This window comes from Lethenteron reissneri, chromosome 5 (genome assembly GCF_015708825.2).
Source record: "Lethenteron reissneri isolate LAM-NWPU_2019-01 chromosome 5, ASM1570882v1, whole genome shotgun sequence".
Classification (NCBI taxonomy): domain Eukaryota; kingdom Metazoa; phylum Chordata; class Hyperoartia; order Petromyzontiformes; family Petromyzontidae; genus Lethenteron; species Lethenteron reissneri.
The window spans coordinates 998,238-1,050,402 of NC_083783.1; the positions used below are offsets into that span (position 1 = coordinate 998,238).

Here is a 52,165-nt window from a genome sequence, read left to right on the forward strand (position 1 = left end):
AGGGAGTGTGAAGCTGTCTGAGTGTGTAAGGGAGAGTGAAGTTGTCCGAGTGTGTAGGGGAGTGTGAAGCTGTCTGAGTGTGTAAGGGAGTGTGAAGCTGTCTGAGTGTGTAAGGGAGAGTGAAGTTGTCCGAGTGTGTAGGGGAGTGTGAAGCTGTCTGAGTGTGTAAGGGAGAGTGAAGCTGTCTGAGTGTGTAAGGGAGTGTGAAGCTGTCTGAGTGTGTAAGGGAGTGTGAAGCTGTCTGAGTGTGTAAGGGAGCGTGAAGCTGTCTGAGTGTGTAAGGGAGCGTGAAGCTGTCTGAGTGTGTAAGGGAGCGTGAAGCTGTCTGAGTGTGTAAGGGAGCGTGACGCTGTCTTAGTGTGTAAGGGAGTGTAAAGTTGTCTGAGTGTGTAAGGGAGCGTGAAGCTGAGTGTGTAAGGGAGTGTGAAGCTGTCTGAGTGTGTAAGGGAGCGTGAAGTTGTCTGAGTGTGTAAGGGAGCGTGACGCTGTCTGAGTGTGTAAGGGAGTGTGAGGTTGTCTGAGTGTGTAAGGGAGCGTGAAGCTGAGTGTGTAAGGGAGTGTGAAGCTGTCTGAGTGTGTAAGGGAGTGTGAAGTTGTCTGAGTGTGTAAGGGAGCGTGACGCTGTCTGAGTGTGTAAGGGAGTGTGAGGTTGTCTGAGTGTGTAAGGGAGCGTGAAGCTGAGTGTGTAAGGGAGTGTGAAGCTGTCTGAGTGTGTAAGGGAGCGTGAAGCTGTCTGAGTGTGTAAGGGAGTGTGAAGCTGTCTGAGTGTGTAAGGGAGTGTGACGCTGTCTGAGTGTGTAAGGGAGTGTGAAGTTGTCTGAGTGTGTAAGGGAGTGTGAAGCAGTCTGAGTGTGTAAGGGAGCGTGACGCTGTCTGAGTGTGTAAGGGAGCGTGAAGCTGTCTGAGTGTGTAAGGGAGTGTGAAGCTGTCTGAGTGTGTAAGGGAGTGTGAAGCTGTCTGAGTGTGTAAGGGAGCGTGACGCTGTCTGAATGTGTAAGGGAGCGTGACGCTGTCTGAGTGTGTAAGGGAGTGTGAAGTTGTCTGAGTGTGTAAGGGAGTGTGAAGCAGTCTGAGTGTGTAAGGGAGTGTGAAGCTGTCTGAGTGTTTTATGGAGCGTGAAGTTGTCTGAGTGTGTAAGGGAGCGTGACGCTGTCTGAGTGTGTAAGGGAGTGTGAGGTTGTCTGAGTGTGTAAGGGAGCGTGAAGCTGAGTGTGTAAGGGAGTGTGAAGCTGTCTGAGTGTGTAAGGGAGTGTGAAGTTGTCTGAGTGTGTAAGGGAGCGTGAAGCTGTCTGAGTGTGTAAGGGAGCGTGAAGCTGAGTGTGTAAGGGAGTGTGAAGCTGTCTGAGTGTGTAAGGGAGCGTGAAGCTGTCTGAGTGTGTAAGGGAGCGTGAAGCTGTCTGAGTGTGTAAGGGAGTGTGAAGCTGTCTGAGTGTGTAAGGGAGTGTGAAGCTGTCTGAGTGTGTAAGGGAGCGTGAAGCTGTCTGAGTGTAAACAACAAGACCGTACATACTTCACCAGTACTGCGCTTGAGGACAAAAAAAAGTTAGTTTGAAACCAAAGCTGGCAGTGCATCGGATGTGAAGTGGAGCGCTTGATTCTGTGTCGTCTCCTTGACGCCGCGACCGTCACATGAAAGCCCGCAGCGCGTCACCGCAACTCTTCAAGTTGGAGGGAGCAACAGCAGCCCCGGTGCAGCGCCCCCCTCCCTCGCCTCGCCCCTCGAGGGCCGGAGAAGGCCTTTGGGGCCCCCGCAGCCCCCCTGGAGTGCCGAAGGAGGCCTCCACTTCAGGAGGGACCTTGTCTCATCGCCACGTCTTCAGAAATCAAGGGGAACCCAGAGCCATTGTCCAGCCCCTGTCCGCAAATTTGCCAAAATTTTAAATGCCCCTGTTAAAGCCTCAGCCAACAAGAGTCTCCTGATATCGTTGCTAGGTTTTCAAGAAATCAAGAAAATCAAAGCCATTGTCCAGGCCCCCTGTTCTTCATGGGCCCGGCTCCGGTCGTAGCCAACAACCCCCCACCTCGCCCCCCACCTCGCGAGTCCGCATGGCGACTGGGGACAGCGCGAGGACTCGGGAGACGCCTGGCAATGAGACCTGGCAATGAGACCCGGCAATGAGACCCGGCCATGAGACCCGGCAATGAGACCCGGCAATGAGACCTGGCAAGAGACCTGGCAATGATACCTGGCAAGAGACCTGGCAAGAGACCTGGCTACAGTGAGGGAAAAAAGTATTTGATCCCCTGCTGATTTTGTACGTTTGCCCATTGACAAATAAATGATCAGTCTATACTTTTAATGGTAGGTTTATTTGAACAATGAGAGACAGAATAACAACAGAATCCAGAAAAACGCATGTCAAAAATGTTATAAATTGATTGGCATTTTAATGAGGGAAATAAGTATTTGACCCCCTCTCAATCAGAAAGATTTCTGGCTCCAGGTGTCTTTTATACAGGTGTAGGGATTATTACGGGAAAAACGGCGGACAACAAACACAGGGTGTCGGCACTCACATACACGGGTGGTCACACCGACGTCCGCATCCGTTATTGCCCACGCCCCCAGCCCTCGGAGGTGATCCCTATAAAAGGTGGAGACCCAAAGAGCTCGAGGCAGTTCGACACGAAGCTGACCAGTGAAGATCCAAGACTCGGAGATTAGGCCCTGGGACTCCCCGGTCTCGCCGTCCTTATAAGGGCCGAGCCGGGTAAGCCAGTGGCGCGGCCCAAGAGCTTCCAGACCGCTGCCCTTATCAGGGCAAGGCTGGTTAGCTGGTGCCGAGATCTGTGCTTGCCAGGGCCAGATCAGTCAGCCTCCCGTAGCCCAGTAGAGGAGGACTGGGGGACAGGACAGAGGGCTTAGTACTAGGGTGGGTTTCCCATAGTACGGGTGAAAGGGGCCGATACCCCTTCAACTATTGTGCCTGTCCCTGGGTTAATAAACAGTGTGCCTCAACTTCGACATCGTCTCCTCGAACTTACTACACAGGTAACGAGCTGAGATTAGGAGCACACTCTTAAAGGGAGTGCTCCTAATCTTAGCTTGTTACCTGTATAAAAGACACCTGTTCACAGAAGCAATCAATCAAATTCCAAACTCTCCACCATGGCCAAGACCAGAGCTCGGGGTAAGAAAAATATGATGAAATAAAAAAGGTTCTAAGGAAAGCTGTCTCGGGTGTGGACCAATCAACTTCAACGACAGTGCATACATTAGAGTTATGTTTTTTGTTTGCATTATGACTGCAGGTATTGTGGTCTATGCAAACATGACTCCTCGTAAAAAAGGTGTCAGTTTTGTTGCCAGATAAAAGGGTAAATAAACAATTTTCATATTTTTCTACTGGCAAATGAGGTTCCAATGGTGTAAATGCTTACCCCGAGCTCTCGTACTCTGATGGTGCATTGTCTTTGAGTTGTGCGCCTTTTGGCGTCATCTGGTCCAACACCATGTGAGACTAGGCTCTAAGGAAAGCTCTCTCGGGTGTGGACCAATCAACTTCAAGGACAGTGCATACATTATCAGAGTTATGTTTTTTGTTTGCATTATGACTGCAGGTATTGTGGTCTATGCAAACATGACTCCTTGTAAAAAATGTGTCAGTTTTGTTGCCAGATAAAAGGGTAAAATAACAATTATCAAGGTGACAACAGTTGGTGCGATTATTCACAAATGGAAGAAACACAAAAGAACTGTCAATCTCCCTCGGCCTGGGGCTCCATGCAAGATCTCACCTCGTGGAGTTGCAATTATCATGAGAACGGTGGTGAATCAGCCCAGAACTACACGGGAAGATTTTGTCAATGATCTCAAGGCAGCTGGGACCATAGTCACCAAGAAAACAGTTGGTAACACACTACGCCGTGAAGGACTGAAATCCTGCAGCGCCCACAAGGTCCCCCTGCTCAAGAAAGCACTTATACATGCCCGTCTGAAGTTTGCCAATGCACATCTGAATGATTCAGAGGATAACTGGGTGAAAGTGTTGTGGTCAGATGAGACCAAATGGAGCTCTTTGGCATTAACTCAACTCGCCGAGTTTGGAGGAGGAATGCTGCCTATGACCCCAAGAACATCATCCCCACCGTAAAACATGGAGGTGGAAACATTATGCTTTGGGGGTGTTTTACTGTTAAGGGGACAGGACAACTTCACCACATTAAAGGGACGATGGACGGGGTTATGTACCGTCAAATCTTGGGTGAGAACCTCCTTCCCTCAGCCAGGGCATTGAAAATGGGTCATGGATGGGTATTCTAGCATGACAATGACCCAAAACACACGGCCAAGGCAACAAAGGAGTGGCTCAAGAAGAAGCACATTAAGGTCCTGGAGTGGCCTAGCCAGTCTCCAGACTTTAATCCCATAGAAAATCTGTGGAGGGAGCTGAAGGTTCGAGTTGCCAAACGTCAGCCGCGAACCCTTAATGACTTGGAGAAGATCTGCAAAGAGGAGTGGGACAAAATCCCTCCTGAGATGTGTGCAAACCTGGTGGCCAACTACAAGAAACGTCCGACCTCTGTGATTGCCAACAAGGGGTTTTCCACCAAGTACTAAGTCATGTTTTGCAGAGGGGTCAAATACTTATTTCCCTCATTAAAATGCAAATCAATTTATAACATTTTTGACATGCGTTTTTCTGGATTTTGTTGTTATTATTCTGTCTCTCACTGTTCAAATAAACCTACCATTAAAATTATAGACTGATCATTTCTGCGTCAGTGGGCAAACGTACTAAATCAGCAGGGGATCAACTACTTTTTCCCTCACTGTATGCCACCTGGCAATGAGACCTGGCAATCCCACGTGGCTCACCACCTCCTGTGGCTCCGCGTGGCAGGGGACACCGAGGCAGCAGGGAGAGAGTCGGGGTACGCAGCCTGGGACTGCGCTGGCGACGCTGGGAAGACGACGAGGAGCGAGGCTGCTGCTGCTACTGCTGCTGCCCCGTGTGGCTTCGCCCCAGGCAATCCTCGCCGAGGAGCCTCCTGCGAGTCTTGAGACGCGGCTTGAGGCGCCGCCGGGTTAAACAGGCGGGAGACGAGATCCCGTGACTGCGGCACTCCTCGTGTTAGCCGGGTGAGCCCACGCGACTCTCCTCCTGCAGTCAACACGACGCTGGCTCCAGTCACCCGCTCGGCCAGTCGCCTGCTTATCACTCCCCAACATCGACTGCCGTGGTCAACTTGCTTCGGGGACGTCTCCTCAGCGACCAGGAGCTGCTCCCCCCCCCCCCCCCCCCCCATGTTGGCCGCTATCTCGACCCTGCTCCGCTCAACGCGGTTCACACCGAGCACCGCAACGTGGAGCCGATACTTTTTGGGTCATTTTTGTAAATAATTTTATTTATCCAATCACGGAGGGGGGGGGGGGGGTTCGTTGTTGTTGTTGTTGTTGTTCCAGGGCCGTTGACCAGAGGCCTGGACGCAGAGTCCCCGACATGGTGACCTCGACAATCCACGGGTTGGGAGTCTCACGTCCGTCAGTCCGTGTGTGATCCAACTACCCTCGTTGCTGCCAGCAGGGTCCGAGGTAACAGGCAAGTTTCCTGCGCCCCACTCCACGTGCGGTCCATTCCTGCAGCAGGGACGGCTCGGCTCCAGCCGGCCGCCCTGGTAAACACTGCGAGCTGCCCCCTCCACTCGCACGCAGTGGGCACGTGGAAGATCCCGTGACGTCGTGGCAAACGAGCAAGACAGCGAGTGCCGGCGTCACGGCCCCAAACATTTAGAGAACTCACAAGGCAAGTTACTCGACTGGGATCGTACAACACAGCCCCCTCCTGCTGCGAAAAAAAAAAACCTGGCAGGACCCTCCTGCAAAAACAAAGAGTCTTGAGACTCGGCGAGGCTTGCGTGGCAACAACGCAAGTCAGGAATCCGCCTTCCCGCGGGAGCCGCCAGCGCCACGTTCGGTTTTTGCGACTCACAAACAGCAGCGCAGAGTGACGGGCGGGGCGGCGCGGTGCGTTGTCAATTACCGCGCGATTACCGCTCCGTCCTCACTCCCGCGCACTCTACTCAGAATGTCAAATGAGTCATCCGCTCCTCACTCGGCAGACGGAATTATGCGGGCTCTCGCCTAATATCACCCATCCACTTTAAGCGCTCGGGTCTCAACGCTTTCTCTCCACGTGCAGAGCACTGAGCTACCTTGAAGGCCCCGTCCCGCAGTGCCCCGTCTGCCGAGGGGGCGAGGCGGGGGTCTATGCGTGGGTGGCGCCGATGACCCTGGCTGACCCCCACCTCCACTCCCATTGTTCTCCTGCAGCGTGCATCAGCGGCACGACGCATTCCCCGAGCGCCGCCAACTCTCAGCCTCGCCCGGAGGCCGCTCGCCACCCACCCACCCAGCGCATCCATCATCCCACCAGCGCGCGCGGCCACCGCACGCTTCCGACCACATCCGCGAATCACACGTGCGGATCCAGTTTCATGACGAGCAGGCGATGCCATTCTGTTGCGCCTGGACGATACCAGCAGCGATGTCATTCAGGAGTTCGATGCCAACGTCGAGGCCCCGCTGCCGCTGCTGCTGCTGGCCACGACGAGAGGGATTCGGCCCAGAGTTCGTGTCGTGTCCCCGTTCCTCGTCCTCCGTTGAATGAGCGCAGATCAGTGGGTTGACTGTGCGGTCCGTAGTGTGGGTTGTGTGGCCACAATGGCACCAGTGGCTCGTCTTTAATGCATCTCTCTGTGTCTCTATGTATATCTGTCCCTCTATTAAGCTTACAGTCCATAGTTTTGGTTTGCACGGCCACAATTGCACTGTGGACTTTGTCTCGAGTATGACATTCATGGAGACGTGCGCCTCTGCCTGGTGGACAATTCTGGTGCGGTCGGTGCGGCTGAAACCCGGAGCCAGTGGATCTCGCAGCGGTGCGGGCCCAGCCTTGTGAGCGCCAGGAGGCGCCCGGGCCACCTGTGCGAAGATTCAGCGCAGCGCGAGCCCCTCCCCCCACCTCCCGTGGGATTGTTTTGTAAACACCGCGCGCAGCCACTGAACGTCCCAGGTCTCGGACCCCGTGGAATTCCCGCGGGGCCGAGGAACCCCACCAAGGCGAGAATCCATCTCGCAATTTGTGCTCTACAATGACGGCTCCCGGTCCACGATGTGGTAATTCCTCCTGGGGGGCCGCCAGACATCGCCAGAAACCCGGGAAGATTCAACGGTCGACGTGGATATTCAACCCCCGATAGCATTCCAACCTCCCCCTCCCCGTCTGCGGGGATGAACACGACCCCGCGTCTCGGCTCACGCCGAGCAGCAGCGTAGTGGGTAGCGCAAGTCGTAATCCGGGTGCCTCGCAACACCCGGGGCCTCGGTTCGATTCCCGACTGAGAGGTCGCTACGTTCTCTTCCCCTGTTCGGCACCAGTTTCCTCCAAGTGCTCTGGTGTCCTCCCATAGCGAAATTAAACAATGTCACTGGGATTGGTCAAACATCCCAAGGGTGACAAATGACCTGAAAATTACTCAAATGGGATTACAAAGACAAATAACCCCCCGTAGCCTGAACAGACTGTTTGGGCAAGTGCCGTCAGCGTGCACCTATGAAGGCCGGCAGAGCACACGAGAGGGTGGGTGACCAGCACCGCGCCAAGCCGCATTTGTCTTACACACCACACCACCTACTCATCGGTGTTGGCCGTGAGCGGGTTCGTAGCACAGCGCTAACCGCTACACTCCCCACTGCCTCAAAAGGGGCTAACGCGCACTCGCACACTCTGCAGAGCAGGGGAGAGCAAACACATTCCACACCCACACTGCCACGCACTCCACTCGGGAAGAAGCCCGAGTCAGGAATCGAACCCAGGCGCCTCTTGCTGCGAGGCGCGCTGGGTGCCACCGCTGCCTTCGTCACCTCCCCGGCCGCCCCAAGTAGTCGGTGTGAAGCGGTCCCCGTGGACACCGCGGACCCCACGGTCCCCGTAGTCCCCGTGGGCCCTATAGGCCCGGTGGTCCCCGTGGTCCCCACGGCCCCCGTGGTTCCTGTCGTCTCCGCGACCCCCGCGGCCACTCCGGCGCACGTCAAACTCGAGTCGGAAGTGGAAAATTTGACAGCGAATTAAAAAAAAAGTGAACACGCAGTGCGGTCAGTAGAGAAACCGAATCCCTTTATCACAAACACCACGACGCTAACACAAAGACGACGGAATTGCACCCCTACGGAACACGAAAGGCGCGTCACCCAATGGCACGGCCCACCCAGCACGCGAGCAGCGTAAACACGACCACGCCGGGGACGGTGCCAAGACGTCGCCCTCACCCCCTGGCGCCGAGACGGAGCGCATCGAAGACACCGAACCCTCCCCACGACCACGCCGCGGACACCGACACGCGGGCGGGCGGCCAACCACGCGGCCCAAAAAGCCGCACTCACAACCACGAAGGGGAAATCAAAGTGCCCGCCGCCCACGTGTTGACACGTTGAAGCCGTACGGATGCCATGAGAATGGAGGTGATACTCCGGCACTGACTCGTCCGTGCGTGTTTAGCCAAACGTGGTTTTGTTGTACCCCTCGGTGCCTTCGCGGTGTCTTGGAAATGAGAAGAGCAGAGATATATTTGAGAGTGAGCTGTGTTTGCAGTAGGAATGCTGTGTGTGTGATCCCAATTGAGTAATCTGCCAGTGATTTTTCAGCAATAGGGTTGTTTTGGCCAATACCGGTTACATTGCACGGTCTGTTTGTTTAACCATGGGATGAAACCAGAGAGACCGAAGAAAACCCACGGGGGAGAAAGTACACACACACACACACACGGAACGTACACACACAGAGGGGACACACACACGGAACGTACACACACAGAGGGGACACACACAACGGACACACACACACGCATAACGTACACACACGCAGAACATGCACACACAGAATGTACATACACACAACGTACACACACTACACACAACGCACACACACCACACACATCGTACACACACACAGATCGTAGACACACACACAGATGGAACACACACAGAACGTACACAGACACACAGAATGTGCACCCCAGGGCTTGTCGCTGCGAGGTGCGAGCGTCGCCAACCAAGTCACCCAGCAGGGCCACCGTCGGAACGTGAAAGGGGACCGGGAAACGTCAAGCCGCCGATTTTCTGGCCACCTTTAGCGATTAAAATACATTAACTCATAACCACGCACATCACCGTCGCTATTAAATGAAAACCGCCCCCTCTGCACGCATTGTAATTGTACCACTCTGCTAAACACGGCAATACATGACACGGACACGGCGAGTCGAGGAAGATTCTGGTCGAGTATGGAGAAAATTCTATGTAATTATATTTAACTACACGTATCCCCAGGCTGCATGGCTCCACCCTGGCTCCATCATCCCTCGCCAAGCCTGGCTCCAGCCTCATCACTCAGCCCCACCACCCAGTCTGGCGCCAGCCTCATCACCCAGCCTGGCTCCAGCCCCATCACCCAACCTGGTGGCAGCCCCACCACCCAGCCTGGCTCCAGCCCCACCACCCAGCCTGGCGCCAGCCTCATCACCCAGCCTGGCTCCAGCCCCACCACCCAGCCTGGCTCCAGCCCCACCACCCAGCCTGGCTCCAGCCCCACCACCCAGCCTGGCTCCAGCCCCACCACCCAGCCTGGCTCCAGCCCCATCACCCAGTCTGGCTCCAGCCCCACCACCCAGCCTGGCTCCAGCTCGATCACTCAGCCTGGCTTCAGCCCCACCACCCAGCCTGGCTCCAGCCCCACCACCCAGCCTGGCTCCAGCCCCATCACCCAGCCTAGCTCCAGCCCCACCACCCAGCTTGGCTCCAGCCCCACCACCCAGCCTGGCTCCAGCCCCACCACCCAGCCTGGCTCCAGCCCCACCACCCAGCCTGTCTCCAGCCCCACCACCCAGCCTGGCTGCAGCCCCACCACCCAGCCTGGCTTCAGCCCCACCATCCAGCCTGGCTCCAGCTCGATCACCCAGCCTGGCTCCAGCCCCACCACCCAGCCTGGCTCCAGCCCCACCACCCAGCCTGGCTCCAGCCCCATCACCCAGTCTGGCTCCAGCCCCACCACCCAGCCTGGCTCCAGCCCCACCACCCAGCCTGGCTCCAGCCCCATCACCCAGCCTGGCTCCAGCCCCACCACCCAGCCTGTCTCCAGCCCCATCACCCAGCCTGGCTCCAGCCCCACCACCCAGCCTGGCTCCAGCCCCATCACCCAGGATGGCTCCAGTCCCATCACCCAACCTGGCTCCAGCCTCATCACCCAGGATGGCTGCAGTCCCATCACCCAGCCTGGCTCCATCCCCATCACCCAGCTTGGCTCCAGCCCCATCACCCAGCCTGGCTCCAGCCCCATCACCCAGCCTGGCGCCAGCCTCATCACCCAGCCTGGCTCCAGCCCCATCACCCAGCTTGGCTCCAGCCTCATCACCCAGCCTGGCTCCAGCCCCATCACCCAGCCTGGCGCCAGCCTCATCACCCAACCTGGCTCCATCCCCATCACCCAGCTTGGCTCCAGCCCCATCACCCAGCCTGGCTCCAGCCCCATCACCCAGCCTGGCGCCAGCCTCATCACCCAGCCTGGCTCCAGCCCCATCACCCAGCCTGGCGCCAGCCTCATCACCCAGCCTGGCTCCAGCCCCATCACCCAGCCTGGCACCAGCCTCACCACCCAGCCTGGCTCCAGCCTCACCACCCAGCCTGGCTCCAGCCCCATCACCCAGCCTGGCTCCAGCCCCACCACCCAGCCTGGCCCCAGCCCCATCACCCAGCCTGGCTCCAGCCTCATCACCCAGCCACCCACACGAGGATTCCCACCTTTCCCCCACTCACCATGCCAGGCGTATTTCTTCGTTGGCCAAGGTATATGAAACAGCACAGACCATTGCTGCATGAGTAAAGTTGAACACCACTCCGTTATCAGATATCATTCCAAATAAATTTCTGCCACACCGCATCTGTGGTCTGGGAAGTAGCATCTGTTTAGACAGTAACTTGGAATTATGGCTAAGACAAGAGAGGGGTTAGGCTATACATTGTAATTGTATGTACAGATTATTTACAAGAGATATAATTACACTCTAGCCTCAAAGCAAAGTGCCCAGTTCTCTCAGCCCCGGTGCCGTCTCATTTCGCGGGGATGAACAAGGGGGTGCCGTGCATGCGGGGGTGGGGGGGGGATGCTCGCGTTGCCAACCAGCTCTGAGCACGAGATGACACCATCACCGCCGCCACTCAGCTCCAATTAGTAGGGTTGGCCAAGTACGGTGTGAAAGAAGTTCAACATACATATATACAACACCACCACCACGACATCGTGCTACCAATGTTTCGCCCCCCACCTACCACCAGGCTGAATTGCACACGACGAGCATATCTGTGGTATTGCCGAGGGGGGCGGAGAGAGCGACGCATGCAACAAAACCACCGACAAACGTACACAGATGGCACACACAGCAGAAATCCGTGCATTGCTACTGTGATTACTACAGCGGTAATGAGACGCGTCCGCCAGGCCACTGCTGGTTAACACCGCGGGGCGGCGCCAAACGTGAAATACCACGCGCCGTTCATGGTCACTCTCGGTGGACATCGAAGAATTCTCCGGACGTGGCGGCCGTCGTTGTGTGTGGCCGCGCATCACGGTTCAAATTTGACATCCAATTGCTCCGCGAATCACTTGGCTCGGGATTCCGGAGTAACAAGATCATCAAACCTTCAACCCCGACCGCAAAACCATGGGCGGCTGCGTTGGCGAAACGCAGCGCTGGTGCCTCGTCCGCTTGACGGCCGCCCCGTGCAATGAGAACGACGGCGCCCCACACCAAACGTGCCGACCTAAAATGAAGTGGACAGCTACAGCAACGTGCAAGCGCGAGATAAAAGCTGATCACCCTATGCCCCACAGCAATGGTCGCCGCATGGTTCATTCTGAAGCAAATTTACTTTTGCATTTGGCCATATCATGATCTGGCCAAATTTGTGTTTGTCAAGAACCCTCCACCACCCGACGCAAAATTAAATTGTCAAGTAGCGTACGACCGTTTAACGGTGCGCCTATTATCATTACACGCACCGGTGAGCTGAAGAGGAACCCAGTAAGTCGCACACACACGGTACATACACACACGATACACACACACACATGGTACACACACGGTACACACACGACACACATACACACGGTACACACACACACACGGTACACCCACACGGTACACACACACACGGTACACAAACGGGACACACACACACACGATACAGTGTATTCACACACACACACTTGGTGTATGCACACACACACACGGTGTATTCTCTAACCCACAAACGTGTTGTACGAAAGTTAAGTTAACAATGAAAAAGGGAAAAAAATGAATGGGCCGCGATCGCCGTCTAGGTGTACGCTATGAAACGTTTTCAGTCTAACAAACCGTGTTCTGATGTCACGTCCCTGGCTATGTTATTGCTGCTTACGGTTCTCAACTTGGGCAACCGCGTCGGACGACGCGCCGCCTTGCGATCGCACGGTGGCCCGGCGGGGGAGGGGGGGGTCGGGGGAACTTGCGTTGGGAATGCCCAGAGGGAAAAGTTCCGAGGCACGAGCACGGCACCACCATCGTCTCGGGCCAGCACGTGCTTGCGCCCCCAAACCCGCTCTCCCTCTGCTTCCGCCCCCACGCTTCGCGGGCCCGAGGACTAGCCCCGGCTCCGCGCTCGGCCGATTCTCATCCCCCCCGAGTCGCTGGGCAGGCAGTTGGGCGAGCCGCTGCCCACGGCCAGGAGGAGAGGGCCTCGTGCGGTGGTGGCGGTGGTGGCGGAGGGGCGGAGGGAGGGTGGCGGGGTGGTTAGTCCGAGTCGGAGCCGTCGTGGTACGAGGTCCGCATGGACCTGCCGTTCTGCAGAGGCAGCTCCTCGTGGTCCGTGCTGTGCGATAAAGGCAAAGACAAAGTTCCCCCGTGTAGATTTTAAGAAACTGTTGGGGAAAGTGTTGTTCGTGAACAACCTGTGCGCACGCGGATACACAGACACACACGTTATGTGTGTAGGTGCTGTTACCATTGCACATACCCGAGACACTCACATGAAATAAACATGTCATTACCATAGACGCACATGTGACTACCGTGCACACACATACATGTTACATGTCACGAAAGGGAAAGATCCCCCGTGTAGCCTTAACAGACTGTAGGTGCAAGTACTGTTAGGGAACACCTATGAAAGCCGGCACGGCACACGAGAGGGTGAGTGGCCAGCACCATGCCCGGCCGCCTTTGTCTCCCCAGCGACAATGATTTTACAGAGTGCACCAGGTATTCATATGTGTGTGATTTGACATAGGGGAGGCCCAGGATAGGTTCCGATAATCGTCACTGGTGTTGGCCGTGAGCGCGCGTGTGTGTGTCATGTCACAACATGAGAGGCTTCGAGTCTCCGCTCAGGGTGAAGGCTCGGCGCGCCGGGCGGCTGCGTCTCTCTCACCCGTAGATGACGTCGTCGTCCGAGTCGTTGAGCATGGAGAATGTGGGGTTGTCCTTGAGCTGGGACTCTGCGGCACAGAGACATGCACATGTCGCACCCCCCTCGGGTAAGCACCGGGCAGGGACTCGCTCGCTCGCCCGCCTGCCCGCCCACTCCCCAGCCCTGCGCGCGCGGCCACCGTGCATGGTTCGAATCTGGCAGGCCGCCCTGGTTAATGCTGCGGTATGTATGAACCGCCATTACACTACGCGTGCTTTCTGTTTCGCTCGCAGTGGATGTTAAAGATTCCCCCCCCCCCACCACCCCTGACGAATGGGCGGCCGTCGGTGTGCCCGGCGTCACGCGGTCTAAATTCGCGATTTCAAAATTTACACCACAAAACGAGGCAATCGACATCGCATGCAATGGCAACGTCGCCTCCCGCCCCCGCTCCCCCCTCCCCCGCCGTGAAACCACCACGCGTTGCGTCTGTGAAACACCGTGCCACGAGAACCATGCGAGCTAAATTATCAATATTATCGTTATCGTTCTGCCGCAACATTTTACGCTCGCTCGTTGGAGCAAACGTCCGTAAAAGTCAAGTAAGCAAAGTCGGGAGCGAGTTCCGGCTCAAAACGAGCATCGAGGCACCGACGTAGCGGCGGCGATGGCACCAGCGTGCGGTGTTTACCATAGACCGCGTTCTTGGAGGGCGAGTAGACGAACGCCAGCGTGTAGAGGTAGAAGTTGAGAAGCCCGTAGAAGGAGAGGAACTCGGCCGGTGAGGCAGGGAGTCAGGGAGCAATCGCACGCGGTGCCGCGACCTTGCCGAGCACCGAGTCATAAATCAAAGCGCCGTGACGTCGCGCAGTTTACGAGAGCCATCAATTACACGACACAAGCGGCGCCCCCTTCCGGGATAAACTTCCCCTGCACCTTTCATACCGCAGCGGTTCACACGCGGACGCTGCTCACGGTGAGATTTTCACCGCAACAAACGCCGGTGGGCCCCCGCGTTGCTTGGTTGGGATTGCGCACGGCAGACTAACGCTCGTTCGCGGGCTGCCGAGTCACCGCGTGCCGCGCAGTGGTCAGCTGCCACTGGGGGTGCCCCCCCCCCCCCCCCCCCCCCCCGCGTTGAGACGCGAGGATTCGCGAGTAGCTCATCGCGTGCAAAGCGCTCCGCAACACGTATAGAGGGCGGCGTCGCCCAACGCACCTCGCCGCTGTCGTTGTTAAGGCAGGGGCGGGCCAGCTAGGTGGCACTGGCGAGGGCTCACGTCCCCACCAGAGGACAGAGGAGGCTCCCCGGTGCCAGGGGACCGTCACGGAACGAGCGCTTCACTCAGCGTCCGCGTGGGCCCCCGACCACATGACGCTCCGCGGTCGTGAAGTGAAGAGGTCGGAGCGCGGCCTTGCCGTTGCCACCTCGCGGCGATGCCGACGGAAAGCACTCACCTCTCAAAGGGTATTTGGTCTACTCTTCAACGGCGGCCGGGCGTGTTGAAAAAAGTGGGCGTACCCACGCTTTACATCAACACAATGCGACCCGTCAATGGACTCGCTGCGACGAACCCACGTTCGCCGCCGCTACTGCGCATACAGCAGCGGTGAACGTGGGGGATCGGAGAAACCTGCACCATCGTGCGGGGAAGACGAACCGGCAACCTCCGCACTGTGCGAAAAAAACGTTAACTGGGTTGTATAACCGGTTATTTTAAAGTGCCCGAGTTCCCTTTGCTGCTGCGCGGAGCGGTGGCTCAGCTGAGCTGCTGACTGCTGCCCCACCACAGAGGCAGCTTCAGGCCCGCCAGGCCGAAGGATATAGTTCTGGTAGTGGGTGGACAGCTGGGAGATGAAGTTGTCCTGCAGAACTTGAGATCCGAACCTCAGGAACAAGATGGTGATGCTGCGAGACACGAACCGAGGTGAAAAAAGTATAACCCGTAAAAACGAAGTTTTTCACTCTAAATCCTTTATATGCGTGGCGGTTCGAGTCCTCTCATCCTCTGACTTGAGATGGCTGCCACCTATGGGTCAGATGATTGTCTGCCAGTATTAAGCAATTGGTAATTAAATATTTAATTTGCTTTCCCTAAACAGTGTAAAATTTTGGAAAAAATTTTTCACGAACATTAATTGTCTCGCACAACGAGTCTGTGTGCAAAATGTCAGCTCGATTGGATCACGGGAAGTGGGTTTAAAAACGACCGAAAGGTTTGCACGGTCCAAAGCAAGCAAGCAAGCACGCAAGCAAGCGAACTTAATATAAAGGATTTTAAAAAGAGCTTCATAAGCTCATCCGATTCTTCCAGGAAAAAATATTCTGACACACTGCACGCACGCACGCACGCACGCCGCGGGGTCCGAGCGCCGAGCCGGCACCGCCCGGCTTTACCTGATCACGAGCACCACCAGCGTAAGCACCGTGAGGAACTTGAGCCGCAGGTCTAGGGGAGACACGTACCGACGCACGCATAAACACATTGCCACAGACATACGTGGACAAACACAAAGATCCCCCGTATAACTTGAACAGATTGTTGGGGCAAGTGGTGTTATCGAGTAGCGCCTACAAAAGCCGGCAAAGGACCGGTTCATATATTCGTCACTGGTGTTGACCGTGAGTGGGAATCCAACTTGTGTTGCTGGGTCTGTAGCACAGTGTGCTAACTGCTATACTCCCGCTCTCCACTCATCCATATATGCTTTTATACAACAGACGCCATTCACCACTAAGTGACAGTGACGTCACCATGGCGCCTGTGCCAGGCCAGGTGCACTTTTGAGACCACGTGAAGTGTCACTGACAGGAGGTCACGAGAAAGACTCAGGTGCCATGGGTTGACTGAGATGACTGGCAGATGATGCACCAGCTGTGCCCCGTACTGTGCCAATTTGCTGTATTTTAGCCACCCGATGCTCTGCCCGTTGTTGTGAGCATTGCAACTGCCTCCAACTGCCGAGTTGCGTATTTCACGAGCCTGCTCCGTAGATACCGATCTTGATACCGCTGGTACCAGTCTTCGGCAAGTCCACTCAGCTCTACATCCTCCTGTACCGCATCAGTCCATATATTTTCCAGCTTGTGTCATGCCCGTTTAGTCCCCGCTGTACGGCCAAAAATAAGCTGCTTGGGAATGCAATAGCTGGGCATGCGGGCTACATGACCCAGCCAACGCAGCCTTACCTGCCGGAGAAGTTAACTGGTGGAAATGTCCAGATTTGCTTAAACCCAAAATGGATCGTAGGCACGCCAGCCTGAATAATTCTAACCAGCACAGATGTTCCATCAGAGGGGTCTAGGTTTCGTAAACATAAACAAGTATAACCCGTAAAAACAAAGTTTTTCACTATAAATCCTTTATATGCGTGGCGGCTAGAGTCCTCTCGTCCTCTGGCTTGAGATGGCTGACACCTATGGGTCAGATGATTGTCTGCCAGTATTAAGCAATTGGTAATTAAATATTTAATTTGTTTTCCCTAAACAGTGTAAAATTTTGGAAAAAAATTTTCACGAACATTAATTGTCTCGCACAAAGAGTCTGTGTGCAAAATGTCAGCTCGATTGGATCACGGGAAGTGGGTTAAAAAACGACTGAAAGATGTGCACGGTCGTAAGCAAGCAAGCAAGCACGCAAGCACGCAAGCAAGCAAGCAAGCGAACTTAATATAAAGGATTTAAAAAAGGGAGGGCATGACTGTGGTTGCGAAGACCCGAAGCTTCGTGTTGGAGTGACAGACCATGTAGCTTTAACGCAGCATTACCAAGCCGATGAAAAGATAATGCCGCCCGACTGATTCGGAGTGAGACCTCTGCTGTCAAACCGGAGCTGGTTATAAGCACACTGCCCAGGTATGTAAAACTCTCCACTCTCTTCACAACTGCTTCATTACCAATGGGAGTATGTATGAATGCATGTTGAACTTCTTTCGCGCTGTACGTGGCCAACCGTGCTAATCGGAGGTGCAGGGGAAGGACAACAAACAAAAACCCAGGAAGGTTCTTAATTTTGGTGGCATGCTCCAGTTTCAGCAGCAGCACCTCCAACTCCTCCTCTGAGTGAGCAGCAATCACCAGATCATCAGCATACATAACATAATTGTTCAATAGGCAGCCATCCCTCAACCGCACCTGGGCATCGATCAGCCTCCCATTCTATCTGTACCAAATGGAAATTCCTCCGGTACAGCCATGGAAAGCTTCTTGAACTACGTGGTCAAAGATGATATGAAATATGGGAGCCAGAGGACATCCCTGTCGCACTGCAAGGTGTACAGGGAATGGCTCTGACTCCGGGCCATTTAGCTTCAACCGGGCCTGCCTACCATCATGAAGGCCTTTAATGATTGTGAGCAGAGAGCCAGGGAATGTGAAAGGTCTTGACCAGGTCAATAAAGCAGAGATGTAGGTCTTTTTGAAATTCTCTACACCTCTACTGTAACAAACGGACAGAGAATATGGCATCCGTGCAGACCGCCTTGGTCTGAAACCACATTGAGACTCTGCAAGCCTCTCCTCAGTGTGCCTGGTAAGGCGATGTTGAATAATCCTTGCCAGGACCTTTCCCGGCACACTAAGAAGAGATATCCTCCTGCAGCTATAACAATCTGTGCGGTCCCCCTTCTTAAAGAGGGGGACTACCATGACATCCTTCCAATCCTGCGGAACCTGTCCTGTGCTCCAGACAGTTGTGATGTCATGTAGGGCAGTCTGCACACAGACACCACCCCCTCCCTCAGAGATCAACTCTACCCAGCACTTTTTCTGGTCTCAGACTCCGGAATGCCCCTCACACTACCTCCACAGATGGCACCTCAGCCATAGAAGGGGTAGATATTTGAGGCAGGGCAACCCCAGCAGGATCATCCCCACCTTGTCCATGATATTGTTCTAGGCTGCAGCAATTCCCTTCACAAAAGACCTCAGAGAAATGCTCTGCAAACCTGCAGACCAGTTCCTGAGTGTTGGAGATCAGATGACCATTCTTTACCTTGAGGATGGTGATAGATGAGGTGCTGAAAGTTACTTTTTTATGGAATAAGTGATATGTGATCGTGGGCTACGGAGGCAGATTCCATCTGCTCAGCAACCCACGCCCATGCCGCTCATGCTTGTAGCGCCACGCGGCTCTCCCAACCTCCGAGGAAGGCTCCGGTTAACCTCATTCTTCGTTGGAACACCTCCTCTTTCAGCCAGTGTATCTGGGGAGGTCTGGACCACACACTCAATGCAGCAATTGCAGCTGCATGAGCCACAGTCCTGAACCTCACCCATTTCTCCTCAGCATCAGGATGTGGGGACGATGCCAACCCCAACTGCAAGCGATTTTTAAACTCCTGCTTGCAACTATCCTCAGCTAGCCGAGACCAGGTTGCCGTGGGTTTGAATGAGGTCTTCGATGGACGCCCACCATTGGAGTGGAAGAATGGTAGGCGCATCTTCCAAATGACAAGTGTCTGCGTCATTATCCACTCGAGCATTAAAGTAACCCAACAGGATGACTCGATCCCGAGGGGCCACTTTAGCTTGCACCTGGAACAGGAGGTTATACAAGGCGTCTGACTCATGTACACGCACGTACATACACACACACCCACATATTTACAAACAAACACACGCATGAGGCAAAAGTTTGGCCAGGACCGGCTGCCTTTGTCTCCCCAATGCTGATATTTAGCTACTGATAAGGGAGCGGGAGAGGAAGGGAATGGAGCGAGGGAGGGAGCAGAGCGGGGAAGGGAGCAAGGGAGGGAGCGAGGGAGAGTGAGAGGGAGGGAGCGAGGGAGGGAGCGAGCGAGGGAGAGAGCGAGGGAGGGAGGGTGTGAGGGAGGGACCGAGCGAGCAAGGCAGGGAGGGTGTGAGGGATTGAGTGAGCGAGGGAGGGATCGAGGGAGGGAGGGTGTGAGGGATTGAGTGAGCGAGCACGGGAGGGAGCGAACGAGGGAGCGAGTGAGCGAGGGAGTGAGTGCGGGAGAGAGCGAGGGAGGGAGGGTGTGAGGGAGCGAGCGAGGGAGGGAGGGAGCGAGCGAGCGAGGGCGAGTGACGCACCGAAGTAGGGCATGTTGCGCAGCTCGGTGCAGGCACGCACGATGAGGAAGACGAGGTAGAGGATGTACATGGCGCCCACAACAAAGAAGAAGATCTTCATACCCTGCAAGGCGGCAGCGCGAACCATCACAATCATGGCTCTCCAGGAGCAGCGTCCCCAGGCATCATTAGGTTCACATGAGGCTCGCTAAAGTGTCTCAACAACTGAAGCGGACGGCGTGGAGTGTTTTTACAGTCCGTACACCCGCCGGCAGTATCAATCAGGGCAGTCTGCTGGATTGGAATCACAAAGTGGCAACGGGCCTTCTACTATAAAACAACAGCAGACTAACGGCCGTGAAATCCTGCGGCGGCCTCCTGTACAACGACAATGGCCCTGCACCAGAAGAACGAGAGAGCCGATGGCCCCCGTTGCGAAGAATGCTGTTTGTTGAAAGAAGCGCTGTTCAGGATTATATTCTGAAATATGATTTGGAAATATGTAAATATATAAGAACGCGTAGTTCGCAGCCCTTTGTCAAACCGCTGCTGCATGAAGGCTTCCTCGCATTGTGTCGAGGGATGGTCACGCGGCGGAGGGGCGGGAGGGACGAGGGGGGGGGGTGGGGGGGGCGGGTGGGGGGGGTTGTTGACCGTACTTCACCATGTCACTGGAATGCGGCGCATTCGGTACGATACCTCGAAGTTCCCCGTGTCGACGCGGTACTGGAATGTCGGGTCCTGCAGCTCGTTCATTCTGCAAGAGAGGAGCAGGCACGGCGATGTCACGTGGCGTGCAGCGGGAGGTGGAGGAGGGGTGGGGGGGTGCCACGTGACTCCGCCAAGTCGGTTATACTGCCTGTCGCTCGTGCCGGGCCGGCTGGCGGCACTCGCGACAGGCGTCGTCGCTCTGCCAGGGGCTGTGCTGGCGTCCGGACGTTCCCGGGAAGCCGCTGTTCCGGCACGGATCCGGTTCGGTGGCGCGACGCCGCTCATTTCAGCGGTTCGTGGATTCATCTGGCAAGCCGCTACCAGTTAGTGACGCAGCGTCAGCCACAAAATTCTAGCCGCCCTCTGTTTCACAGCTGCCATTAAGGAGGCCACGTGTGCTGGCGTCACGGTCCCAATTTTGCCAAATTAGAAACATTACATCTCAAAGCGCTCCGATTGGGATTACGGGCACACAGAAACAACATCGACCCTCACTGGCAGAAAACTAAATCTCGTCTGCAGGCCAGATGCCACCGGGGGTGACCATTCAATTGGCCAAAATGTGCTGCGAGGAGCTAATCGCATGCAACGCCCTCCACGACGCAGCTCAGCGATGAGTGCGATGCTGGGAGCAGCGCCCGCTATTAGAGGCTGGGGCACTGGCAGGAAGCGGTGGGGGGGTGCTGTAGCTGGCGCTGCTTACGTCTGCCAGATTCCAAGAGTGACGGCCGCGACCCAGAGCAGCCCCACGATGAGTAGCTTAGGCAGGTAAAACGTGAAGAACCTGCGATTGGACTGAGAGCACACACAACAACAGCTCTAAACACACAGTGCGGGTCGGTGCGGTACCTGCGTGTGGGTCGGTGCGGGCCGGTGCGGTACCTGCGTGCGGGTCGGTGCGGGTCGGTGCGGTACCTGCGTGCGGATGCCGTGGTAGACGCAGAGCCAAAACAGCAGCAGGGCGCTGAGGAAGGAGGCCTGGAAGATGGCGTCCAGCAGGCCCGGCACCCACGAGTTGACGAGGAATGACAGCGGGAAGATGGGGTCTGCTCGCACGCCCACACACGCCGCAGACCCGTCATCCCCAACACCGTCACTGAGCGGCAGGGTGGCAGCGCAGAAGTCACGCTCACAACCCACAGCGAGAAGCGCCCGGGTTCGATTCCCGACTTTTCTGCGTAGAGCTTGTATGTTCCGCATGGGCTTCTTCCGGGTTCTCCGGCTTCCTAACCGTGGCTAAATGAATAAATACGCAATTCGTATTGGACAAAACATCCCAATGCTCAGAGATTCCCTGCAAATTGCTCGATTGGGATGCCACACAGCAGCATCTTTAAAAACAGCAGCGTACGCAGTCTCGAGACTCGGTGAGGCTCTCGTGAGTGTGAACGAGCGATCCAGGTGCCCTCCCACGAGCCAGAGACTTGCCGTCGCACCGGCGTAGCCGCGGCCGTAAAAAACCAAGGCCGGCATCGGCGGCAACGGTCGGAGAAATCCCCTCCCTGCGACGTTCCGCGCTCCGCATTTTAGGGATTTATGGCCGGGTGCCATACGCAGACGTTTAACGCAAAAACTGGGGGGGGGGGGGGGAGCGGTTAACGAGTGGAGGGGCGGCGGCTCCCCACCGTTGTAGAGCAGCAGCAGGGGAAGCAGAATGGCCATCCACTTCTGCTCGATGGCCCAGTCCCGCATGGAGAACTTGCGCAGGGAGTGAGCGAAGAGGCACTGCGCAGCGACACGGGGCGGTACGCATGTTTCGGCACGTGCGCCGCAGCACGCATGCACAGCAGCAGCACACGCATAGCAACACACACGCACAGCAACAGCACACGCAAAGCAGTACACACACAGCAGCACATACAGGCACAGCAGCAGAAACACGCACAGCACATGCACCAGCACACATGGACACAGCAGCTCATACAGAAGCACACGCCAACACTAAGCAACCACTGCCATTTAAACGCAATCAGAGATATTACCCCGACCGGACCACCGCTAATGCCGTCTCGTCGAGTCCCAGCTGTTTCACGAGCCAAGCGATTACAATAATCCCCGTGGGCGGCCGCCCCCCACCCACGCCCTCCACCCACGCCCTCCACCCACGCCCCCCACCCACGCCCCCCACCCACGCCCTCCACCCATGCCCCCCACCACCACCACGTCGCCACCGCCCCGCGGGCTGGCACTGACCGTAACGAGGAAGGTGAGCAGCAGGAAGACGAAACGGAACCAGATCTCCACCTGCGTGAAGGCCGCGTTGTACACCTTGAACTGTGGGCAGAGGAGGGCAGGCGCCGTCGCAAGCGGTGTGAGCCACGTCGCCGTAAGACAATAATATCTATTTAAGTATTATTATTTGAACAAGGCCCACTGAGCTATAAAGCTCTTTTGCAGAAGTGGCTTATCGTGTGAAAATGTACAGCAGCCAAATACTGTAAACCCGAGACGTTGATTCTAAATGTGGAACAAAAAACCGGAGGACCCTGAGAAAAAGCCAAAACACCATGGGGAAGAGAGAGACATGCAAACTCCAAATATACAGGCGTCGGGGTCGGGATCGAACCCACGACCTCATGCATACCAGGCAAGGAAGTTAACATCTTGCCACTGCGATGCTCGATTGTTATTGTTGGTGCGCTGGTTCACCCAAAAAAGCCTCACCGAGTCTCAAGACTCTTTTTCAGGAGGGTCCTGCCAAATGTTGTTGCTGTGTGATCCCAATGGTGTAATTTGCAGGTCATATTTCAGCATTGGGAATGTTTTGCCCCAATAACGATTACATTGTATGTTTTTTTAAGCTATGGGAGCAAACCGGAGAACCCAGAGGAAACACACGCAGAACAGGGGGAGAGAGAGAACACACAGAGAGACTCCACACACGCAGGAAGGTGCCCAAGTCGGGAATCGAACCCGGTCGCTTCTCACTGTGCGGCGCGAGCATCACCACTGCGCTGCCACCCTGCTGCCCACATTTGTAAAGGCGTCCACATTAATTCCCTTAATCCGCAACGCAAACAGTGACGCGCGCCTCTCACACGCACACACACACGCGCGCGCGGGAAGCCCCACCGCTCCCGAGCGGAGTCAGTGGCGTGGAACGCTGCACAAGCCGGGGGCTTAGCGTCGGTCGCCAGAAAACAAATTGTGAAGATCATCGCCATCTTCTTTGTATTCATATCGCGCCGCTCGCTTAAACGCCACGGCAACTCAAAGCGCCTTAACATCTTGTCACGAACGTTCGAAGGGCGCCCCCAAGTGGCAGCTGTCCCCGTGGGGTCCAAGGCGACTCGGCGACGGCCGTCACTCGGGCATCGGTCTGCCAGTTGGGGGCGACGATCGCTGCTGCGCACGATCCCAGTTGTGTCGTTTGTGGTGTCATTTTTGGAATATCAGTAAATTTGCACCGTGGATCCGGCACAGTAAACACTGACAGCCTCATCGTTTTGAATGAAGGCACGAGATCTTTAATGTCCACCGTGAAACAGACGGCGCGTAGTGTGGATGCGGTTAATAAGCACACCGCAGGATTAACTAAGGCAGCTTTCCAGATATTTGAACTGCAAACTTCTGCAACAGAACCGCTGGGCTGCGGCACCGCCCTACTCTTATGTACATGTTTATTTATGCCAGGCCAGGTGTGCTTTGAGCCCAAGTGAAGTGTCGAAGGCGAGCTGACAGGAGGTCATGGGACAGACCCAGGAGCCATGGGTTGATTGAGATGGCTGGTAGATGCAAGAGCTGTGCACCCCACTGTGCCAACTTGCTGCCTTTTAGCCAACCGACGCTCCGCTCGTTGCGAGCGTCGCTCCTCTGCCCTCCATTGTTGCTGGAGGGCGATTGCCTCGAACTGCCCAGTAGCATCCCTCACGAGCCTCCTCCATCGAGGCCGATCTTGACACCGCTGGTACAAGGCTTCGGCAAGTCCATTCAGCTCCACATCCTCCCGTACAGCATCAGTCCATCTCTTTTCCAGCCCAAGGCATGCCTGTTTAGCCCCCTCTATCCGGCCAAACATACACGCTAGGTCCCACGACCTCATGGCACTGGCTGTGGTCGGTCGTACCGACCACGGGGCCCGTCGTTTCCACCACAGGGCCCGTCGTACCGTGAAGTTGACCTCTTGCATGACGTGCACCATCTGCTCCAGGCCCTGGAACTGCACTCGCACCAGGTACTTGGTGTAGTCCAGGAAGCCCAGGTGCAGCACGATGATCTCGTTGCATTTCTGCTGCGGCCACGCGAATACAATACGCATAACATAGATACAACACACACTCTATTAACCGCTCCCCTGAACAGACTTTTGGGAGATCTCATTCTTCGCCTACGTGCTAATAATAGGATGTATATTTTTTTATTTATTGGGATGTTTCACCTGGAGAATCCCTCGGGACAAAGCGTCCTGCGTGCAGTTGGCGTCGAGTGACGCGCACACACACGCACGTGAAGAAACAAATACGCGACAACAACGCATGCACCCAAGACGTGCAACTTATGCGATGCGCACTCACGCAGTGAACGTCGCACCCAGACCAGCGCACAAACAACTCAGTCACAAATCATCGTCGTTCTCCGGGCAGCAGCAGCCTCGCGCTGCCGGGCTCGTCCTGCTCTCCGCGCGTGACTAAAGAGATGGTCGCGCCGGACCAGTCACCATTTCCGTAGAGACGCGCGTGGCGTTACGGGCACGGCCTCCGGAGGCCGCGTCAGGCTGCGTCAGGCCACGTTAGGCCGCGCGGTGTAACACGGCCTCCGCCGTGGTCTGCCTGGCGAAGCTCCGCGTGGTGCAGTTGGTGAGTTGGGGGGGGGGGGACCGCTTTACCTGGGAGCAGCGCAAGCAGCGGCTGCGGTTGTAGGAGATGGTGTTCACCATGACCATGCTGGCGTCACGCTCCCGGCCCGTGATGGCCACCGAGAGGTTGAAGTTCTGCTCAAAGGCGCCTGGGGTGGGGCGAGGAGAGACGGCGACGAGGCGAGAGGGACGGAAGACGGGCGCAAAAACGCACGCACCATGCCGTGAGCAACCGACCCACAAGGGCCGCTCACACTCTCGCTCCTCTCAACACTCACAGACCCCAATCGCAGACCACAATCGCAGACCACAATCGCAGAGATCAAGTGCTATTAGCGCTGTCATCCCGATAGCGCAAGGCGTGGACGTGGCACGACGTTGCTAGGTTCTAGCAGTAGTTTCACAGTCAGGCGCGATTTTGCCATGTGTAGCCGTGTGTAATTCCCACTGACCAATCAAAGGTGTAATTTTCCGTATTCGGCAAAACGCGGACCGTGACGCCGGCGGCACAGCAATGGCTTACTGCTTCGCATCCAATAGCAACGCGGGATCCCTTTTAATGTCCACCGTGAAGCAGACGGCGCTCGGTCCCCACACGGGAAACCATACTGCTGCAGTAATAACCATGGCGGGCGGCCTGGCGGATTTCAAACGGCTATCCTCGACCAACGAGCGGCGAACGAGCCGCGGGCTGGGCCGCGTCGCCCAAACAGTGAACGGAACCAAGCGCGCCAATGAAAGCGCCTTTTCCTGAACAGGAGTTTTGAGCCTCAGCGAGGACTGCCTGGGCAAGTAAATTGGCATTTGGCGCCGAATCCAAACGGCAGGACAGCCGTTGCCGCCTGTGCTACCGCGGATCCGCGGGACGCCGTGGGCCGTACCGTTGCTGCGCTCCGCCAGTTCGATATCGCACATGAGCCACAGCTGCTGGTTGAAGGTGGAAAGGGTCGGCGACGTCAGCTGGAAGGGACCCACCTGGACACGGGAGGGCAACGTTAAACCGCCGTCACACTGCCACCGTCACAGTCACATAACCACCACTGTCTCGCCGCCGCTACTACCATCACACCACCGCTTTCACATCACCGCTACCACCGTCACACCACTGCTATCACCGTCACACCACCGCCATCACCGTTACATCATCACCACTGTCACACCACTGCTACCACTGTCACACCACCACCGTCGTCATAAAACCACCATCAAGGTCATACCGCAAGCACACGTGGTGCAGCGCACGCCAAGTGGAGTCACCTTCAAGTCCGGGGGCTTCATGGAGAGATGCGTGGCCTGCTCCACGGTTGCGTTGATGACGCTCGGGCCTACAAAAAAACCAGTGATTGTACCACCACCACAATTGCCACCGAGTTCCCTACATCACGGCTTCCTGCTGGTCCGTGGTTCCTCCTGTGTTGACGGCACGTTGCAGGTTGCCATCATCATTGCTAAAAGCGTAGCGGCGTGCCGTCAAGGGTCAAAGCGCTTCCTCGGTGCGAAAACCTCACCATCGCCAGCTCAAATGCTGGGTTAAACTGACGCTTCGACCGCGCCCGTTCCATCGCTTTTATTTGGTGGCCACGCCGGGGAGGGGCGCTGTAATATAGCGATGAATTCGGACACCCGACGAAATCACCGATCAAAGATTTTGGCCAACTTGTATGGAAGAAAGTGGTCGTGGTGTTGATCGAAGGGGGTGTGTTTGCCCATGTATGGTCATTGTGGCTCATGAATCGAGAGTTCTTTTGTATTTATTTAGCTCAGTCAATCTGGCACCCAGCTCAAAGTTGATCGGGCAGCCATCTTGAAAATGTCGATTTATTGCAATTCATTGGCAATCGATTCATTGGCAAGCGATATTCGGATCGAATGATATGCTCCCTTTATACAGCAAGATCTGGGATTCCTGTCGCGGTGCCGTATCTTGGCTCCCCGGGACCTCCCCCTGCGACCTCCAGTCACATTCACATGGGGAGCGAGGGGGGGAGCGAGGGGGGGGCGAGGGGGGGGCGATGGGAGAGCAATGACAGAGTATGGGGGGGGCGCTACCTACCGGCCACACCGATGAGCAGCGTGAGCCCGAAGCAAGCGAAGAAGGTGGCGAACACCAGCACAAAGTGGCGCTTGGACATGGTGTAGAGGCGCATCTGCACCGACCTGCAGGCGGCAACAGAGACAAAGGGGAGCCCCCGTGTACCCTGAACGGACCGTTGGGGTAAGTGCTGTTAGCGAGCACCTACTACTGCCGACAAGGCACACGAGTGGGTGGGTGGTCAGCACCACCCCTGCCCATGAACTGCGTCTCGCTGGTGCTGATATTTACAGACCGCACCAGGTACTGATTTGAGGCCGAGTTAACCTAGACGAGGCCCAGGACCAGTTCACATATGTTACCATTGGCCGTGAGCAGGAATCAAACTCGGATCATTGGGTTTGTGGAGAAGTGTGCTCACCACCACGTAACACCGCTCCCCGTAGACACACGCACAATGGTGCGCACGCACAGACACAAGCGCACACCAGGGGACAACCACTGCACACAGCGACCATCGTTCTCCTACTGCCAGACAAACGGCCACTTGCAGGCCAGGTGCCGAGTCGCGATATGCCGCACAGGGACAGGTGCTACAGGGGGTGCCCCTTTCAAGCGTTTAAGACGAGACTCCAGTCGGTCATCGCAAGCGAGCCGCCGACAGTGGAGGCCGCTGCGTAGAGGCCACGAGCGACCACTCATCCACGCGTCTCGCGCTGCCCGCGCCGCAGCAGCAACCGCAGTGGCAGCAGCGGCGGCAGCAGCCGTCGTGGCGTCGTCCCCATGCTGCCGCTCGCTACGGGTACTCGGGGAGCTACGCGCCCGTGCGGTCGCAGGTCATCCCAACACCTTCACAGCTGCTCCCAATAGCAGACTTCACTGCGTGCGTATACAGAGCGTGATTCTCTCACTCACACTCGCTCACTCACTCACACTCGCTCGCTCACACTCTCGCACTTGCTTACTCAAATCCTCACATTCGCTCAATCGCTCACACGTGCTCACACTTGCTCACTCACACTCATTCAATCACTCACTCATATTCGTTCAATCCCTCACACACTCATTCACTCACTCATACTCGCGCACTCGCTCAGGAATGCGCACACCGCACCCTCCGGTGCTTTGCCACGCTCGAGCCTGGGGCGTCGAGGCGTGGCCCTGCGTGGGAGCCATGCGGGGACAGTGCCGGATTTTTACCGACATCAGCGCGTTCAGTTCGCGAGGCTCCTCGACACGGCCGCCCGCTCTCTCCAAGAGTCACGGTGGAGGCTCGGCGATCGACGGGTGCCGTCCCGAGTCGGGGACGTGCTGCCCATTCTGAGGTAAGCCAAGAAATCCGAACGTGGAACGCGCAGACCGAGCTTCCGGTGAAGCGAATGAGACGGACTCGTGGCCTCGGGCGCAGCGCACGGCCGCTTCCAGTGACTTTAAATTGCCAGCCACCACCGCTCCCCCCGGCTCACGAGGGCAGCTCCTCCTCCTTCTCCTCCTCCTTCTCCTCCTCCTCTGCCGCCGCTGCTGCCGCTTAAAGTTTGCATTTCGTAATTGGGGCTGTGAGCTTAAGGAAAATAATCCGTGCGAGACTGAAACTAAACAAATATTAATGAGCCACGTTGGCAGGCCAGAAATGGGTGGGCGAGTGGGTGGGTGAGTGAACGAGTGAGTGGGTGGGTGAGCGAGTGAGTGGGTGGGTGAGCGAGTGAGTGGGTGAGCAGATGAGAGGGTGGGTGGGCGAGTGATTGAGTGTTGAGGGAGGAAGTGGGAGTGATTGGGTGTAACTGTGGGCAGGTGAGTTAGAGTGGGTAAAAGTGCAATTTCGGTAAGTAGAAAAGATACTGTGTCACTGACCAGGTATTCTGATCTGTTAAATGACCGAGTTATTCCCCCAGGTGAGACTGTGATGGCCCCGTTATTAGACGGGAATGTGATGTGAGCGATTGCGTCGTAGTGTTGTTCTTGGCTGCCAGGAGGCTGCGACGCACGTCTGGTTTTGCCTGGTGCGTCTGCAGCTTCACTCAGGATGGATAAATCTTCATTACAACCAGTGACAGCCCAGTGACCCCCCCCCCCCCCAAAACACACACACGTCTTCTTGAAAAATACAAAGATCCCCCCTTCAGCCTTAACATAATGTTGGGGCTAGAGCTATTAGCAAGCGCCTATGAAGACCAGCATGGCCGATGGGTGGATTGGTGGCCAGAACCACGCCCGGTGGCCTGTCTACTGAGTGGCAATGTTTAAACACCGCGCCAGGTACTGGACTCATTTGAGGCTGGATCAACCTAGGGGAGGCCCAGGACCTGGAGTTGGCCGCGAGCGGGAATCGAACTGGAGTTGCCAGGTTGGTCACTACACTTCCGCTCCCCACCCCACTCGCTCTCCCCACTCACTCACCCCACTCAAACACTCGGGACAACAGAACGAGATTCCTGTGCGGGGTGCGGTACAGGTGGAGCCACGTGTTCACCCAAGACAAACACGACTCCCGCGACGACTCGGTGTGGCGAGGGCAGCACTGCGACACCACGCTGAGTGGACAGCGCTGCTTCAAGGGACCGCACACCCAGTTCACTTCACCACCGTGACACGATGTGACTCACAGGCACGCACGCACGACTGCTCCAACCCAGCACGACACACAGGACCCCACAACACACACCATCACCAACAACAACCGCCATTCGCCACTAAGTGGCGGTGACGTCACCACGACGCTTGTGCCAGACCATGTGCACCTTGAGGCCACGTGAAGTGTCGAACGCCCGCTGGCAGGAGGTCACGGGGCAGACCCAGGTGCCACAGGTCGACTGACTGAGATGACTGGCTGATGCACCACCTATGCCCCCTACTGTGCCAACTTGCTGTGCTTTAGCTACCCGGCGCTCCGCTCGTTGTTGTGAGCGTCGCTCCTCCGCCCTCCGTTGTTGTTGGAGGGCGACTGCCTCTAACTGCCCAGTAGCGTCCTTAACGAGCCTCCTCCACAGAGGCCGATATTGACACCGCTGGTACCACTCATCGGCAAGTCCACTCAGCTCCACGTCCTCCTGTACCACATCACTCCATCTCTTCTCTAGCCCGTGCCGCGCCCGTTTAGCCCCCTCGATCCGGCCGAACAAAAGCTGTTTGGGCATGAGGTGGCTGGGCATGCGGTGGCTGGGCATGCGGGCTACATGGCCCAGCCAACGCAGCCTTGCCTACCGGAGGAGCTCACCAATGGGACTTTGTCCAGATCTTTCGAGGATTTGTGAGCTCCTCACACAATCCAGGCTGGTTAAACCCAGGATTGATCGTAGGCAAGCCAGCCTAAATGTTTCTAACCGGCGAAGATGTTCCATTAGGGAGGTTCACGTTTCGCACACTACCACACACTCACATACTACATCACAATGCAAACACAGCATCACTCCCAAACACAGCATGACACCACCACATCCCAACACACGTCACCACCACCACATCCCAACACACACTACCCCACCCACCACCACCACCACACGGGACTCACAGTTCGTGCTCCATCGCGGCCACCGTGGAGCAGCTGACGGAGCGATGATCTCGGCCTGCTGTGCTTTAGCTTCAGTCGGGTGTCCGGTCGAGTGCAGTCCGTGCGCTAGAGAGTACACACGGTAGGGGCTGGGCTAGAGAGTACACACGGTAGGGGCTGAGCTAGAGAGTACACACGGTAGGGGCTGAGCTAGGGAGTACACACGGTAGGGGCTGAGCTAGAGAGTACACACGGTAGGGGCTGAGCTAGGGAGTACACACAGTAGGGGCTGAGCTAGAGAGTACACACGGTAGGGGCTGAGCTAGAGAGTACACACGGTAGGGGCTGAGCTAGAGAGTACACACGGTAGGGGCTGAGCTAGGGAGTACACACAGTAGGGGCTGAGCTAGAGAGTACACACGGTAGGGGCTGAGCTAGAGAGTACACACGGTAGGGGCTGAGCTAGAGAGTACACACGGTAGGGGCTGAGCTAGAGAGTACACACGGTCGGGGCTGAGCTAGAGAGTACACACGGTAGGGACTGAGCTAGAGAGTACACACGGTAGGGGCTGAGCTAGAGAGTACACACGGTAGGGGCTGAGCTAGAGAGTACACACGGTCGGGGCTGAGCTAGAGAGTGCACACGGTAGGGGCTGGGCTAGAGAGTACACACGGTAGAGAGTACTCACTGTGGAGAGTACAGTCGAGAGTACAGTAGAGAGTACTCACTGTGGAGAGTACAGTAGAGAGTACTCACTGTGGAGAGTACAGTAGAGAGTACAGTAGAGAGTACAGTAGAGAGTACTCACTGTGAAGAGTTCCGCTACCGACTCTGTAGATCTGCTCGTCCACAAGGCCACGTCACCCGCGCCGCTTCCGGGTGACGTCACTGGGCATCAGCGGAGCCGCGTTCGGTAACTCCACCCCCAGGGCGTGTCTACATAGAGAGCGCGTTCGGTAACTCCACTCAGAATGAGTGGTTTTTAAATCCTTTATATCAGGGGTCCTCAAACTTTTTAAACAGGGGGCCAGTTCACTGTCCCTCAGACCGTTGGAGGGCCGGACTATAGTTAAAAAAAAACTATGAACAAATTCCGATGCACACTGCATATATCTTATTTTGAAGTGAAGAAACAAAACGGGAATAAATACAATATTTAAAATGAAGAACAAGTAAAGTTAAATCAACAAACTTGCCAGTATTTCAATGGGAACTATAGGCCTGCTTTTGGCTAATGAGATGGTCAATGTCCGGTTCCATATTTGTCACTGCTAGTCGTAACAAGTGATGCAAGTGTGCATCCATTAGTCTAGATCTGGTTGGAGATTTCAAATGTTTCATTCTGGAAAAAGTCTGTTCACAGACATAAGTGCTGCCAAAGATGGTTGCCATTTTGAGTGCATGGTTCCTGAGATGAGAATATGTCTCAGAGGGGAGAGATGCATAGAAATTATGAAGGCTGCTTGACTTGAATGCGTCTTTCAGAGAGTCACAATTCTGCAGTTCAGCCAGTTCCATTTGGTAAATTGTATCCACATTTTCAATGTCAATAGAAAATGGGTTACGGAAAAGCTGTATGTCCTGTTCATGGAGATGAAGCTCTTTAAATACAAATTGGAACTCCTTTTGTAATTTTTCCAGTGAATCCACACGTTTTGTTTGGGAATGCAACCAATGGTTTTTCCGCTAACAGATTTTGAGTTGTGGGGAGATGGCAGACGTTTTCCTCCTTCACTTGTTTGATGAGGAGGCCTAATATTACTTCAAATGCTTTGACATGTGATTGCATATCACAGATGAGCTTCCCCTTTCCTTGAAGTTGCACATTGAAACTGTTGAGTAGCTCTGTTACATCTGTCAGAAAGGCAAGGTGCCATTTCCATTCTGCATCATTGAGCTCTGGTACTTCTTTGTTTTTTTAAAGCAGAAAAGCTGTAATCTGTGGAAGTAAGTCATAGAAACGTTTCAAAACTCTCCCTCGACTCAGCCAACGGACTTCTGTGTGATACAGAACATCTTCATAGTCAACATTTAGCTCAGACAGAAATGCCTGAAATTGTCTGTGGTTTAGTGCATGAGCTCTAATGAAGTTAACACAAGATACCACAAATTTCATAACCGAGTCCCACTTCAGTGATTTACTACACAACGATTGTTGGTGGATGAGGCAGTGTATGGCTATTGGATGAGAATGGTTATGTTTGTCCATCTCTTGGTTAATGCGAGCAATTACTCCTTTCTTAGACCCCACCATGCTAGGAGCACCATCAGTTGTCACACTGGCTAGTTTAGCCCAGTTCAGCTCCAAACCATTCACAGTTTGGCAAACCTTTTCATAGATATCCTCTCTTCTTGGTTCTTTCGGTAAAGTCACGTAGAAGGGAAGTAATAAAATAATAAAAATAAAACATAATAAAATAATTCTCACGACGTTTCGGCCACAATGCAAGCAGCCGTCCTCAGGTGAAAGCCAGGTCTGTCGGGGAGACAGCGTCTGAATGAAACAGCACACGAGCTTGGAGCATATATAAGCTGGGTTGGAAACGGGGGAAAGAGCGCCTTGACAAATAATTTGCATATCAAGAGGAATTTAGCATATTTATGGGACATGCAGGAATGTTATTAGTACTACATATGCAGCACGAGCATATGTAGTACGAATCACATTCCTGCATTTCCCATAAATATGCTAAATTCCTCTTGATATTGAAATTATTTTGTCAAGGCGCTCTTTCCTCCGCTTCCAACCCAGCTTATATATGCTCCAAGCTCGTGTGCTGTTTCATTCAGACGCTGTCTCCCCAACAGACCTGGTTTTCACTTGAAGACGGCTGCTTGCGTTGTGGCCGAAACGTCGTGAGAATTATTTTATTACTTCCCTTCTATGTGACTTTACCGAAAGAACCAAGAAGATGAATCCCTGCAGTCACGAAAGCTTTAAATCGAAAGATATCCTCTCCTGTAGTTGTTCCTTTGATGCTTTGCAGTGCAGCAAGCTCTTCTGTGACTTCAAAATAGTCATTCGTCGCACGAATAAAATTTTGAAGTTGTGCAGAATCACGAACATCATTGCTTTCGTCGAGTGCCAAGGAAAAATAGGAAAGTTTTTTTGTGGAGTTTTGCAAATGCTGATGCAAATTGTCTCCCATTTCTTCAATCCTCCGTGTAATTGTAGGTCCTAAAAGACTCACTGTACTAAATAAATCGGCCTTCTCTGGACACATCTCTTTGGCAACATAAAGAAGGCATTCTTTAACAAATTCTCCCTCCACGAATGGTCTGCCAGTGCATGCTATTAGCTTGGCAACTTGAAAACTTGCTCGCAGTGATGAAATATTTAGCTGCTTCTGCTTCACAAAACTATTTCGCTGAGTTGTTAATGTATTTTTCAGTTTTAATATTTTATCTTTTCTCACTTCTCCGACCAAACAAGCATATTTATCTTTATGTTGAGTTTTATAGTGTTGACGTAAATTGTATTCTTTGAACACAGACACTATATTCTGGCATATCAGACACACATCTCTTTCCTTGTACTGCATGAAAAAGTAATCATAAGTCCACTGTTCTTTGAATATCCTACACTCCGAGTCAATTTTTCTCTTTCTTGACATCATTGTTTCCTAGGGAGTCAACATTGCTATTAGTAAAATACCAATATATATACAGCGCTACAAAAACAATATACCAGTAATAACTTTGCCCACACAGAGACATACAGACTGCACTGCCCATCAATGCAGTCTGATTGGGGGAAACTCCGCCCCCTCTCCCTCTTCCACCAATGACCGTCCTTCTCATGCAGAAAAAAAGTAACAGACAGGCAGCGGCGGCAAAAACACCCGGCGGGCCGGATAAATGTCCTCGGCGGGCCGCATGTGGCCCGCGGGCCGTAGTTTGAGGACCCCTGCTTTATATTAAGTTCGCTTGCTTGCGTGCTTGCTTGCTTGCTTAGGACCGTGCAAATCTTTCGGTCGTTTTTTAACCCACTTCCCGTGATCCAATCGAGCTGACATTTTCCACACAGACTCGTTGTGCCAGACAATTAATGTTCGTGAAAAAAAATTCCCAAAATTTTACACTTTTTAGGCAAAAAAAAAATATTTTACATATATTCAAAAGAACTCATTCTTGGCTTTGGCTGAACGTCACAGTATAAGAGCCCAGAGCGTAACCCCTCCACAGGCCGTGGCGGAGTAGCGCAGTTGGTAGTGCCCTCGCTTCCCATGCCAAAGGTCGTGGGATCGATCCCCGCGTCCTCCACAGGCGAATATATTTTTAAATCCTTTATATTAAGTTCGCTGCCACGCATATAAAGGATTTATAGTGAAAAACTTTGTTTTTACGGGTTATACTTATAAATCCTTTATGTTAAGTTCGCTTGCTTGCTTAGGACCGTGCAAATATTTCGGTCGTTTTTTAACCCACTTCCCGTGATCCAATCGAGCTGACATTTTGCACACAGACTTGTTGTGCGTGACAATGCATTTTCATGAAAAAAAATTCCAAAATTTTACACTGTTTAGGGACATTTTTTTAAATATTTAATTACCAATTGTTTAATGCTGCCAGACAATCATCTGACCCATAGGTGGCAGCCATCTCAAGCCAGAGGACGAAAGGACTCTAGCCGCCCCGATGCAACGCATATAAAGGATTTATAGTGAAAAACTTTGTTTTTACGGGTTTACTTGTTAAATCCTTTATATTAAGTTCGCGTGCTTGCGTGCTTGCTTGCTTGCTTAGGACCGTGCAAATCTTTCGGTCGTTTTTTAACCCACTTCCCGTGATCCAATCGAGCTGACATTTTCCACACAGACTCGTTGTGTGTGACAATTAATTTTCATGAAATTTTTTTTCCAAAATTTTACACTGTTTAGGGAAAACAAATTAAATATTTAATTACCAATTGCTTAATACTGGCAGACAATCATCTGACCCATAGATTGCAGCCATCTCAAGCCAGAGGACGAGAGGACTCTAGCCGCCACGCATATAAAGGATTTAGAGTGAAAAACTTTGTTTTTACGGGTTTACTTGTTTTTTAAATCCTTTATATTAAGTTTGCTTGCTTGCTTGAGTGCTTGCTTGCTTACGACCGTGCAAATCTTTCGGTCGTTTTTTAACCCACTTTCCGTGATCCAATGGAGCTGACATTTTGCACACAGACTCGTTGTGCGAGACAATTAATGTTCGTGAAAAAAAAATTCCATAATTTTACACTGTTTAGGGAAAACAAATTCAATATTTAATTACCAATTGCTTAATACTGGCAGACAATCATCTGACCCATAGGTGGCAGCCATCTCAAGCCAGAGGACGAGAGGACTCTAGTCGCCACGCATATAAAGGATTTAGAGTGAAAAACTTTGTTTTTACGGGTTATACTTTTAAAGACCGCTTTCGGAGACGCCACTTAGCGGAGCAATTTGTAGGACAGCGCCTAGAAGAGCAGGCAGAGTAAAGACATCTGCGAGATAATGAATGAGCAATGATGTTACATTTCCAGGCTCATATTTGGAGGGTGGCTTTGCCCAAATACGGGTTTTGGGGTGTGGTCATGCCCAAAGGATTAATTTATTTACAGGAATTGACGAGTTTTAACGATCCAAAGCTCGATCAAAGCTCCACCATTGCTCGATCACTGCTCGATCACATAGACACGTATTCAACATGCGTCTATGGGATCAAGCAGTGATTCAACTATGACACTATACTGGTAGGAACCTCCTGGTTACACCAGCCCACAGGGGATTATTATGTCCGTCCGTCGTGCAGGGAGGGGCTGGGTGGGGAGGGTTGGGCGTGGGAGGGGTGGGGAGGGGCTGGTCACCCCGTGGTGCCCTTATAAAACTCAACGTTTAACCTCCTATACTCTTAGGTTTTTTCGGTAAAGTCACGTAGGTAAAAAATAAAATTAAAAGTTAATAAAAGTAATAATGGAAATAAAATAAAATAATAAATCACGACGTTTCGGAGGCAACACAAGTCTCCGTCATCAGGTGGGACCGTCACAGCTAAAATTACTGCATCAAGAGTTTAACCTACTCACGCCGGCTTGTGCCCGCCCTCACAGTGGGGCATATTTGCAGAATACACCACGCTGCCGTTGACCCTGGCCATTGACCGAGCAACCCAACGTTCCTACCAGCTCCCTCCACAGTAATGTGTTTACACTATGGGGACCTCATTTGCCAGTAAAAATATGATAATTGGTTCTTTACCCTTCTATCTGGCAACAAAATTGACACCTTTTTGCAAGGAGTCATGTTTGCATAGACCGCAATACCTGCAGTCATAATACAAACAAAAGAACATAACTCTGATAATGTGCACTGTCCTTGAAGTTGATTGGTCCACACCCGAGACAGCTTTCCTTCGAGCCTAGTCTCATATGGGTTGGACCAGATGACGCCAAAAGGCGCACAACTCAAGGACAATGCACCATCAGAGTATGAGAGCTCGGGGCAAGCATCTACACTATGGGGACCTCATTTGCCAGTAAAAATATGATAATTGGTTCTTTACCCTTCTATCCTTGCAAATGGGTGTCAGTTTTGTTGCCAGATAGAAGGGTAAAGAACCAATTATCATATTTTTACTGGCAAATGAGGTCCCCATAGTGTAGATGCTTGCCCCGAGCTCTCATACTCTGATGGTGCATTGTCCTTGAGTTGTGCGCCTTTTGGCGTCATCTGGTCCAACCCATATGAGACTAGGCTCGAAGGAAAGCTGTCTCGGGTGTGGACCAATCAACTTCAAGGACAGTGCACATTATCAGAGTTATGTTCTTTTGTTTGTATTATGACTGCAGGTATTGCGGTCTATGCAAACATGACTCCTTGCAAAAAGGTGTCAATTTTGTTGCCAGATAGAAGGGTAAAGAACCAATTATCAGTAATGTGTTTAATACATGTTTCTATGAGCTAGAGCAGTAATTGAGCTGATATGTTGAATACGTGTTTATGGAAACAGGAAGTGATCAAGCAGAGGCAACTTTATAAATCCGTAAAGTAACCCCGGTCACATGAATTCTGGATCGAAAGAGACGATGTGTGGATTGAAACAAGGCCATTGGTGAAATGTTTGGCTGTTAGCCCATCCATTGACGCTGAGCATTAACATTCATTCCGACGCGGAGTCGTTAGATCCTGTTGGAGCGTGGCCGCTGGAATTGCGCCCCCTCGTTGGTTCTACAGAGCGCGCTCAGGTAAGGGGCCATCCATTGAGTAGGGACGCAACAATCTGTCAAAACTTTACCCCCCCCACCCACCTGCGTAGGTACAGCTTGACCCCCACCCCCCACCCGAATCCTATAGAACAACCGATATTTAATCCACGCAAAAACGATCAAGGATTAATAATATTAACGTGTTTAAGCAAACAGATAGTCTACTGCCGGACTATCCAACTCATTTGAAGGCCAATGTCAACAATTTATTATCGAGATTTCATCCCCCCCCCCCCCCGTTTCTTATGCGTACATTGTCTGTAGACTCCCCATACGCAGGCGTACGCGTTTGGATTAAACCCATTCCCCCCTCCATGCGTACGTACTAAATGGATGGCCCCACAGAATTGGGTCAGTCATCGATTTACGAGCTGTGTGCGTTCATGAGAGCGGTTCGTAAGTCGGAACAAATGAATGTGCTGTGTTTAAATGCACATAGGTCGGTGTTAAAAAAATGTGTTACGGTTCAACAAACAAGTATAACCCGTAAAAACAAAGTTTCTCACTATAAATCATTTATATGCGTGGCGGCTAGAGTCCTCTGGCTTGAGATGGCTGCCACCTATGGGTCAGATGATTGCATGGCACCATTAAGCAATTGGTAATTAAATATATTTTTGTCCTAAAAAGTGTAACATTTTTGGAAAATTTTTTCACGAACATTGTCTCGCACAACGAGTCTGTGTGCAAAATGTCAGCTCGATTGGATCACGGGAAGTGGGTTAAAAAACGACCGAAAGGTTTGCACGGTCCTAAGCAAGCAAGCAAGCACGCAAGCACGCAAGCAAGCGAACTTAATATAAAGGATTGAATAAGTATAACCCGTAAAAACAAAGTTTTTCACTATAAATCCTTTATATGCGTGGCGGCTAGAGTCCTCTCGTCCTCTGGCTTGAGATGGCTGCCACCTATGGGTCAGATTGTCTGCCAGTATTAAGCAATTGGTAATTAAATATTTAATTTGTTTTCCCTAAACAGTGTAAAATTTTGGAAAAAAAATTTCACGAACATTAATTGTCTCGCACAACGAGTCTGTGTGCAAAATGTCAGCTCGATTGGATCACGGGAAGTGGGTTAAAAAACGAGCGAAAGGTTTGCACGGTCCTAAGCAAGCAAGCACGCAAGCAAGCAAGCAAGCGAACTTAATATAAAGGATTTAAAAAGAGATGCGTTTGTTAAACTCATAAATACGACGAAGCATTGTGCACGAGCAGGAACACGTGGAGCCCCTCTGCGTTAAAAGGATGGCGAAGGCGTTCATCGCCCCCCTCCACCTCGCGATAGCCACTCCGTCGCACACACCCCATGTGTTGCGTGACGTCATCATCCCTGACACTCACCACCCACACCAAGGCGCCTCAATATAGCGTGACGTCATCATCCCTCCCGTCTCCTCGCTACATTGTCTCGTGACGTCATCGCCCCTCACAATCTCGGGTGACGTCATCAGCCCTCCCGTCTCCTCGCTACATTGTCTCGTGACGTCATCGCCCCTCACAATCTCGGGTGACGTCATCAGCCCTCCCGTCTCCTCGCTACATTGTCTCGTGACGTCATCGCCCCTCACAATCTCGGGTGACGTCATCAGCCCTCCCGTCTCCTCGCTACATTGTCTCGTGACGTCATCGCCCATCACAACTCGGGTGACGTCATCAGCCCTCTGTTTCACTCACCAGTGTCGCGTGATGTCGATAACTCTGAAGTCATCAGCCCAGCCCTTCCCCTCCACCTCAACGGTGTGACGTCATAACCCCCACCCTCCCCCCGGGGCTGACATTACAGACAACAGTTCTAATTCAGTTTCGATTTAAAGCTTTCGTGACTGCAGGGATTCATCTTCTTGGTTCTTTCGGTAAAGTCACGTAGAATGGAAATAATAAAATAATAAAAATAAAACACAATAAAATAATTCTCACGACGTTTCGGCCACAACGCAAGCAGCCGTCCTCAGGTGGAGAGCAGGTCTGTCGAGTAGACAGATTATACGGCCCGTTGGGCTTTTTAATCCGGCCCGCCGAACTTGTCCAAATATTATTAAATTAAATTTTACCTTCCTCCTGTAATGCCCCCATTTTCCCATTAGATGGCGCACTTTGACCGGGAGTGTGTTGTACAGTAGAACCTCTGGTCACGACCATAATTCGTTCCATAACTTTGGTCGCAACCCGATTTGGTCGTGACTCGAACCTAATTTCCCCATTAGATTGTATGTAAATACGATTAATCCGTTCCAGACTCCTACGAATTGTATATAAATATTTTTTTAAAAGATTATTAAGCACAAAAATAGTTCATTACGCAATAGAAGTCAGTGTAATAGTAAACTAAATGTAAAAACATTGAATAACACTGAGAAAACCTTGAACAACACAGAAAACTAACATTGCCGCATCAAGGTTTAGAATCGCTCAACAAGATGATTGTTTCGTCTGCTACATCAGTCGGTCGATTCTGAGAGAGAGAGAGAATATTCGTATAAGCAATTCATGTTTCTATTGAAAGTAAGTTAACAGTAATATTTGGGTACAGTATTGTTTTTGGAAGCATTCACCGTAATATCGTATGAACGTTTACTTCACCGCATCATCGTATGAATGATGCGAGAAGAGATTAATGGGTTCTTATGTTAGCGATTTACGGACTCAGCGCTTTCGCTCTCTAAATTACGGCTTGAATGAGGGGGAGGTGTATGACTACACTCACAAAATTAATATCTTACTAGAAATTTTATATAACAAAAGTTATATACATAACTGTTACGCTTTGTGTAATTCAACAAAACTTAACTCCGAGTTCTCTCCGAATTTCACGAGTCCGTTCTAGACCCCACAGTTTTTTTTAAAGAGTTTTAAGCACAGAAAACATAATTAAAGTTTGAAAAATCATTAATTATACAAACGTTTCAATAATTTCCTTCTTCACTTCAATTTAAATTTTCTTTAAAACCTTCTTCTCACCAACATTACCACCCATTACCACTTTCTCCGAAGGCAAGTTTGTAAAATAATGCATGGTACAGACAGCAGACATCTTGTATCCGGAGATCAAAAGCAAATTTGAAAAAGTCAGTTTATCACGCAGGACTGTGACTTGCCGTGTGGAACTGATTGATAAAAAATATAGGCAGTCAATTAAACAAAAAGTCTGATTCCTTTGAATGATATTCACTAGCACTGGATGAAAGTACGGACGTAAAAGACACTGCTCAGCTCCTCATTTTTATCCGAGGTATTGACGACAGTTTTGCGATAACAGAGGAGTTTTTGACCATGGAGTCCCTGAAAGGAACAACGCGGGGAGAGGACTTGTATAACCAGGTATCTGCTGTCATCGAAAGAATGACGCTACCTTGGAGTAAACTTGTCAATGTCACAACGGATGGATCGCCAAATTTCACTGGAAAAAAAGTTGGGCTGCTGAAAAGAATCCAGGGTAAAGTGAAAGAGGAAAACCCTGTCCAGGATCTTATTTTCCTTCACTGCGTCATCCATCAGGAATCCCTGTGTAAGTCTGTATTGCAGCTTAATCATGTCGTGAATCCAGTCGTAAAACTTGTGAACTTTATACGAGCAAGGGGACTTCAGCACCGTCAGTTTATTACGTTCCTGGAGGAAACTGATGCGGATCATTAGTACTTGCTGTACCACTCTCGTGTCCGCTGGTTAAGTTTGGGGAAAGTGTTGCAACGAGTGTGGGAGCTGAAAGAGGACATCATCGCATTTTTGGAGTTGATGGGGAAATCTGACGAATTCCCTGAGCTAAGCGACAAGAACTGGCTGAGTGACTTTGCGTTTGCTGTGGACATATTTTCACAAATGAATGAGCTGAATGTGAAACTACAGGGGAAAGATCAGTTTGTTCACGACATGTACAAACATGTGAAAGCCTTCAAATCCAAGCTCACTTTGTTCTCCGGACAAATTGCGAAAAAATCTTTTGCTCATTTCCCCACACTTGCCATGCAGGAAGAGGCACCGCGAAACGCAAAAAAACACAGCAAATCACTTGAGGAACTGCACGGAGAATTCTGCTGTAGGTTCTCTGATTTCGAAAACATTGAACAGTCACTTCAGCTGGTGTCCTGTCCCCTGTCACAAGACCCTGAAACAGCACCACAGGAGCTGCAGTTGGAACTGATAGATCTTCAGTCTGACTCCGTCCTAAAGGAGAAGTTCAACTCTGTTAAACTGAATGACTTTTATGCTTCACTTAACAGAGCCACGTTTCCAAACCTCCGGAAGACTGCACAGAAGATACTGACTTTGTTTGGCTCGACTTGTGTGTGAGCAGACATTCAGCGTCATGAACGCCAACAAAGCCCGTCACAGATCAAAGTTAACGGGTCAGCACCTCAGATCTATCCTGAGAATTGCCACAACCAAAATAACTCCAGACTTGGATGCACTGGCAAAAATGGGAGATCAACAACACTGTTGCCACTGAAACTGAAAGTGATGTGTTGCTGCAGCGAGGTTGGAGCCAAATCTCCGACACACAGCCTGCGTGGCTGCTCTAACCTGTTAATGTAGATAATAAAGAAGTTAAAGTGAGGTAATTGGTTTGGCGCAGGCCTCAGATGTTTTTCATGATGTTTGATCAGTCACGTTACGACATGTTTTGTATTGTTTATGTTCGTGCAATTTGTTAAATTGCCTTGCAAATAAATGCTTTGCTACCTGTTAAAGGCCAAATCCTTTCATGTAATGATTTTTACATGTCATTTATATTAGTTCACACAAACACTCCATCCACCTGTTCCTGGCTCGGCCCCTCTGTCAAATTTTTTAACCCATTGTGGCCCGCAAGTCAAAAGGTTTGCCCACCCCTGGTCTAATTCTTTGGTTCTTTCGGTAAAGTCCCGTAGGTATAAAAAAAAATAGATCACGACGTTTCGGGCGCAACACAAGCGTCCGTCATCAGGTGGGAAAGCTTGGCCTGCTGCTGATGCAGACTGTTTAAAAAAGGTTTGAAATGGGTGAAGCCCAAGGGTTATAAAGGAGTGGCTGGGTCTAGTGTTGTTAATGTGAGAAATTAGCATGTAACTGGGTACGGAAGTGGCTATGTTAATACAGGTAGGAACAACAGTCCCACACTGCCCACCAGGGATTAGTTGTCTGTCTGTTGTGCATAGCCACGCCCTCGATTTGTATTTCATAGAGCACGTCGGGCGGGCTCAGCACCACGTGACGCGGCGCCCCACGCAGCTTTTGCCGCGTGACACAGATCGCACGAATGCGCTGTCCAACCAAGTTCTGACCTGCCCACTCCGAAGGAACGTGTTCAAGGGAGACCCGGCCAGCAGACAAATCAAAGCATTCCACAATTTAACAAATGAGTAAAAAAAAAATATTCAGAGGCACGTTCAGTTCAATAGATAGGCACTTATTAACAACATGAATTACAGATGGTGATGGTCGCGAGGATAATTTGAACTTTTTTGTGTGGACCATGCTAAAGAGAAAAAAAACCGTTTAAATCACTTGAGTACACAACTCAATCGACTCACGGCCTGGTATCGGGACCGTGATTGCATTAACGAGGCGCGTGCCAGTAGCTTGGCTCGTGAACGGCGCCTCGCACAATGGGCGCGCGTGCAATGAGCGAATCTTCGCTGTGATTGGCTCCCGATGATTGGCCTGCAGGGGAAGATGGGCGGAGGCACGCGCGCGTAATTCTGTCACGTGATGTGAGCTCCCTCAATGGACTCTCAACATACTCACTTGGGGGTCGTGATTGCGTCTATGAAGCCCGAGCGCGCGTGGCTGGGCTCGTTAACGGAGTCTCACGCAAAATAGGAACGAGTGCAGGAAGCGCCACCCATCCAATTAGTGACTCATCATACTGATTGACTTCGCGATGATTGCCTTCTCTCTCCGACCCCCATGATTGGCCAGGGATGGGAAGGCAAACCCGCGTGATTGTTCCACGTGACGTGCGCTCCCTCGATATAAAGGAGGGAGCAGACGGCACACCGCATCTGCTCTTCACGGGGCTGACTGCTTTTGTAAGTGGTGAGTGGGGGTGGGCTACATTGCTGGGCTTGCTGTAGGATTTACTGTTGTGCCCCTTTCCAGACCATGTTGGGTGCATGTTGGTTGTCTTTTTAAAATCCTTTATATTAAGTTCATTTGCTTGCGCGCTTACGACTGTGCAAAATTTTCGGTCGTTTTTTAACCCACTTGCCGTGAACCAATCGAGCTGACATTTCCACACAGACTCGTTGTGCGTGACAATTAATTTTCGTGAATTTTTTCCAAAATTTTACACTTTGTAGGGAAAAAAAAGATATTTAATTACCAATTGCTTAATGGTGGCAGGCAATCATCTGACCCATAGGTGGCAGCCATCTCAAGCCAGAGGACTCTAGCTGCCACGCATATAAAGGATTTATAGTGGAAAAACTGTTTTTACGGGTTAATTTTTTCCATACTTGTATTAAACTTTATGCGTGGTCAGTTTTCTTTAACTTTGAGGATTAATGTCTTTGGTAATGCTAAGCCGAACGAGCTGACGCTTTCTACACGCACTCACTGCGCATGACAATTCAATATTTCCTTAAGAAGCCTGTCCAGGTCCCGTACATTTTGCTCCTTATTGCGTTTTAACAATCCACGTAACCTGCCATTTCGACATTTTTATGCAAGCCAACCACTCATTAAAGACACCAAATTTTGAATCATTTTGGTCAAGTTTTGTACTGCAAATAAAAGCATGCATTAGCTTGTTTACCTAAATTTTCCTTAACATCAACAATGGGCTTGTTGTTTGAACAATATATTTTCCAGTATTATCCGGGTTGATCTCCCCGTAATATTTTTTAAACCATGTCTGTTCTGTACCCTTTTCAAAGTCTCATCTGCCAAAATTCTGGCTGAATCTCTCGTGTTTTTAAAAATGGATTCGTAGCATAGGGCTGCACTACTTCCGTCTTATTGACCTGCAATCTGAAGGTTGTATGGCAGAAGCTGAAAACCCTTTTGTTTGAAACAGTTAATGGGAATTCTCAAATTAATTTTATTTGTCCTGCCACCTAATTTTTTAAAATCTAAATAAGTGTCTAATTTGACCCCTTTTTCAAACGGTGCTGTCATAAATGTCTCTACCCTGATATGATGCAACACCTAATGACCACTGCGTTCTAAAAAACCTTCGCTGTTTGTTTTTCGGCCAGGATGGTTCTTGCCTGGGCGTTCTGCATATGCAAACATGGTTGCCTTTGATTATAGGGTTACTCTGGTTTCCCCACTACCTTAACCCCACTGCTTCTGTTCATATGACGCGTTTAGGTCGCCTTCAGCCAAGTCCCTGGATCGTCTATCCGAGCTTTTCATTGTTCGTGGAAAGAAAAGGTATTTATGCTACTGCAACTTGACCCATGCATCACTCTTGCATTGCCCCCACTGCATGATGGTCTACTGTGGCTGAGTGGATCGAGGGTTGCGGAATGGGCCATACACTATCCTGCTGTTGGTTGTTGGGAGAAAAATGTGTGGAAATTTAGTTTTGATACTCTGCCACCAATAATACCCGCAGTTCCATGAGCACGCACGCTTGTGCTTGAAGGACTAATTGTTAATTTACCAGCGGCGAGTTTATTGTGTTGCGCACTTTTTGCTTTTAATATTGATTCCACAAATTTCAATCTAAAAACGGTAGTAATTTTGACTCTTATGTTTATGTTGCATACTTGCCAAAGATTTAAAACATTCTTTAACTGCATGTAAAATGGCTATTGCGCACTATTTGGTGCCCACTATTTTTCAGCCCTTCCGAAGTATTTTAATGTCCAAATTTTAAGACGCGAATGGTACTGAACTACAGTTGCTAGTGAACTGGAGTCCTGAGTCTGTTTTTTGTAAATGATAGTAGGGCAGGAATATTTGGCTTGAAACATGCTTTCCCTTCCGTCTCCATCCAGGTTGACATAATGTCGTACCCACTTACGCTGCACATCATTGGAGGGCAAGGTGGAAATGCGTTCTCGTTTGATGGGATCAGCAATGCGGCCACGCTGCAGAAACTCTCCGTGAGCGTTGGAGGCTGGCAAGTGAGGGGTGTGGAGGTGTGGCTGACTGACGGGCGAAGGCAGCAATTCGGCACCGTGGACTCCTCTGCTCAGCAGTTTGAATTCCAGTCGGGCGAGTTCATGTCGCAGCTCTCCCTGTGGGGCAATGGGGCCGGCACGCGTCTGGGTGCCATCAAGTTCAGAACGAGCCGCAACCGCGAGTTCTTTGCCAAGATGACGGACTGGGGGCTCAAGACCGAGTACAAGATCGACGTGGGCTCTGGCATCTGCTTGGGCGTTCAGGGCCGAGCGGGGGCTGACATCGACTCCATGGGCTTCCTTTTCATCAATGCTGTGAAGTCGTCGGTGATCCAGAACATGAAGTACCCAACTATGCACCAGGTTCTGCCTAACGTGCAGATGGAGGAGATTAAAGAAATGGAGTACATAAACGACACCAGCGTCATGCAGTCTCACACCTTCGAGAGCTCCAAGACGATAACCAAAAAGTCGTCGTGGTCTACGACCAACAAGATCGAGTTCACCTTCAGCCTGACCGTCTCGGCAGGCATACCTGAGGTCGTGGAAGGGGAGGCCGGGTTCAGCTTCACCGTGAGCTCTGAGACCACGCACGCGTTGGAGAACTCGGAGGAGCGGACGGAAACTCTCACGTTCCCTGTCTCGGTTCCTCCGCACAAGACTGTCACCGTTGTCGCCAAAATCGGGCGTGCAAACATCGACCTCCCGTACACGGCCCTGCTGCGCATCACCTGCATGAATGGCGCACTCTTTGACGTTCCCCTGAGTGGCGTCTACAAGGGGCTCACTTACACCAAAATGACTGCCCGTGCTACTGAGAAATGAGCAGCATTTTGTACTGGTTTTTCTGAAATAATAATTGTGGCTGACTACGAATAAAAAGCCTTCTGCATTGCACTTCAATTTTCTCTTTGTCTGTTTGTGGTTGCATGTAAAGACTTAACATTTCTACAAGGTTCTAATGTATAGACATGGATATTTCACCGTTTGCTGTTGGCAGGGATTATTTTGTAGTTGCATTGAGCTTCCTGTTCTAAATTTGACGTTTCGTGACTGCAAGGATCCATACTCTTTGGTTCTTTTCACCGCGACTTTACCGACAGAACCAAAGAGTATCGCGCTTCATATCCTCCATTCTGCTTTGCATGGCCATTATTGAAACGGTGGGTTAGTGGCATGGTATGTTTTACAGCTAGAAACAACCGGTTCCACTTCCCACCAGTGATTATTTGTCTGTCGTGCACGAATGCGCTATCCAACCACGTTCCTACCTGCCCACTCCGAAGGAACTAGTGAGATTAGCATGATTTTAATGTGAGGAATTAGCATGTAACTGGGCATGGACGTGGCTATGTTGTGAGATTTAGCATGAAATAACAGCTGACATAGGCAGGTAGGATGGAAACATTAGTCAGTTAAGACTTTGCAAGGACGTTATTAACCAGGTAATGATTGCTCAGATTGTACCTATCTCGGTTGAAGTTGTCCGTTTAAAATATCTGGATGGCTTCATGAACAAATCTCTAAAGGTAGCCGGTGGGTTTGCAGCGTACCTCCGTCTTGGAAAAATCAATTGTTAGCCCACATAGTTAAAACAATGATCGACAACGGCCGATTGTATTGGTCCTACCGTGTTTCAGATCTGCCTTGTTCACAAACGCGGTCCGAGATGTTTCGTTTCCCCAATGTAGCTGCTTTCACAACTCGGTTTGTAGACACCAGGATACTGCATGGCAGGAATCACATCCTTTACAGATGGGCTTGGATCACGGATGTTGTGTCTTGTGTTGAAACGAACCTGGATCCTGTATGTTCAAGATTTAGGAAATTTTTGGTAACACCTATGTATGGCAAAGTGATGGTTTTGGTTGGTTCCTCGTAAGGTTGTCTCCCCATGGCTGGGGAGGCAGCTTTGTGGATTGTCTGGTCAGAGTATCCGTTCATCCTGAGGGCTTGGTGTACGTGCTCCAACTCATTAGCTAGGCGGTACTGGTCGGAGATGCAACGGGCCCTATGGTGTAGTGTTTTGATGAGGGAATTCTTCTGGGCTGGATTGTGGTGGGAGTCAGGCTTTAGATGGGCATGTGTGTGTGGGTGGCTTTCCTGTAGATCGAATGTCCCAACGAGCCATCAGGTCTCTTCTCGATCAAAACATTAAGGAATGGTAGCTTGCCATCCTTTTCCACATCCATGGTGAATTTAATAGACGGGTGCACGGAATTGATGTGGTTGAGAAATTGGTTCAGTGCTGGCAGGCCATGTGGCCAGATGACGAACGTGTCATCTAAATACCTCTTCCACAAGGAAGGACGTAGGGTGGATGTGTGGATGGCATCTGTTTTAAATTTCTTCATGAAAACATTCGCTACCACTGGTGATAAGGGATAACCCATTAGGGTACCCTCATTTTGTTTGTAGAATGTACCATTCTAGGTGAAGTAATGTTTTGGTAAGACAGTGCCTTACCAGACTTGGTACATCTGAATTCAGTCCTTGTTGGATGAAGTCTTCAATTATTGCAATGGTGTCAAGTACAGGTCCATTGGTAAACAGAGAGACTACATCGAAACTGACAAGCAAATCATCTGGAAACCGTGAGATGTCCTTGATTAGAGAAGCCAAGTGAGCTGAGTTAAGTACGGCTGAGGTGATCTTGCCTGTAAAAGGAAGCAGGGTCTCAGACAGAAATCGGGCCAGTTTGTAGGTGGGTGAGTTAATGGTGGAGATGATAGGACGGAGTGGGGTACCTTCTTTGTGGATCTTTTAAAGGCCATAAAATCTGGGTGGCCTAGCAGCCGAAGGTTTTAGAGAGCGCTGCTTGGTCTGATAGATTAGAGAAGTCGATTTAGTGATGATATTGTTGGTTTTTGTGGCTAGGCAGTTGGTGGGATCTCTGTTGATTTTAGTATAGCTGCCATCATTAAGGTCCTGAATTTTGTTGTTGTAAGTGGTTTTATCCATGATGACAGTGGCATTGCCCTTGTTGGCTGAGAGGATGACAATATCTGTTTTTTTATTTAAAGAATTCAAAACGCTCGTCCTTGCTGATGTTGCTAATGGGTTTCTTAGCGTTTTTCCAAGACGGAGGTACTCTGCAAACCTACCGGCTACCTTCAGAGATTTGTTCATGAAGCCATCCAGATATATAAACACACACAACTTCAACCGAGATGATGGGTACAATCTGAGCAATCATTGGAAGGACGTTATTAACCAGGTAAAGTCTTAACTGACTGATGTTTACATCCTACTTGCCTATGTCAGCTGTTATTTCATGCTAATCTCTCACATTAACATAGTCACTTGCGTGCCAAGTTACATGCGAATTCCTCACATTAACATCATGCGAATCTCTCACATTATCATAGCTACTTCCGTGCACAATTACATGCCAATTTCTCACTTTAACATCATGCTAATCTCTCACATTATCATAGCTACTTCCGTACCCAGTTACATGCTAATTTCTCACATTAACATCACGAGACCCAGCCACTTCTTTATGACCCTTGGGCTACGCCCATTTCAAACCTTTTAAAACAGACGCTTGCGTTGCGCCCGAAACGTCGTGATCTATTTTATTTTATGCCTACGTGACTTTACCGAAAGAACCAATGAGTATGGATTCCTACTGTCACGAAAGCTTCAAATCAAGATTGAAGAGTCGTATTATTATGATGATGTTTCTATTTGCGTGTAGCGTAATACAAACTATATTGTAGATACAACACAAAGTAACAAATATAATAAAAACCCCATCTGCTTTATTTTCACTTACCGAGAGTCCGGATTGCCGGTTTGCTTGTCGGAAGAGGCGAAAAGAGTCACCGCAACTGCACTCACACAGACACCCAAAGATTCCCCGTGTATCCTTTGCAGACTGTTGGGGCAAGTGCTGTTAGCGAGCGCCTATGCAGGCCGGCATGGCACACGAGGTGGTGGGTGGCCAGCACCACGCCCGGCCGCCTTTGTCTCCCTAGTGGCGATGTTTACATTCCGCACCATGTACTCATTTGAGGCCGAGTCGTCCTAGGGGAGGCCTAGGACCCATTCAGATAATCGTCACCGTGGTGTTGGTTGTGAGCAGGAATCGAACTCGGGTCGCCGAGTGGGAGCGCAGCGCAGCGCCACCACTGCACTGCCGCTCCACGCGCGCGCGCGCGCTCTCACTTCCACACCCAACACGAAGATCCCCCGTATAGCCTTAACAGACTGTTGGGGCAAGTGCTGTGAGCTGGATGCTGTGACTCTTTACATCTCACGGAGGATCGGTCCGCTGAACAAAACAGTTCCGCGGTTCAGTTCGCAGCTGCGAGTTTGTAAGTCGATGTCAGAAAAACGTGTTCCAGGGAAGCTGGTTCGTCCGTGTGGATGTGTGGGGGCTGCTGCCCCCCGACTCCTCACTCGTGCGAGGGCTGCTGCTCCCCGACCCCTCTCCCCCTTCCTCCTCCCCTTCCTCCCTCCCTCCGCGCTGCCGCCGCTCGAGTCTTCGGCCTCGCTGCCTCCGCGTCCTCCCTGTGAGGCATGACTCGTGGCTGGCTCTCGGCCACCTGGGGTTATCCACACACTCCCCACGTACACTCCCCCAAATGCACGCCACTGCCCACACTCGTGCACGCGCAGCCACCCGCGCCTATTGTCCGCCACCGTGCACGCGCTAAAAATAGCCGTAAGAACATGCACGGGCGCAGCACCACCACCACAACAACCACCACCACAATAATCACCGCCATAACAACCACCACTACAACCACAACCACAATAACCACCACTACAACAACCACCACTACAACAACCACCACCACCACAATAACCACCACCACCACAATAACCACCACCACAACCACCACCAGCACTACCACCACCAGCACTACCACCACCAGCAGCACCAAATGAATGATGGTAGGGTTGGCGCGTTAATTACCAGGGTAACGGCACACTATTAATGACAACACACGCGCATTAATCCCCGAGCCAACGCGCCTGGGCGAGCGCAAACACGTGGGTACAGGTGGTCGCGCTGATGAGGGTATTTGCGCGCTAAACCCGGGCACAATGGCGAAACGAACGGGGCTGCCTCGCGTATTTCGTTATTCACACCTGCCCCGAACGTCCGCGATCGTTTATCGGTGAATGCGCGCCGATCACCACACTTATGTGCGTACTCACACCACCCTACGCTCTCTTCACACCCACAGGAACCACGCAACGTCGGTGTTTTATGCTAGGGTTTATTCCCGACGCGACTGTAATTAAACACGACCTGTCCCGGAGCCAGAATCACCCAGCGAGCAGCGTCTCACCTATTTCTATTAAACCCCTCGGTAGGTCCCTCCGCTACCTCTCACCTCTCTCACGGACTCACGGCTATGCCCGGACGTGCGGGGAGTCGGGGAGAAACGAGGCTGTATGAAGTTCCTGCTGGGGAGGGGTCCAGGCTGCGCCCCAGTGGCCGGAGGATTCATACTCTTTGGTTTTTTCGGTAAAGTCACGTAGGTAAAAATAAATGAATGAAAAAACAACTAAATAAAATAACGACGTTTCGGAGGCAACACAAGCTTCCGTCTTCAGGTGGAACCGTTACAGCCAAATTCACTGTAATAAGTGGAGAGCTAATAAAGAAACGCGACTATATAGGGACTAATAGTTTATCTATTAGCTCTCTTTTTAGCTCTCTTCACTTATTACAGTGAATTTGGCCGTAAAGGTTCCACCTGAAGACGGAAGCTTGTGTTACCTCCAAAACGTCATGATTTAATTTAGTTGTTTTTTCATTTATTTATTTTTACCTACGTGACTTTACCGAAAAAACCAAAGAGTATGAATCCTTGCAGTCACGAAAACTTCAAATCGAGGCCGGAGGGTTGACTGCCCCAATCGCTGACTTGGAGAGAACTGAACTCGGGGCTCCTCGATCCTGCTTTTATCCCGTTTTACATCAAAGGAATTCTCGGCCGAGCTGACGAGGCCTCCCAACCAATCATCACGTCTCCCTTGCGTGCTCCATCCGACCATTCGGATCCTCATTCACCCAGCCAATCAGACGCTTACCCATGGCCTAACCCCCCTCACTTCAAAGGGATTCTTGGCTCAGCTGGGCCGCCCTCTCGACCAATCCTGACGCTTCTTCCCTGTCTGGTTCCGTCTCAGGCACTCCTTTCGCCATCTTCCTACCATTGGAGTTCCGCTCCGTCCCCCCCAGTGTCCTCGTCTCCATGTAGCTCGCCGTTTGTGGCCCCGCCCCCTACCTGCCGTGCCGCGTCTGATTTCTCACTGCAGTTGCCGGGTGGCCTTGTCGTGACCAAGTAGTTTCAAGTCAATTCACGGCGCCGCAGGGTCATCCGACCTGGGGGAAATCTGCCAATTCCCTGACCCCGGGAAACCGTGGAGCC

The 52,165-nt window shown here is 51.9% G+C and overlaps 2 protein-coding genes across 4 annotated transcripts; one reads left to right on the forward strand and one right to left on the reverse strand.

Annotated features, from left to right (window-relative positions):
- Positions 1-10,126: 10,126 nt before the first annotated feature.
- Positions 10,127-31,435, reverse strand: TMEM181 (transmembrane protein 181). 3 transcript variants are annotated; one of them, XM_061565987.1, is made up of 18 exons: positions 31,307-31,435; positions 30,519-30,623; positions 27,032-27,135; positions 26,236-26,303; positions 25,860-25,953; positions 25,009-25,127; positions 24,292-24,414; positions 22,377-22,457; positions 21,809-21,908; positions 21,099-21,229; positions 20,887-20,978; positions 20,172-20,229; positions 19,494-19,596; positions 15,840-15,891; positions 15,268-15,350; positions 14,133-14,222; positions 13,463-13,529; positions 10,127-12,904 (listed from the first exon to the last, which is right to left on the reverse strand). In XM_061565987.1, exons 2-18 carry the CDS (start codon positions 30,530-30,532, stop codon positions 12,826-12,828), a joined length of 1,458 nt encoding a protein of 485 aa, XP_061421971.1. In that variant the 5' UTR covers positions 30,533-30,623; positions 31,307-31,435; the 3' UTR covers positions 10,127-12,825. The 3 variants fall into 3 exon arrangements, with proteins under 3 accessions (XP_061421971.1, XP_061421978.1, XP_061421989.1); XM_061565994.1 differs by having other exon boundaries at positions 30,519-30,651; positions 31,307-31,423; XM_061566005.1 differs by having other exon boundaries at positions 10,128-12,904; positions 24,292-24,411.
- Positions 31,436-43,611: 12,176 nt separating this feature from the next.
- On the forward strand, positions 43,612-46,670 carry LOC133352989 (aerolysin-like protein). Its single transcript, XM_061569051.1, has 3 exons — positions 43,612-43,733; positions 45,016-45,078; positions 45,648-46,670. The coding sequence occupies exons 1-3, from the start codon at positions 43,626-43,628 to the stop codon at positions 46,596-46,598; spliced, it is 1,122 nt and encodes a 373-aa protein (XP_061425035.1). The 5' UTR covers positions 43,612-43,625; the 3' UTR covers positions 46,599-46,670.
- Positions 46,671-52,165: the final 5,495 nt, after the last annotated feature.

Coding starts and splice junctions, on each gene's coding strand:
- LOC133352989 (XM_061569051.1), top strand. CDS start 43,626: ATGGGAAGGCAAACCCGCGTGATTGTTCCACGTGACGTGCGCTCCCTC. Junction 43,734..45,015: donor TCACGGGGCTGACTGCTTTT/GTAAGTGGTGAG, acceptor TGACGCGTTTAG/GTCGCCTTCAGCCAAGTCCC. Junction 45,079..45,647: donor ATTGTTCGTGGAAAGAAAAG/GTATTTATGCTA, acceptor GTCTCCATCCAG/GTTGACATAATGTCGTACCC.
- TMEM181 (XM_061565987.1), bottom strand. Junction 24,415..25,008: donor GCTGCTTGCGCTGCTCCCAG/GTAAAGCGGTCC, acceptor GCGTGGCCGCAG/CAGAAATGCAACGAGATCAT. Junction 13,530..14,132: donor CTCCAAGAACGCGGTCTATG/GTAAACACCGCA, acceptor TCTGTGCCGCAG/AGTCCCAGCTCAAGGACAAC.